Genomic DNA, 65,444 nt, shown 5'->3' on the forward strand with positions numbered 1-65,444 from the left:
ACAAAATCTGTGGCATCACCAGCCTCATTCTGAAAACTTGCCTATCAGCCTTCAGGAAGCCAGAACCTGTTTGCTGCTCTCCTCTGCAGATCCGTACGTGAAGGTGAACGTTTTCTACGGCCGCAAGCGCATCGCCAAGAAGAAGACCCACGTGAAGAAGTGCACGCTCAACCCGGTGTTCAACGAGTCCTTCATCTACGACGTCCCGCCCGAGCTGCTGCCCGAGATCGGCGTGGAGTTCCTGGTCGTCGACTTCGACCGGACCACCAAGAACGAGGTGCTGGGCCGCCTGCCGCTCGGCCTGCACAGCCCCTCCCCCTCCGGCTCCGCCCACTGGAGGGAGGTGTGCGAAAACCCCCGCCGGCAGATCTCCAAGTGGCACAACCTGAGCGAGTACTGAGAGTCCGCTTCCCCGCCGCCGAGCCAGAAAAACAACACCGCCGCTGGGACTCACACAGCGGACGCCACTGGGAAAACAATGACTCAGTATACAGCACATTTACGACACACACACACACACACACACACACACACACACATATACACACACATACTGATCATGGTATACTCTCTCTCTCTTTCTCTGTCTCTGTTCTCTCTCTACCACGGCTACATTCACAAAACTACTACGAACGCAACTAAATGGAACCAGATAAAAGAAAAAAAAGCTGTTTTTAAAACCAAAATGTAACCATGAATCCATCTAAGACTGTTAACTTGTCTCCTCTGGCTGTGTCGATGTGTGTAGACGGGGGGAAGGAATGCTCAAAAATGTACAAAAAAAAAAAAAAAAAAAAAAAAAAATGAAGAAAAAAACAAACAAACAATTCCCCTCTTGCTGTTGTTGTCATGCAGTTCATCGCATGTCTGTCTGAAGAAAAAACAAAACTCTTAAGAAATGAAGAGTTGAGAACTGCTGACATCACTCTGACATCACTCTGATTGACAGGAAGAAAATAGACCTGTTTCAGCTGTGAAAAAAAATACAATACCTGATATATGAAAATTGTAACAGTTAACACCGAATATAACAAAACGATCCAGTTTTAACTTAAAATAACGCTGAATATATCAAAAATAATAACAGTTTTACTATTCAATAGGACCAAATAGGACTGCTAGAAACTCCATATTAACATGATGAAACATTTTCAATGTTTTGGGGAAGTAGGTGTTAGCTGGCAGCATGCTCTCCGTCTGCAGCGATGCTTTAGAAAGAAGAAAACGTCAGTTCACCGCTAACAAGGTTCAGTTTCATGAGGAAAGCGTTGACAGGAAGTGAGACGACGCCCTGCTCCCGCTGCTCTACTGGACCGAGTGGATTTACTGCATTTACAAGACGACTGTGTGTGACTTATTTCATGGTGTTGATATCCGAGTGCTTTTGAAATTGTGTGTAAAGACGGTAAATAGCGTCAACATCACCCGGCCGAAGACTAGCTGCTAACGAAACCGCCTGCTAGTCGGCGCCGGACTGAGAGACGATGATGATGATGATGATGATGATGATGATGATGATGTAGTATACTTTGTTTTTAACATGACCGCGTTCCTCTAATATTTAATTTACGACGTCCCGAAGACTTTCCTTCTTTTCTTCTGTGTGTTGTTTTGTATATTCTCATTCTATCCATGACCAAATTTGTAATCTAATTTGCACTGATTTGTAATAGGATTTTCCCCTTTGTAGAATGTATTCCTGCAGAAGTCATCAGAGCGGAGTTCAGGAAAAGTGTTTTGGTTTTTTTTTGTTTTGGCACGGTGATTATTTCCCGGCAGGCTGCAGGTGAAGCTGGTCTGAAGAGAGGCTGCTGGCTGCTAGCTGGCACCGTTAGCATATTAGCTACACATGCTAGCATTTGTTCTGTTTATCACCGCAGCCTACGAGCGTAACTGTACCATGCTAATTTACTCAGACATTAAACGCTACAGAAGGCTGTTAAAGGAATAGTTCACCCAAAAAAGAAAACTTCTGTCCTCATCTCCTCCCCCTCATGCAGGTGAAACTCAGGTGAAGTTTGTCCATATAACACACAGGGAGGCTGCAGCACAACTCCATAGCAGCCTTCTCCAAAACAACTGAAGTCAGTGGGGACCAGTTCTTCAGAGTTCCACAAAGACCTACAGTATATTTACACCATCATTTAGTGCAAATCTGAACTACAGCTGATTGATTTGCGACAAATAATGGTGTATAGGTCTTTCTATGTTTTTGTTTTGGAGCTCTAAAGAACAGGTCCCCATTGACTTCAGTTGTTTTGGAGAAGGCTGCTACCAAGTTGTGCTGCAGCCTCCCTGTGTGTTATATGGACTAACACATTTCACCTGAGTTTCATTTGGCATGAGGAGGAGTAGATGATTGAACCTTTTTTCACCAACATGGCTGACGTTCTTCCTCTTCGTCTCAGCAGGTTATTGATCGCTTCTCTCCGTCGCCGGCAATTTTAAGAAGCCAACTTTCTGTCTGTGACACTGATTTAGTGTTTAACATGTAAAACACAGTCCAGCTGTTGTCACTGACACTGTCGGACGGCTGAGAGACGAGAAAACAGCGATTTGATGGAGTGTCACACAGCGCTAACAGACCAGAAATGACCGTCAGCCAGCCTGGTTAGCCAGTTAGCTTGTTGAGCCCGTCGATCAAAGTCGTCTCAGGCGAAGTGGAAGCACGTCGGCCATGTTTGTGAAAAGCGTCTCTGAGCTCGCTGTTGATTCGCTCCCTGCTGAAACCGCTTTCTACTCTCAAATGCAAAACTCCTACAGACTGATGGTGACAGGCTGCCTGCTCCAAACTTCTCTTTCTTATTCTTTCCAGTTAATACGTACCAGTTAACCGTAGAGTTTAATGTGTTTCCGGGTCCAGTTCCAGTTCATCACACAGCGTCACATCTGTTTATCAGCCTTCTTCCAGCATTGTCGACTAAATCTGCTGACAGTTTGACAGCTACTGGGATAAAAACTCAGAAGATTTACATTAAAACAGCAACAGACAGCTGTCCTGTGGCTGTGTGTGTGTGTGTGTGTGTGTGTGTGTGTGTGGAGACAAACAGCTGAAACTGCTGCATCACTGTTTTTTTTTTTTAAAGTGCCACCCTTGGATTTGGCTTGTCTCCACTCATCTGACATTTTTAAAAGCTTCATCAGTGCAAATGGACAGTGGATCTGAACGGAGACCGTGTTCAGGAGGTTCAGTCACATCAAGATGCAGAGCAAGATGTGAACCACTAGAGGGAGCAACCACCTGTGACTCTGCAGCCCAGTCTGCACATTAACGTGAGGGTTTCTGTACACTAGACAGACTTCAACTCCTGTCTGCTCCGCCTTTTAAAATGTGAAGTTTGATTCCCCAGACCAGCTGGGAAAACCCGGACAGGAGAGCGAGAGAGAAATCCTCCCTCCTCCTCCCTCCTCCTCCTCCCTCCTCCCTCCTCCTCCCTCCTCCTCCCTCGACCACCGCTGTCCCTGCACTGGGAATGTGTGAACCTGAACATACTGTATGTGACTCTCTCAGATGTCGGTCGCCTCGCCTCAGTAAAGGCCCGCTCACACCCAGAACGACAACTAGAGCAAAGTTATTAACTGTGAAGATGACTATAAAAAGATTTAAATCCTGTCTGTGTTCCCACTGCAGCTAAAAATAAAAACAAACTCTAACTAGAAATATATTTTTGGTTTGATCTCACAGCGATTTCTTTGTGGATGCACAGGCAACGATAAAACATTTTGGTAACACTTTACAATAAGGGTCACTAAGTTAAGGGTTAATAAGCATTAACTAACGCTTAATTAACAGTTAACTAATGTGTAATTTACTAATGGTGTTCATGTTAACTAATGTATTAAGTTATACATCATTTAATAGTTTAGAAAGATGACTTAATAATGTATAAATTAATACCTTAGTTAACATGAACACCATTAGTAAATGATTACCAGACACATTAGTTAACTGTTAATTAAGTGTTAATTAATGCTTATTAAGCATTAACTAACCCTGTGTTTTTCTTTTTCTCTGTGATGCTTTATTGTTATTGTATTGTATCAGGGCGTCATTGTAAAACAGGGCACCCGCTCTCAATTGACCACCCTGAATAAATAAAGGTAAATAAAAAATAATAAATAATGAACTAACCTTTAATTAATGTACCCTTATTGTAAAGTGTTACCAACATTTTAAACCAATTAAATGCTTTGTCCGCTGAGGAATAATAAAACAATATTGTTGTGAGTGTGAATGCTCCATCCTTACAGTTTATATTAATCTTTACAGCCGTCCCTCTAGATGTGACTGGGCCTTTAAATCGGTTAAAACAAAGCGTGTCCAGATCCAGATTTAACCGGAAACCAAAGCCACAGAAACACGCAGATGATGGTTTCTGTTTTCCATTTCCAGACTGCATTACTTGTTTAATCATTGGAGAACAAAAAAAAAAAAAAAAGCCCAGAGGCGTCAAAATACTCTCTATGAAGAAGAAAGCAGTTAGTGCAAACATGCTGATGAGTTTTAACACATTAGAAATTTCAGATTGTGGGAGTCATGCTGTGACCCGCCGGGTGAGAGCCGGTGGCACCACCATCACCAGGATGTCCCGCAGGTCCTGGAAAGGTCTAGAAAAAACCACCTTGAATTTCATAATTATTTAAATTCAAGGCCCCAAAAATACACCTCTGATGCTGTTAAATTTCAGACTTAAATTCAGTTTTAAAGGTCTGAAAACGTTGCAGTTTGTTCCCAAGAGCCGTCATGCTGTAGTCTGTCATGTGGGAGGAAAAAAGCTGTAAAATAGTCCTGACTGTAGATGTGTACAGATGAAGGTGTTGTCTGCTGTCCATGGAGCTTCTGTGTGTGTGTGTGTGTGTGTGTGTGTGTGTGTGTGTGTATGTGCGTGTGTGTGTGTGTGTGTGTGTGTGTGTGTGTGAGCGCCCCCTGCTGTAGACCTGGATGCTAACCTGTGTGTTGGGTTCCTTAACACTCACTGGACGTGCAAAATAAACGAGTTAGCCATGGCTGCTCCGTCTGATGCTTCGTTTATCTCTCTCTCTCTCTCTCTCTCTATCTCTCTCTCTCTGTGTTTCTATCAATCTCTTTTTCTGCCTCTGTCTCTTTCCCCCTCTCTCTCCCTTTCTCTTTCTTTCTCCCCTCTCTTCCTGTATTTCTCTCTATCCCTCTCTCTCCTCTTTCCCTCTCTACCTTTCTCTCTGCATTTCATTCTCTCTTTCTCTCTCTCTCTCTCTTTTTCTCTGTCTTGCTCTTTCTCTCTCTCTCTTCTCTGTCTTTCCATGTCTGTATTTCTATCAATCTCTTTATCGGCCTCTGTCTCTTTCCCTCTCTCTCTCTTCCTGTATTTATCTCTCTCCTTCTCTTTCCCTCTCTACCTTTCTCCCTGTATTTCATTCTCTCTCTTTTCTCTTTGGGTCCATGTCTCTTTTACTCTCACACACAATTTCTCTAGTATTATTATTATTCCCTGTTTAATTACACAGCTCCCTCTGGTGGCCATATGAGCTGTGGGCTCAAAGCAGCAAACACACACACACACACACACACACACACACACACACACACATACACACACACACACACACACACACACACACACAGACACACACACACAGAGAAAATAAAATGCCACTTGAATTGGACTTAGTGAGCTGTAGAGCTTTTGGCTCAGCAGTCCTAGTCCTTTCTCTTTTGTTCTTTCTGTCTCTGTAGCTCAGCACAAACTTACTGAACTCTTCGGTTTTCCATCCGCTACACCTGTGGTTCTCAACATGGGGTGCAGGGACCCCCCAGAGGTCCTTGAGCGGTTCCAGGGCTTATTCAAAGACATTTCAAAGGCTTCGGCTAGCTCTCTACTCTGAATCTGTTTTCATATCTGAGGCTTTTTCAGTCCTCTGTTGAATGGCAGATACACCTAAGCTGGAAAAATTGAAGTAGTCGCTTCTTAATATTATAAATATTGATATTAATTGGTAGGGTGAAAACTGCTTGCCATTAGCAAACTTTTGCTATCAGACTCCTTTCTGTATACAGAGTTATGTGGGGAACCAGAAACCTTCTCAATACACATATCAAGGAAATGTACCTTCTTCACATCTGGTTCCATTGTGAACTTTGTTGGGATCATTTTCACTAAGCAGCCTCCAACACTCATGCAGTTCATTAGCATGTGGATCCAAACGAAACGTGATTTAATTCAACAAAGAACAGTATCAGGAACAGTAGCTTAAGGACCCATGTCAAATGTGAGGCACAGAATCCTAACCCTAAACCCCCAGGCCTGAACACGACCACAGAGACCTGGGGCCAGTTGCATAAAGATAGACCTGGGGCCAGATTCACAAAACCCCCTTAAGAAAAAAAAATCTTCTCAAGTGCCATTTTAGTCTTAGTTTACTAATTTAGTCTTTAGTCTTAGTCTTAAGAAAAAATTGGAAAAAATGCTATTCTCAAAAACAGTTCTTATATATTTTCTTAACTTTCTTCTTATGTTTCTTCCTAAGAAAAAACTTAGGAATAAATGGTATTCTTGAAATGAAAGTTGTCAAATTTGTTGTTGATTTTTTTCTTAACTTTCAGACGGCCCTTCACCTGTCTTAAAACTCCTACAGTGAAAAGGTAAGCCTCTAATATCATATATTTAAACACATTTTAGACAAGTAGGTTATAGTTCAAAGTCTTCATAGGTTCCCCTACACCTAACATTAAGATGAACATTTATTGTAAAGCTTTATTTGGTGTAGGGCCAGGTAGGCCTCTGTCTCATGTCTGTTGGAAATAAGATGCAAATTTTACAGTTACCAACAGCAACCAATGTTTCAATCTTTGCTCTAGTTGCTCTAAATAGGTTTTTCCACAATTGTTTTGTAGATGGAAGCACTTTGGGTTGTCTCCTAGCCTTGTCTCCTAGCCTCCTAGCCTTGTCTCCTAGCCTCCTAGCCTTGTCTCCTAGCCTCAATGGCAGTAAGCCTAAAGTTTATTAACCAGAATTAATTCAGGCCCTATTTTGAGAAGTTCTTAAGTTGGAAAATTAAAGAAATTCGTAAGAAATGAGACTGTTACTAAGAAAATATTGAGGAATTGCACTTAAGAGCCTTCTTAAGAATTTCCTAAAAATTTCCTGTGATGTCATTTCTTAAGATCTATCTTAAGAACACATTGGTGAATCCGGCCTCTGGTCTTAGACTTAAATGTGACTTTAAGTCAAACTTGCTATAGACATTTATATTTACCTGTTCTTACTGCTTCCTGGTTGTTGTAGATCTCTAATGGTTTGTTTCTGTCTCTAAAGACTCTCTCTCTTCTTCAGACTCTTCCCAAAAACCAGAGATTTGGCATCTTGTCTGAAACAGCTTCAGTATTTAAACTTCCTGCTCTGACAGTTAGGCCGACTCGTTGCCATAACAACAAAATTCTTAACTCATGATTAGCCGGGGGGAAGGTGGCTAACATTCCTACCTAAAATAAGTCAGTTGTAATATTTAAGTAACAGACAGTCTTAATTAGACTAGTCCAGCCTGAGAATCTAAGACCAGTCTAAGGCTTAGACAGGTCTTAGACTAGCTTTATGCAGCTGGCCCCTGAACCTCTCTGCTCTGTCTATAGCTTCATGTCTGAGCGCTGATCGTTGTTGCAAAACCTCCGCATACAGTACATCATTCACTAATCGTGTAAAACCAGGGGAAATGAGCCACCCGGTCACATGAATCTTTCGGTGAAATACATAACACTCTTCCCTTCATGATGAGGGTTTTCACGGTTAGCTGGCCTTTTCCTCGTCTCGTGGCTCCAGGCTGCAGAGCAAAACTGCCTGCTGATGCTGCAACGCTTTCAGACGCTGGGAAAGAGAAGCGTTCGCACGGCAGCTGAGACTTGAGCAGGGTTTGGTAAGGTGTGGCTCTCACCATGTAGCCCGAGTCCACGTCTGACTTTGCAGTTTTTAATCATTATAACAGACAGCAACGATCAAGCGAAAATCACCAGAAATGTATTCAGGGGGGAAAAAACACACATCAGGGAGCATCAGGATAAAAGTTTCCTGTGAGCTGATAGTTTGGTGTAGGGCCGCAACTAACGATTATGTTCATTGTGGATTAATCTGTCGATTATTTTCTCAATTAATCGATTAGTTGTTTGATCTATAAAATGTCAGAAAATGGTGAAAAATGTGGATCAGTGTTTCCCAAAGCCCAAGATGACGTCCTCAAATGTCTTGTTTTGTCCACAACCCAAAGATATTCAGTTTACTGTCATAGAGGAGGAAAGAAACCTGAAAATATTCACATTTAAGAAGCTGGAATCAGAGAATTTTGACTTATTTTTCTTAAAAAATTACTCAAACCGATTAATCGATTATCAAAATAGTTGGTGATTAATTTAATAGTTGACAACTAATCGAGTAATCGTTGCAGCTCTAGTTTGGTGACTTGCTTCTGTTTTATTAGCAGTTTGCTCTCGACATCAAATTGAAATCGATGAAGCCTTTAAGCTTCTCAGCTCCAAAACAGGGATGTGCCAGACTGTAGACTGTAGACTGTACCAGTGTAATGCTGACTGGCTAATTGAATGGTGTGACAAAAATGCTCTTATGCTCTTATGCTCTTGGTCTTCCTCCTGATTGTCAGCTGCCTCCAGTGACAATTCACAATGTAGAAACTAAACAAGTCTCTTCATACAAATACCTGGGTGTTATGATAGATGCCATCCTATCATGGACTCCTCATATAGATAGAATTTATTTGTAAGAAGATACAGCAGCGCATTTACTTTCTTTGTAGACTCAGATCTTTTGGAGCCAGAAGACAGATTATTTTCCTGTTTTTTAAATAATTTATTCAGAGTCATGCTGTATTGTAATTGTTAAACTTCACCATTATTTAATTTACAAGAAGTTAACACAATTAGAGAATGTAGAAGAATGACTGTTTTGATCATAGTTTCTCTGTTATCTCTCTACCTACAATACAGACAGTCATGGAGTTCTGGACAAAATCATATCTAATAATAAAAGTATTTTCAGATTTGGGTCAAATGGGGGTCCTTGGCCCTAATGTGGACTACATTAGGGGTCCTTGATATGAAAAAGGTTGAGAATCACTGATTTAGAGTCCCTCAATTTAAACGCAACAGACTGAAGAATTCTTTTATACATCAGTCTATCCTGTTGCTAAACCAAAACCAGTGTGCTGCCAACTGATCTGAATCCAGAGGATATGATGTGATATGTATGATTATCATGATTGTTTCATGTGTTTTGTACGTCTATGAAAAGTGTCATATGTGTAACTGCATGTTTAATCTGTGTGTTAATCTCTTGAATGGGATTGCCTAAGGATGCAAAACGAATTTCAGCGTAAACTGACAATAAAGTTGTATCGTATCGTATCGTATCGTATGTACTGGTTATTTACCAGCAGGCTATGGTCAAAGTTTAATTCATCAAACCTGGCTGACAGCCTGTGGTGCATTATATGGGAGTGAAAAATATATGGTTTCATGTATGGTAGTCTGTCCTCTCACGTCAATCAGGGAGACTCTGGAAATGAGTGAATATGAAAAATTATTTATTTAAAAAAGATTTGGCAGGACCCCCTGATGCTGGACCGTGGCTGAAGTCAGAGGGACTTCTCGGGACAGATGGGGACGCCTGCCTGCCCCCCCCCGCCCCCCGGGGGGTCACACACTGCCGGTGGTGGGGAGGTGAAGGGGCGAAGGCCTTAACAACAAGATACTGTGGACAGCAAGAGGTTTGCTTTTAAGCTGAGTGGACTGATTGGATGCAGCTGGACAGAGATTGAAAAGCAGAGCACTGGGTGAGTCTGCCTGCTGGAACTTATGTCACCGCTCACACTTAATGGTGAACAGGGACTGAGGCTGCATTATGCTGTTAGAAGTTCAGAGGAAGATGCAAAAATAACAAGTGGGGAATTTTCTGTTGTCTTTGGGACTAGATTGAAGCATGATGACAGCACACAGCTGGTTTGAGGTCTGGCTAGGCAAGATTTGGTGTCCTAAGACTGACTGAATTTATCACACTGACCGAATAATAAGATCTCGTCAGTCATCAGTAACTGCTCCACTTATCCACAGAAATTTAGTGGATATAAGCAGAAATCATAGCAACCAACTTACATTGGCTTCCAGTCAATTTTAGGAAACTTAGAAACTTTCAAAGCTATAAATGGCTCCAGCATGCATCTCCTTATGTGCAGAAGCATCTGAGATCAGCAGACAAAACTCTGACTTTTCTAAATGTTGATTAAAGACTAAAGGTGATGAAGCCTTTGCAGTCAGGGAACCAAAACCTGAAGAAATACATTCATCGAATTTTGTATCTTCTTTCAAGATCCAAAAGAAACTCACTTTTATCATCTTGTTTTCAAGATTTCAACACCTGTGTTTCCCTTTCAAATTCATAGATATCGTTTGTCCATATTTGCTGCTTCTTCTAGTCTCCTTAACTGGAACCCAAAAACCCACCAATCTTAATTCCTTTCAATGCTAAATCCACTCAACCATAAATTCAAATTGAAGTCCCCTCAAACTAAAGCCCTCTCAACCAGGAGTTCATGCAATCCTAAATCTTTTAATTTAAACCCCTGGGGCCGTATCCACAAAGCTTCCTAGTACTAAGAGTTGTTCCTAGTGGTGAAATTCTAAGAAAACTCTTAGAGTGATGACGTTTACTAAGAATTTCCCCTTAAAAGTAAGACTAAATCCTAGTAAAGATAAAAGCTATTCACATTCACGCATTAATGCTATTATTATTATGAAAGTTATCACAATGTTAAGATATTTAGCAACAGGCAAACAGTGCAGCAGTGATGATTTAGGTTTATGCAACCACATAGTAGAATAATCACAGCTCCTTCAGACTCATATAGTGAAGCAGCCTGTTTAATTCACTGGCCGGTCGCTCTGTGCAGCAACAGAACAGCAGCTATGGATGTAGTGAGTTTTCTCTGTAGTGTCTGCTCACTGATGGGTCACATGTCCACATCATCTGCATTACACTCTTGTTAAAAAATCCTAAAATACTAATACTACTGAGTCTTGAGCCATTTACACCAAATCTTAACATCAAATTAGTAAAGTATACTAACATTACTGCATTCGCCCAAATAAAGGCAGAATGCGTCAACCTGTGAGGGCCGTACAAGTATTAAAAAGTATGGTTTGGTTTTCAAAGATTTTGTCCAATCAGCTCTATTTTTATTTTATTTTTGATAGTATAAGCAAACCACGCGTTAATAGCGAGTAAATTGTGTTTTATCTTGTGTGATTCCTTGTGTTCATTCTGGATGACAAAAAGAGGCGTGTTGATTTTTCTTGATCAACCAATGACAGCGTCCAAAGAGAGCATCACCCCTAGCAACGGGGTCGACCACACCTCCTCACTAAGATAAAAGTTCTTGTCCATTTCTTGCTCAGAGTCGCTCTGAGAACTTTCCTAAATCACTCCTAAGCTAGGACTCCTTGCTAAGGGATTTTAGGCTGAGATAAGACTCTCTGAGATGCAGAATGTTTGTGGATACGGCCCCTGGTCACCTCAACCCTAAGTCCCATCAACCTTAAATTATTTTCCAACCCTATGTCCTCTCAAACCTAGGTCCCCTTAACCCTAAATCCCTGCAACTCCAAATCCCCTCAACTCTAATTCCCTTCAACACTCAAACTAAAGTCCGCTTAACCCTAAATCCTCTCAACCATAAGTCCATGCAACCCTAAATCCTTTAAAGTCCCCTCAAACCTAAGTTCCCTCTACTCTAAGTGGAGGGAACTTAGGTTGAATGGAGGGTAATTACGCAGATGACACTCAGATCTACATAGCTTTATCAACAGATGACTATGGTCCAATGGATTCACTAAACAAGTGCACTGAACAAATCAGTGACTGGATGTGCCACAACTTTCTGCAACTAAATAAAGATAAAACTTAAATAATTGTTTTTGGTGTCAAAGAAGAGAGACTTAAAGTCAGTGCTCACCTTGAATCCTTCTCACTGAAGACTAAAAACCAAGTCAGAAATCTTGGTGTTGTCATGGCAACTTCAGCACCCACATCAAGACAATTACAAAATCTGCCTATAAAAATCAGGGCTTAAAACGTTTCTGTTCACCAGGGCTTTTAAAGAAATTTAGGACAATGCTTATCTGCACTGGAATATTTATAATTTATAATTTTTGGTTTACCCTTTATGTCTTTATCATTTTATATCTTTTTGCACTGTCTTTTTAAATATGATTTTGATGCACTCTGTATCTTTCTTTTATTTATGTAAAGCACTTTGAATTGCCGATGTGTATGAAATGTGCTATATAAATAAACTTGCCTTGCCTTGCCTAAGTCCTCTCAACCCTAAGTACCTGCAAGCCCAAGTCCCCTCAAACCAAAGTCCTCTCAACCCTTAGTTCCCTCAAACTAAAGTCCCCTTAACACCAAGTTCCTTCAAATCCAAGTTTTATCAACCCTAAGTCCCATCAGCCCTTGTTCCCCTCAACCCTAACTCTTCTCAACTCCAAGTCCTCTCGACCCTAAATCCAATCAACTGTAAAGCCTTTCAACCCTAAGTCCCCTTAAGTCCTCTCAACCCTGAATCTGATCGACCCAACGTGATAAAATTTGGTGAAATGAGCACAAAGTTTGATACGCCGATCACCAGAGATGTGGACTCGAGTCATTGTGACTTGGACTCGAGATGACTCGAGTCACTGTTTTGATGACTTGCAGCTTGACTTGACAGAAAATAAATGACTTGAGACTCGACTTGGACTTGGAAGTTAAAGACTCGTGACTTAACTTGACCTGAGACACGATGACTCGAATGACTTGTTTGTGTTCATTTTATGTTTTCAGTTTAAATATTAAATATAAAATATTAAAATATTCAACGTTGTCAATGTTCACATTACAAGTGTCTGTAGTGTGTAACGTTACCCGGTCTGCGAGCGCACACTGGGAATGGCTTTGTCCTGATTGGATGACGACCCTGTCAGTCAAGCTCCTCGCTACCTGACGTTTTTTTCAACGAGAAGCACTCGTTAGTCGTTACACCCTCCCGCTCTAGACTGTTTTGTATTTCTGGTGGCTACACACACACACACACACACAGTATGATCAGATCTTTATACGGTCTATGGATCAGATCAGATCAGATTCATCATGGTGGCTGCGACTGTGCCAAGAGTCAGCACTTTCGGGTTCAAAAATTTGACATGTGAAGGAAAAAGGCGAACTGCTGAATGCAAGACCTGCTCATCAAAGATTTCTGACAGCCAGACTACAACATGAAACTTTGTTCGACATTTGAAGACTCATTCGGATCGGTAAGCGTCTGTGAGGCTGATGTTAGCTAACGTTAGCCACATACAGTCTGTTCTCTCACAACTCCGTAGCTTGCTAACGTTAAAAAAAAAAGTGACTTGACTTGAGACTTGACTTGCCTTATCTAAGGACTCGACTTGACTTGACTTGACATAACCTGTGACTTGACTTGACTTGCCTAAGAAAAAATGACTTGGGACTTGCTTGAGACTTGGACACGTTGTGGACACAAATTATGTGACGATCCGTTCCTCCACCACAAATTGGATTCTGTGACAAAAACATGAATTGGACACGGCATTTTCACCTCAAGGTTGGCCAACGGTTACGTTTAGGCAACCAAAACAACTCTGGCTGAGGTCAGGGAAAGGCTTTGGTCATGGTTAAATCAGAAAAACTTAAGCTAGAAATAAAAACTTTGTACACAGAGAACATATTTAGATTTTAAGACTTTGTGCTTATTTCACGAAACTGCAGGAGATCAGGCTGGGTCAACCATAAATCCTTTCAACCCCAAGTACCCAGAAAACCAGAAAACTCAACTATATTTTAGCTGACTGTGTTTTGGTGAAACACAGATATAATCTTTCTTTTTTTTTTTTTTCAAAATCTTTTTATTGAGATTTTCAACAAAAGTTCCCAGGGTTGGGCAGGCATATTCCACATTGTTATAAAATATACACCAATGTAGTATCATATAAAAATAAAACCAGTGACAATAGTGACAGTAATAAAGTGAGACCCATCCCCCATCCCCTTGATTAACTAGAATAGGTACGAGTCACAGTATCTAGAAATAAAGAAATAAAACTAAAGATGTAGCTATTTCCATGAAGTCAGGTGTTATTTTCGTATCAAGGGCAGGGCTAGAATTCATGTCACACTATGTCGTTTGGGTGTTAGGAAAGTATGTCAAAAAGGGTCGAAACACAGATATAATCTAATAAAATCATGGTTCCCTCCTCTTTCCTTGAGGAAAGGAAAGGTAGGGACTTTGTGTCTTGCTCAAGGACTCTGGGTTCCTGATCCCTGGTCCTCCAGCTGATGGACTTTAACTCTGAAGACTACACCTCCCTGCTGCCCTACAGTAGCTTGTATTCATTTGATTTTAACGTGCACCAAGTTACAGATCTTCCATAAACAGCATCCTAAAAATGACCCATCTGCAAGTCCTTTTTTTTTTTTTATTTGGTAACACTTTATTTGTATTGTCCAGGGGTGGAAAGATTACAAAAAAATCTACTCAAGTCGAAGTACTGTTACTTTGATGAAATTTTACTTAAGTAGACTTAATTACTGGTGTAAAAATCTACTTGAGTAAAAATAAAAAGTAGCTCATTTAAAATGTACTCAGAGTGCTCATGTCAATTCAACACTGCATAACAAGGCTGTTGCCGTTCTTGCACTTGAAGTGGAAGAAGTCCCTTAAATATGTTCCAGGGATTCACCTCATTTTCTTCAAGTTCATCCTCAACTTCAACCAAATCCGATGGGGTTTCAGTTGGATTTAGGTCTGCAGAAGTGTTTTCTAACTCATCCGTCTCCAGCTCCTTTGTGATTAAGCTCCAACACAGTTCATAGAAAACTTGGGGAAACATTGGATTTCTTTTACTCTGTAATGGAAGCGATTTAAAATATAGCAAAGTACATTACTTCAAACAAAATATACTTAAGTAAAAAATTACTCAAAAAAGTACAAGTACACAAAAAAGCTACTCAATTACAGTAACGAGAGTAATTGTAATTTGTTACTTTCCACCTCTGGTATTGTCCAATATTGATACTCAACTATTACTGCAATAACATCCATAACCACAACCCCAGATTTACCGGTAACGGTCATATTGTGGTACCCAGCCTAAGGACTAACTCGTTGAAAAAAAACCTGTCATTTACAGAGCCATAACAAACTGGAATAATTTACCTTTTAATATCCGACTAATAAAAAATAAATGATCCTTCAAAAAGATTACGCAGAGGCATTTATTGGCATGGAGATGACAGACTGGACAGTAGGAGGTAAAACTCTGTACCAGTTTTCAATATTCGTGTTCCGCTTCATATGGGTTGTATAATTCTTTTTTTTTTTTTTATATTATCTATATACTGATTTTTAATTAGTATTCCACCTAAATGTACGTTCAGTGTTGACTGGCTTTGAATTGTATATGAATGTTTTTTTTTTTTTAGTTCATATCAATGTAAGCTTGCATTTTTTTTATATGAATGTATATTGATATAATTTAGTGTATATTAATGTCATTTAATGTTTATCATGTAATGTGATTAGTTGATTGCCATGGCATCAGCTAATGGAGATCCTTTAAATAAACAAATAAACAAATAAACTATCAGGTGACAAAAGGTAGATGTTCAACAAAGAGCCTCTTGCCCATGTGCTGCCTCTCTACAGATGATGTGACCTTAAACCTGAGTTTAGCCTAAGCCTAACCCGAAGACTAACCCTAGTCCAGACACTGAATATCTACAGACTGCTTTTCACACAATTATGAGAATCACTTGGAGCTCAGTAGACTTCTCAGTGACACATTGTAGTGAGATGACAGGGGGTTGAGTATCAACACTGGACAATCCAAATAGAGTGGGACCTTTTATTTTATATTGTTGTGCTTATAGGCAAGGCAAGTTTATTTATATAGCACATTTCAGCAACAAGGCAATTCAAAGTGCTTTACATAAAACATTAAAAGTATTGAGACAAAGTGAAAAAGATAAAATTCATATGAAAGAACAAGCAAAATGCATTGCATTAAAAGAATCAAATCAAGTAAAATAGAAAGATATTTTTACCCCTAAAGGAAACACAGAATCAAGCGGTGTTACTTCTTGGTATTGAGTCACTCTCACACTGTGACCCTGTCAGCCAGGATACCATGAAGTGTATCTCACCTCTCCAAAGATAATCACAACTTAAAAGACCTTTTGTCGGCCTCACCGGACAAAAATATGTTTAGCGCTATAACTTTTCGGAGAGTGAACTCCCTCAATTCTTCCTTTCAAAAGGAAATCAATTTAGATGAGATCATGAAGGATTCTTAGAAGGAGCCTAGACTCTTTCCGGTGGTCTGACCCCGCTGCAGAGGCCGGCCCCGCAGCCCCTATAGGACTTGTCAAATGTTCTTTTGACGTTGAATCTGTACGAGCTCCCTGACCTCTGATAATATTCATGAAAACCAAGCCGACCCTGCAGCACCTTCATCTGTTGAAGGAAGAATCCTCTGATCCTCTTCACTGTCAGAGTTTCCATCTGTGATTTGATTTGATTTTATTTGGATCTCTTTTAGCCCATTGGCTAATCTTCCAAGAGTCCACATTAAAAACATTTAAGCATACAATAAATCATAATAATACAACACATAATTGTTGACACACACATATCATATACATACTTGCATACATACACACATACATTGGCACATATCCTGTATGGACCTACATATATACACATATTCATCTACATGTCCATCTACATGTGTTCACATATAATACCAATACTCTACAAACCTGCTGACAGTGCAATACAACAGTGTGATAACTACATTTGAATCTTGAAATCTTGCAATCAACAATCCAGCTGTTCTTTAGTGAGTTATGGTAATGAATTCCATAATTTAACAGTTCTGAAAATAAAAGTCCTTCTTCCCATTTCAGTTTTTATTTTTGGTAGTACGTAATGATTTTTATCTCTTATTCTTATGTTAACTTGATGTTTATCACATACTAATAACAGTTTGTCCTTAATACTAACTGGCTTTTTAAACTTTTGAATTTTTGAAATTAGTGCAATAGAATGTTGTCTCACATGCTTTACTGCTGTGGGCCGTCCCATTATAATAAGCACCTTTAAGCACCTTGAGATTTCATTGTATTTTAAAGTGTGCTATATAAATAAAATTAATTATTATTATTATTATTATAATATGTAGTTCACTCATGTTCAACACATTCCAGCAGTTATCGATGAAGTGTTGTCATTTAGGTTTTTTGGTGAACCCACTTTCTCTCAACCTGCCACGTCTACTTCTACTGCATTTAGTGATTTCCTACGTTTCCCAGAATGCCTTTCGACAAACTCCAGAGGTTGATATCAAACTCCATTGTAGCTGCTGGAAATATCTGGAGGTGACGTCACCTCGTCTACGATTGGCCAGTTGTCAGGGCTGGGTAGTAACACGTTACCAGTAAAGCACATGAGTAAAAAAGTAGTTTTTTTTAAGGAACGAGTACTTTTAGTTCCTTTTTTTAAACTGTACTTCTACTCTTTACTCGAGTATATTTTTGAGCCAGTAATCTACTTTTTACTTCACTACATTTGCCATTTATACCTTTGTTACAGCTAGTCTGCTCCAGAGGCCGAGCTGCCAGCTGCCTGGAAGAAAACTCAGCTCCAGCTGTCTTCTGACCACGATGCGATGATGACGAGCAAAACCCAGAGCAAGAGGAAGCTTCCAACAGACGGGTTTCCCCAAATGAAAAATGTGAATGGAGAGAAGTTTTCATTCTCTAGTTGACTGGCTGAGGTCTTGGTACAGGGAGTAATACTACAGAACAGAAAATCTGAGTTTTAATTAATTGTATTGTATTCGGTATCTACTGCATTTTGGGGCTGTAACAGGTTTGGTTACTTTGATAATGTCTGTAAATACTAGAGTTAAACAGACTTATATTCTGTTTTATAAAGGGCTGAGAAAGTTTTATCAACAAGTGTTGTTTTTTCATTATTGTGCACTGGCCCGCACACCCTAAAAAATATTAAAATGGAAAGTAACTTGTAGTTAAGTAATTTATTAACCAGGTACTTTTTCACTTTTACTTGAGTCATTTTTTATGGGAGTAACTGTACTTTTACTTGAGTATAGATTTTCAGTACTCTACCCACCACTGCCAGTTATCCACCAAGAAGAAAAATGCAACAAACTACTGAATGGAGCCAGAGGTGCAAAGGGACATCGCCAACAGCTGTCTTCTAAACAGTGCTAAAGTATGTCGGGGTGAACCTTTCTTTGAGCTTTTCCTTTCACTAGTGAATGGCCTTCAGGTTGATCTGGGCAGGCTGAGCTGTCTTGTGCCTGTGTGTCTCTTCAGACTCGACCCCAGCTAGGAGTTTCCGAAGTCGGCTTCTAAATGGGCTCATTTATTCAGAGCTAATTGATCCGTCACCCGCACTGAAGGGAAATAGCAGGCTGCCGTTTACCAATTTCTGGTGCCGGAGCGAAGCCTCATATTCCGCCGCCGCTGTCAGCATCACATGAGCGACGTCACACCGAGCCGTCCAATGGCGTCGCCGATTTCTGCCTCAAATTTTCCTCGTTCCTCCGCAGCGGGTCACAGAGGAAGTGACTGTGCTCTCTGCAGGTCGCCACAGCAACATATTGGAAGCCCAGGTACAAATTTTCGCAGTCGATTTCTAGAGATTCAGTCAAGCAACTTTTTTTCTGATGGGGTAAGAAGGACTTGAATATATTCTGTTGCAATTCTGTGCAGTTTCTGTTCTCTCTCTAATTATTTGATAGTTGGTGAAATTTTCTGCTCCTCAAAAGTGTCAGCAGTTTTTACGTTTTCTTAATGTTTTTTTTGTTTTGTTTTTTCAAATGAAGCTTTCTATTTATAAATGCTATATATAAATTTAAGATGGAAAAAAAAAAATCATGACCTGAACTTCATCATTCAGTATCTCAAAAGGACTCATTTAGTCAACCAAGGACTTCAGTACTCTACTATTATCAAAAAAGTATCATCATTTGCTTTAATTTTACCTATCTGTTATTTTAGGAGTAACTAACCCTAAAATAATCTCATTTTGAAACAAAACTTCAAATATTTCCATGCGTGTTTTCCTCTTCGACAGTGTTAAGATCAGCTTCTCCCTGTAGGAGATGGGTGGTGTTTCCCATGAGCCTTTTGGGCGCAGCTTCAGTGAATCTTGGATCATTCTTGCGTTGGTAACACTTTACAATAAGGGTCACTAAGTTAAGGGTTAGTTAATGCTTAATATGCATTAACTAACCCTTAATTAACAGTTAACTAATGTGTCTGGTAATCATTTACAAATGGTGTTCATGTTAACTAAGGTATTAATTTATACATTATTTAATAGTTTATAAAGATGATTATTAAATAATGTATAAATTAATACCTTAGTTAACATGAACACCATTTGTAAATGATTACCAGACACATTAGTTAACTGTTAATTAAGGGTTAGTAAATGCTTATTAAGCATTAACTAACCCTTAACTTAGTGACCCTTATTGTAAAGTGTTACCCTGCCAGTCTGAAGGCTTCTCTGTTTAACACTTTGGTGACATTTTTTTTCAGTGTGTTTTCTCATTTGTGTAAATTAACTAAAGCTAAAAGCTTGTTTACGTTTCCCTCCGGTGTCATTATGTCTTGAAACACAGAAACTAAATGTAACAGAATTTATCATTGCTGTTTCTGTTGCTTCAAAAACAAACTGTTGACTTTAACTGAACAATGTAAACTCAAATCTACATTGTTGGGTTTGGATGTGTAACAGATGACCTCCATAATGCAGCAGCACAAAAAGTCAATCCTCATCCCAAATTAGTAGTTTCTGCATAATAGCTTGACATTTTTTGTAAAAAAATGTTTATTACCATCTAATAACTGCTAATGAGACCATAACCTGAAAGAGTTGCGTGTCAGTTTCATCACATCGTCACTGTCAGGTGTAAACCACAACGCCAAATTTTCAGGAACTAAGAAAACCAGCTTTGTTTTAAGCTTGATGACGATGCATTTCCCCATTATCCCAGTGGGTTTGATGGTTTCTTCAGCCCAAGAAGTCTGACAGTAATCTCTAGGCAGCAGGTAATCCAGGTAATCACCGAAAACTGGAGTTATGAGGTTTTCACACGACAGCGATCTCCTTGTGTCTGGGCTGTAAAAATTCACATGCGAGTGACTTTTCAGCACCAGGTAAGATCATAACAAACACGTCCTGACACGTGTTCGTTAAACATGTGTCGTCCTAAAACCAGAAACACACGGATGTGCTGAAAACAACATTTTACTTTCCATGAAACAGTTTGTTCACACAGCTGTTTCACGATGCTCTTATCTCCCAGTGTCAGAGGTTCATCTTACTTGAATGTATATTTACTGAAAGGAGATTCTTGCATGAGGAAGAGATGAGCACACTTCTTCAAAGAGAAAGAGATTGAACCAGTCCTTCATGTACACTTCCAAAGACGTACAGAATGTGCTGACATTTTTCCTCCACACCCAGATTCACCAAAATGAAACCGATGAGAATGAAATGAAAGAGTCGTCTGTGAGTCGGCGCTTTACGAGCGGCGCTCCGATAAGAAACGGCGTCATCGCTGTTTTCTGCCTCTGCGCTCTCTGGCCGCTCAGTGAACCAGGCAGGGAGAAGCTGATTTCCATGCTGGCTGAGCTGAACAGAACGGGCTTTGTGGCCCGCTGGCAGCTGACTGCCTCATGCCGAGCTGAGGTTTGAATTAAAAAATAAAAAAAGAAAAGCAGTTATGAATCAGAGGTGGCAGAGGAGGTTCGCTCTGACCTTTTGCGGCAGCGTTTCTGTTTCAGAATGACGCACTCCCTCTCTCCCTTTTCTCTCCTCAGATTCGGTGAGAGAGAAATGTCGTACTCAGATCGTCAACATCTTGAGGTGAGTCGGAGGAAAGGAAGGACAGAAACAGGAAAACAAACAGGAACAAACATCTGTGGAATTTCTCTAGAAGAGCAAAACTTCTCTCCCACACAGCGACATCTGGGCCCAAAAACTTTCTGATCGGATTTCAGTAATCGGATCAGATTAAATCTGAAAGATGGGGTTTTCCAAAACTGATAAATAAGATTCTGATCATTCAGATGGGATTTGGATTAGCTCATCCCATCCAATTTAACCAAGTTTAAAAACACAAAAGCCCAGACCAGACCAGATCAGATCAGACCAGACCAGATCAGATCAGATTCATGAAGAGCTTCACACAGAACCAACAAACTGATGGAGCTGCTGAGGATGGCATGATAAACCTAAACATCATGAATATTCATTAAAAATAGTGTTTGTATTTTAGTAAATGAAAAAACCTTTAAAATAAAGACCAGAGAAGCTGCTCAGGTCAGCTTTGGTTTTAAAAGGATCCTTGACTTCATGAATGAAACAAATGAAGTTTTGTTTTGAATTATTTTTGAATTTTGTCTTTCAGTTCTCATGCTCTGTATAGTTGAGCAGATACATGAAATGAACATGTTGAACACTCTCTGTCCAACAGGCAGACAGAGAGACAGGCAGAGAGACAGAGAGAGAGAGAGACAGACAGAGAGACAGAGAGACAGACAGACAGACAGACAGACAGAGAGACAGACAGACTTCTAATTAAAGACTGACAATCTGGATTCTGTAATCTTGATCTTGGTTAGGGAAAACTCTCCGGTAATAAACAATGACAACCGCTCAACCGCTTTGAAAAAAACTCTTTGTTAGTCTGTTATTTCTTACAAAAATGATAATGAGCGAACCTTTGTGACGCCACAAAGTTACGGAAGTCCAAACGGCTCGTTTAGAGGCTCGCTGCACTAATATGGATTGTGTGGATTTAGTTTTGATACTTTCACCATGTTTAGATAGACCATCCAACTCCTTTATCACCACAGAGGAGAGGGGAGTCCTGCTTTACACCAGATGGGACGTTTAACACAACAGTCTGGATGAGAAGTTTCCATGTAAACAGCATGTTCTGATCCCCTGAACCTGAATAAGATCATAGTCAGTAAGCAGAATCTCATTAAGACGTGTGCAGTATTCTGGTTTCAGTCTCATTATTGAAGCGGTTCAGACTGTAAACACCTGAATCCAACCAGGACTCTCTATCGGAGGATCGGATGCTCCTCTGCCTGAATGGAAAAGTTCTATAAGCCAGTGATTCTCAACCTTTTTCATGTCAAGGACCCTAATCTAGTCCACATTAGAGCCACGGACCCCCAATTGATGAGTCTCTCGGACCCAAATATGAGAATATCAGATATGATTTTGTCCAGAACTCCATGACTCTCTGTATTGTAGGTAGAGAGATAACAGAGAAACTATGATCAAAACAGTCATTCTTCTACATTCTCTAATTGCGTTAACTTCTTATAAATGAAATAATGCTGAAGTTTAACAATTCATCAGTTTGCTGGGGACCCCCTGGACCCCCCTCAAGGACCCCCTGGTGGTCCCCGGACCCCATGTTGAGAACCACTGCTATAAGCAACACATGGAAACAGATTCATTTGGATTTATTTAGAATATGGCCAATAGTCGGATTATTGCTGTCTTTGTAAAGTACAGTCAAGATTAAAGGTTTTAAAAACTGATACAGAGCACTTTACATTTTCAGTGTGTGTGTGTGTGTGTGTGTGTGTGTGTGTGTGTCTCTGCTGACCCTGCCCCCCCCCCCCCCCCCCCCGCAGACCAGTGCGGTGCAGCGTGTCTCCCGGCTGCCGCTCGTCCGCTCCGCTCTGCAGTCGGTGACCTCGGCGTACACGGAGGTCAAAGGTCGCTACCCCCTGCTGGGCCTGGTGGGCGGGGCCGCGGAGCTGAGCGTGCGCAGCGTCTCCCTGGCCGCCATGCAGCGCGCCTCGCCCCTGCTGCTCAGCCTGGAGCCGCAGAGTGGGTGGAGCCTAATGAATTCTCAGCTTTTAGATCGCTTCTTAAAACTTACTAACTTTTACAGACTTGCATTTATGTGATTGTTTTTCATCTGGTGATTTTTTTCTTTGATCTGATTTCATTTTACACATCTATTTATTCATCTTAATAATTAATGTCTTTTCTCTTGCTTTTGTCTCTTATTTGTATCAGCATCTTTTACTATTCTTACTGTAAAGCATTTTGTAAGCTCTACTTTCAGATAAGTGCTATATGAATAGTGCTGTATGAAGTGTATTATATTATCAGTAGTAGCAGTAGTAGTAGTAGTAGTAGTGGTAGTAGTAATAGTAGTAGTAGTGGTAGTAGTAGTAGTAGTAGCAGTAGTAGTAATAGTGGTAGTAGTAATAGTAGCAGTAGTGGTAGTAGTAGTAGTAGCAGTAGTAGTAATAGTAGTAGTAGTGGTAGTAGTAGTAGTAGTAGTAGCAGTAGTAGAAATAGTAGTAGTAGTGGTAGTAGTAGTAGTAGTAGTAGTAGTAGCAGTAGTAGTAATAGTAGTAGTAGTAGTAGCGGTAGCAGTAGTAGTAGTAGTAGTAGTAGCAGTAGTAGTAATAGTAGTAGTAGTGGTAGTGGTAGCATTAGTAGTAGCAGTAGTAATAGTAGTAGTAGTAGTAGTAGTAGTGCTAGTAGTAGTAGTAGTAGTAGTAGTAGTAGTAGTAGTGCTAGTAGTAGTAGTAGTAGTAGTAGTAGTAGTAGTAGTGGTAGTAGTAGTAGTAGTAGTAGTAGTATTCATTTAGCACTTTTCAAAACACAGCTGCAAAGTCTTTTACAAAGTGGAAAAACAAAAAACAGACAAAATGTTGATGAAGACCAAAAGTTTCTTCTTCAACCTGATGATATTTATGTTTGCTGTATTTTGAAGATTGCATCCAGACTGAATTATGAGTCCTGGTGTTTTTTTTTCCAGTACATTATGGTCTGTGTGTTCCCTCTGCAGTGGAGGTTGCTAACGGTTACGCCTGCGTGGGTCTGGACCGTCTGGAGAGAAGCTTCCCGGTCCTGCAGCAATCCACAGACGAGGTCGGTCCGCTCACACACACACACACACACACACACACACACACACACACACACACACACACACACACACACACACTTCACCTCACACAACCAAGACATCTGATTGGCCAAAGCCACGTTGCAACTGTGCTGATATGTCCCATAATGCACAGCTAGTTGCTTGTAATTTGTTGCCATGGTAACTCTTGTGGTAACCAGGAGCTAGTTGGTGATCTGTTTTGTTTTGTTCTGTTTTTTAATTCTTACACACAGTATGTTCACTTGTCTACTTTGGAGAAAACGTATAAAAGCCATAATCCAGCAGGTGGCGCTCTGAGGTTACGGGCCGCCACACCGCCGCTGCGTCTAAAACTTCAAAATACACCGACACACCCAGACCAACTCAACACGGTTCAGGTTTCACTTTACAATAAGGGTACAGTAAGGTAAGGGTTAGTTAATGCTTAATATGATGCTTAAAGGGTTAGTTAATGCTTAATTAACAGTTAACTAATGTGTAATTTACTAATGGTGTTCATGTTAACTAAGGTATTAATTTATACATTATTTAATAGTTTATAAAGATGACTATTTAAATGTGTAAATTAATACCTTAATTAACTTGAACACCATTAGTAAATTATTACCAGACACATTAGTTAACTGTTAATTAAGGGTTAGTTAATGCTTGTTAATCATTAACTAACCCTTAATTAATGTACCCTTATTGTACCCTTATCGTTTGCCCTAGGCACTTGAAACTTGGTACATAGCTGTCATTTTGTCTGCTGAACAAGTTTCAAATTGGGATCCATAAGGTCTGTCTGGGTAGATTTTCCGCCATCTTGGAAATTTTGAAAAACCTTTGACAATCTTCTCCTCCTGAACCGTAAGTCCAAATGACACCAAATTGGTATGCATGGTCCATGGACATGCCCGAACAAAAATAAAACTTTTCAGAACGATCGGGTAAAAAATGGCGGAGTTATTAGCCAATCAGATTCTGACAAAATTCAATCTATCAGAAGTCCACTTCACAGTGACCTATGACCTTGAAACACGGTGGGCACATCGCTGACTGCACCCTTAGGGACTGTACCAAGTTTGGTGTTGATAGCCCAAAGAAAGACGACACGGTACCGATTTCAATTTGTGCTAAGCTAACCGCTAACGGCAGAAATCACACATTAACAGCATCTACTCGTAAACGGCGACTCGCATTCGCTCCCGATCGCTTGTGGACGTTTCTCGCACCGTCCTGAGTGATTTTCAGAGGCGGTCGCTGTGAATACCTGTCGAGGCTGCTTGCAGCTTTAGTTAATGAATATTTTCAGTGACATGGCCGTCAGCCGTCACGCCCATAATCCTGGTGACTAACTCCTTGCTTCAGGATGGAGGCTCCACTGGGAGGTGGGGAACGCTTTATTTTCTGGGTCCTGATTTCTTAATCATTTCCTGGAAAGGAACTGTTAATTTCTTAGGAAGTTTCCTAGAAAGAAGCATGAAGTGAAGCAGCAGCTCTGTAGAAACGGTCATCAGTCTGGAGAGCCGATCAGATACTCGATCAGATCTACTAACCCAAGTCATTATTCATATAATTATAAAATATAGTTCTTTGTTGAATTGTCTATATAACTGCTACATCGTTTCATGGTTCTGTCTTGGAAACAGAAGAATTTGGAGGAACTTACCAGCTACCATTCAACTTTCTCTATTTTCCCTGTAAGTAGAACATAATTTCATGGTTATTTCCAGGAAACTTCCTCAGAAATTGACAGTTCCTTTCTAGGAAATTATTAGGAAATTGCGGACCTGGAAAATAAAGCGTTACTGTGAGCTGTGACCCAGATAACAAACAGCAGAATGTGACTGGGCCAGTGTCACCATCCCTACATCATCAAAAACATACATCTCATATATACTTCAGAATGTGTCATGAGATATTTAAAAAAATAGATAAAATATTTCTAAAACAAAAAAAAGTAGGCTATCTTTACATATAAATTACATTCAAAATATATTTCTCGTAGATACTGTATGTTGTCAGCAGTGGAGAGGAAGAAATAAATTTATGTATTTCCAGCATCCAAAATATATTTCAAATGAATGCCATACATTTTGGCTAGCTTTTCTATATTTTGTAACACATTCTGAAGTATGTGAAATGTATTTTTTTGTCCAGTATGGGACTGGGAAAGCGATGTGTCATTTTCAACACATATGCATGACTGTTTAGGGACAATACACACTTGTGTTACCTTTTGACACAAGAATAATAATAATATCAGATGTTTGAGTATGTGTTAGTTGTGTTAAAGGTCACATGGTGTGCAGCAGGACTCCCCTCTCCTCTGTGGTGATAAAGGAGTTGGATGGTCTATCTAAACATGGTGAAAGTATCAAAACTAAATCCACACAATCCATATTAGTGCAGCGAGCCTCTAAACGAGCCGTTTGGACTTCCGTAACTTTGTGATGTCACAAAGGTTCGCTCATTATCATTTTTGTAAGAAATAATAGACTAACAAAGTGTTTTTTTCAAAGCGGTTGAGCGGTTGTCGTTGTTTATTACCGGAGAGTTTTCCCTACCTGTAGCCGCCGGGCCGCGGCGTCTCACGTTTCACTCTGGAAACGGTTAGCCAATAGGAACGGAGGGGTCGTTAATATTAATGAGCCTTAAAGACACGGAGACAGAAACGGCCTGTTCTTGGTAAGGCTCAGAGAGAGGCTGGAAAATGAACGTGGAGAAATGGATTGAGAGTGTTTTTGGTTCATGACACCACACACACAGCTTTGAATGGACAGAAAGACACTAAATAAAAGGCAAAGCAAGGCAAACTTTATTTATATAGCACATTTCATACACAAGGCAAATACAATGTGCTTCTCATAAAACAGAAAAAATACATAAAATGACATTAAAAACGAAAAGAAAGAAAGATGTTGAGCAGTCACTCTCACACTGGTGACACCTCTGGTCAGCCAGTAGAACTTCTCTGAGAGTGACTCCCTCAATTTTTCCTCTCACAAGGAAATCAATTTAGATGAGACATTGAAGGATTCTTCGAAGGAGCCTAGAGTCTTTCCAGTGGTCTTACCCTACAGGCAGGCCCCACAGCCCCTATAGGACTTGTAAATGTTCCTGTAGAACAATACGCAGATCAGCTAAACAATTACAGTTATACTCTAAAACTAAACTAAACTGAAACTCTGGACAGTGGAGAATATGGAGCTTTAATGTTGAAAGTGACAGGTCCGTCTTCAGAGTCTCCCTCAGTCTGTCAGGTTTTCATGGTTCCAGCTGAGCGGGGAGTTGAGCTGCTGCAGAGCGTGTGACAGCCGGCAGCCTCCGCCGCACAAAAGACCATTCACACATCCGGAGAAACGCCGTCAGATTTCCAGAAACCAATTTCTCTCTCAGTTCGTCTCCTCCTTCCGAGTATTCATCCTCCTCCTCCTCCTCCTCCTCCTCCTCCTCCTCCTCCTCCCGCCGTGTCGAACCAAACCTTCCTGGAATCAAAGGCTGTTATTCCAAAATGTTTTATATCTAAGTCAGGATAACAATGCATGGGAAGACTTCGAATATATACTTTAAGATCCAATCAAAAAGTTGTCCGAGGCTCTGATTCCAGAAGTGAATCCCTGCTGAACTCCAGGGAATTACTATGTTTGAGTACAACAAATCACAATGAATTTTTTTTTTTTTTTTTCACCATATCAGCTAATTTTACATGTCATAATATACCCATATTTAACAATAAATAAATAATAAATTCTAGTATGTTTATATCAAAATCCCATTCCTCCTCCTTGCTGGAAACCAGAGTGTCTTTAATGATGAGCTCATGCTGCACCAGGAGGCGGAGATAAAAAACTGACATCATCACGTGGCACCAAAGATCAGCCAATAGCAGATGGCGATTTCAGTAGCGTGCTGTTTACCTTTTAGATGTCAGGCTTCACACAGATTTGGGTTTGGGGTTTAGGAAGTAAGATGCTCTAAAAGTGTGTGATTTTAAAGTGGATTTAGAAAGACTTCACATGTATCGTCTTATTCTGACTCGGCTGTTAAGAGAGCAGAGGTCTGTTCTGTATGCTTTAGATCTCCACTCACCGGCCACTTTATTAGGTACACCTGCTCCAATCATGTGGCAGCAACTCAGTGTATAAAGCAGCAGACATGGTGAAGCAGTTTCGTTTTTTGAATTTGAGTGTCTGACTGTCAGAGGAGGTAGAAGTACACAGATTCCCTACTTAAGTAAAAGTGCAAATACTCATTTAAAAATACACTCTGGTAGAAGTTGAAGTACCGTTTCAAATCCTTTACTCAAGTCAAAGTATAAAAGTACGTGGACTTAAATTTTCTTAAAGTATAAAAGTAAAAGTCGTTCTCTAAAAAAGTCATTTCTAATGTTCTAAACTGGTTTTCTGTTGAGCAGACTCTTTCTCATCTGGGATTCAGAGGAACGCTCAACAGAAAACCAGAACCCTAGCAGCTGAATTCACTAATGTTAACTCTCTCTCTTGTTGCTTCTCTCTTCTTCCTGTTGCTTCTCTCTCTTGCTGCTTCTTTCTTCTTCCTGTTGCTTCTCTCTCTTGTTGCTTCTCTCTCTTGCTGCTTCTCTCTTCTTCCTGTTGCTTCTCTCTCTCTCCCTTTCCCTAATTTTTCGTGTCACTTTGCTGAACAAGCAGCCGATCACATCTGGCTCTTGATCAGCTGCTTCCGGGATGGAAGCCGTCTGATGCTGAAAGTATTTTTTTTTTTAGAAAATCAGTTGATGATTTCCACAGAGTAACGAGTCTTTTTTGTAATGTAGTGAGTAAAAGTAAAAAGTCTTCAGTGAAAGAAAAACTTGAGTAAAGTACAGATACTTGAAAATCTTACTTAAGTACAGTAATGAAGTATTTTTACTTTGTTACATCCCACCTCTGCCGACTGTGGGTTCAGCATCAGAAACTGAAAGCTGCTGTTTCACACTACAGTCTGCAGAGGTTACAGAGAAAACAGCTTGTTAGTGAGAGAGGTCAGAGGTCAGAGGTCAGAGGTCAGAGGAGAACGGACAGACTGGTTCAGGCTGACAGAACAGAACAGTCTGTACAACAGTGGAGTGCAGAAGAGCATCTGAACACACAAGTTGTTGGTCCTTATGATAAACAGGCGACAGCAACAGATGACCAGCTGCTACGAGAATAGAATAGAATAGAATAGAATAGAATAGAATAGAATAGAATAGAATAGAATAGAATAGAATAGCATGATCTTTATTGTCATTATACTCAGGTGCAATGAAATTTCGCCTGGCTTCTCTCAGTCTAGTTAAAAATAAAACAAATAAATAAAAGCAGTAGTAGACAGCTGTCCCTGATGTGGTGCTGTAGCTGAAGTGTGTTTCCCCTGCAGGTGATGGGTCACCTGAAGGACGCCTTCTTCCTGACCCTGGACGATGTGCAGGTGCGGGTGGTGGACGGGCTGGACGGCGCCCTGGAGCGTCTGGAGCGCCTGTCGGAGGCGGGCTGGGCGGCGGTGCGGGCGCTCCAGGACTCCCAGGTGGGCCGGGTGGCGACGTCCGGCCTGGACGAGGTGCTGAGCCGCCTGGAGGACGCCACCGCCTACTACCTGCCGCTGCCGCCCACGCTGCGTGAGTTACAGACATATATATATATATATGTATATATATTTTTTTAAATGAATGGATGGCAGTGTCATTTTTCCAAGCATTTTCAAGTTTAGATTAAAATAGCCTTTAGATTTCATCAGATTTTAGTCGTTTCATGTTGATTAAATTTTGTCAATTATTTACTGACAAAAATAATTACATTATAGTCGATGGAAATGCATCACCTTCAACATTAGAATAAAAAAAAAAAAAACAGCACCGCTCTTTCAGTTTGGATTACATTTGCAACATTTAGGCCTAAACATTTTGTTGTTTTCCTCTATTTGATTTTCCAAAACATTTCCAGTATAGAGGAGCCAGAGGTCTAACACCCTGCTGCCTGTTTCCTCTGAAGCATGAAATCAGTGTTGTGTTCATTTTTAGATTATTTTGCTCTGAAAGGCCTGATTTACAGCCCGAAGACTGGAGGAAATCCTGCAGGTGATGTAGTGATCAATTTGGCCAGAAGGAGGCGCAGAGGATCTTTATCTGAACAGACAGATCAGAGAAACAGTCAGTCAGGTTTAACTGCTCTAACTCATCCTGACTTTTTCCTTTCATGTATGCACTCACTGCCTTGGCAGAGCCGGTGCTTTTAAAATTAAACTGTCAAATAAAATCAATCAATCAATCAATCAGCCTGGTTTAACGAGACAAGACAGTTACAAACACAGCTGCAGAATACAGACATATTTAGTATAGAATATATGAATAAAAACATTGATGTAGGTCAAGGATATTATTATTATTGTTATAAACTAAAACTAAGATGAAAACTAGGTGTTAAAAAGCATTGCTGTAAACTTGAAATAAAAATAAAGTCTTTGTCAAAAAATTAAACTGAACTAAAACTATCTTGTCTACTTGTAAAACAAACCAAAATATATATTTTTTTAAAAGTATGCGTTAAATGTTTTTAGCTTTTGTCTTTTTGTCTGTGTGCAGAGAAAAAAAAAAGACAATCAATTTTGGGTGGAGGATTTTGCAGCCGTCCCACCTTTAACTTACAGTTAGGATGGATTGAATACATTTTAATACTTGTTTTAATCTTCTGTCATGAACCTTTTAAAAAAATACCAGTGCTTCCTAAAATACTACAACTACATAAAAACTAAACTAAAACTATTCATTTGTAAAAGAAAAATATAAGTATAAACTAAACTAAAACTACCAAACCTGCACTGAAAACAAACTAAAAGGAAACTAAAATTGAAATAAAAATGTGGATTTTATGAGTTTTTATGTATTTTCATATTGTCTTCAGTTCCTGGTGAAACCTTGTGATCGCTCTTCTTAGAACCAATGAAACGGAAATTCTCTGAAACAGCATTGAGACTTGTTTGTGCTTTTGACTCAGTCATAATCAATATTAAAGATTTCATTTAAAAAAAAAACAAAAAAAAAACCCTCCAGCCTCATGTGATGATGGTGGCTGAAGGCCAGATGACTCGTTGCCATGGCGACCTGCAGGCCCGCTGTCACATGATGACGTCTCGGTAGTAAATTACAGACTGTTAATGAGCTGAGGAGAACGTGTGAAGCTGCGTCACTGATGAGGAGTGTGTGAACACGTGTGTGTGTGTGTGTGTGTGTGTGTGTGTGTGTGTGTGTGTGTGTGTGGTGGGAGTTGTTAGTTTCAGAGTTGAAATAGGCAATAATTCATATTTTTCCTGCTCCATAGTACAAACAGACAATAATATACAGTATTTCTGACTTTTAAAACTCACTTTCCAGCTTGGATTTTATTTTGGATCTAAAACGCCTCAATTTCACTCATATACTGTCTCTTTTTTGGTATAATTAATTACTTCATGTTAACTAATCTTTTCCTTTTTTTTGTTTTGTTGTTTTCTCTCTTTATTCCTTTACTCTGCTTTTCCTTTTCTTTTCGGTTTCTTTTAATATTCTTATTTTCTACTTTTCCCCCTATTTATTTAACAGTATTACTATGTGTTTATATTGTTTTGTTCTTTCTAAACTTTTCTGGGGGTTTCATTACACTATATTGTAATTATGTATGATTGTTATGAAGGGAGACGCTCCATAAGCCCCTCTGGGTTTCTTTGGTCTTCCTTGCACATGCTCTTTATGATGTTGGTATACATTATGGATATTTTGTTTGAATTATTCTTTTGTGCTAAATTAAAAAAAAAAAAAAAAGTGGTGGTGGGAGGGGCTGGTTTGGGATCTGGCCCCCACTGTCAGACTGAGTCCAGAATTCTGAGCGGTTTCAGTCTGTCAAATTCAGATTCAAAACAACTTTATTAATCCCACTAGGGGCAATTAGTTATGAGCAGCTTGTTGTACAGAGAAAAACAGTAACATCCAACAACATACAAACAAACAATACACCAAGGAGCTTAAATGTGGAATAAAATCTGTAAATAATACTGATAAATAAACTTGGTAAACACAATAAAAGATCAGATGAAAAAAGAAAAAAAAACAAAACAAATGGCAACAGAGAAATTCAGAGGAAGCCAGAAATACTTTCCGGAGGATTTGTTGGTTGCAGAAAGTCTGTCGGAGGTGAAGCTGAAACAGAAAACATGTCCTCGTCTCTCCTCCCTCAGGTCGGGAGTGGGAGATGAGGGTCCAGGAGTACGAGGAGGAAGACGAGGACGAGGAGCCGGGCCTGTGGACGCGGCTGCGCAGTCTGCTGCTGAGCCTCAGCCTGCAGCTGTACCACCGCCTGCTGAAGCTGCGGGAGCGTCTGGAGCGAGCCGCCCGGCCGCTGGGCGCCGCCGCCGACACGGTGAGGTCACTTCCTGTCTCTGTCTCCGCTTCGGGTTCGGCCGCAAGATCCGATTGACGCGAAACATGTGACACGTGAACCCCTGACATACAGTATAGATATCATGTGTCCATGAGTTAAAATATCCAAACCCTTGAATGAATAAATCATCTTGTGTATCAATTTACACACATTTCCCCGTGGTTTAGCCTGACATATTTGGTATCTTTGGAAACCTTGAGATCTCATCAACTTAACAATTTAAGACAAATAATATAAGTTGTATGTGTGTGAGGTGGGGAGTCTGTCTGCTACAGTTTAGCAGGTTTACCTGGGATGAATGAGACCTTCAGTCTTTCTGTTCATCAGAGGTGGGACTCGAGTCACATGACTTGGACTCGAGTCAGACTCAAGTCACAGTTTTTATTGCTTGAAACTTGCATGAAGAGAAGACTTGGGACTTGACTGTGACTTGTACTCTGATGACTTGAAAAGGTTTCTAAAGTCTTGACTTGAGATCTTGTGTTTGTGTAAATGACTTAGATTGAAAGTGATGAGATTTGTTCCAGCGGACGACTGAATTTAAATTCTGTTTTCTGAATTTGTATGGAATGATTGAATTTATTGAAGTTGAAACTGATTCATTGACTCCACTACTGCTGCTTCCTCCTTCACTCACACATCCATCTCACTCTCTCACTCTCTCTCTCACTCTCTCTCTCTCTCCTCATGTCATCACGCCTCTCTCGCCCCTCTCCCTCTCCTCCACACCCATCTGTTCCCTCAGACTCAGATCTGTCCGACTCCTCACTGCTTCACTTCTACCATCAAAAAACATGTTTTGTTAAAGTCAAATTATCTTCTATCTCATTATCCATTATCTATCTCACATATCTAATAACATAAAGGGACAGGTCAGACTTCTGATTCATCATGAAACTGTAAGTCTTTACAGAAAGTGTTTTGGTTATTGAAACATTGGAGGCAGAAGTGGTTTGAGTTTTATAGCGATACGAATTTCCCCAAGGGGATTAATAAAGTGATATCTTATCTTATCTTATCTTATACTGATGAGTCAAATCACATGAAGTTTTCCACCTGTTTCACAGCACAGTTACGATATGGAAAGACTTAAGAATAATTTTCCAAAATGCATACACTTCCAGCCTCATCAGGTTCTCCTCAGTCACTGTGGAGAAGCAAAACTCCTCGGACAAAACTTCCAAAACAACAACAAAAACAGAACAAAATTAAAAAGTTTCCTCCGTGTTGCTAAATGAGTCGAGACATTTTGAACCCAGCTGCTCCCAGAGGACCACAGCATCCTGTAGTGTGTGTGTGTGTGTGTGTGTGTGTGTGTGTGTGTGTGTGTGTGTGTGTGTGTGTCTGGCTGCTACGTGACCAGACACACGCCTGGCCCTTCACCCTGCACATCCTGAACACTGTAGGAACCAGACTGATGTTCTGTTTATTTAACCGGGATCTGATCTGATCATCTGATGCTGTTTGATTGACAGATTGATTGTAGAATTGATCAATACCGCACTGGTTGTCTATGGGAAGAGCTGAACCTGAACTGATTCTAATGAGACATTTTGTTCAGGTTCTGATTATCATTATTATCATCCTTCTGGTTTCAGTGGAGAGTTTTAGTCCCATGATGCTCTAAATGTTTCAGAGGTTTTTCCTCCTGATAATAAGAATAAAACTCTGGAGGAAATGTTTTGCACTAAAAATATTGAAAATCCGCTATCAGCAGCTTCAATACAAAACTTCTATACTTCACTCAGACAAATACACATCTGGAAAATGTTTTTTTTTTTCAGGAATCTGAGTCTTATCCTAATTTGTTTCTTGGAAAAAGAAAAAACCTCCTGACCACCCTGCAGTTAGTCCGGTCAGGGTGGAAGAGGAAGGTCCAGCCTCGGGAAAATTGGACCCATTAAGGATAAATGGAGTTTAGGCCGGACTTCCTCTGCAGAGGGAGAGACGAGGCGTACGTGACGCTGAGAGATGGACAGATAACGGAGAGGGAGAGGGAGAGAGAGAGACACAGAGAGAGAGAGACACAGAGAGAGACACAGAGAGAGAGAGAGACACTGCAGGTCAGACTCTGAGCAGGTTTCTACTCTATATTTCTCCACGTCAAAAAACAGAGCGGAGACAAAGTTCTTCCAAATTGGCACAAGATCTAATCAGAATAAAGGGATTGGAAGCCGCTGAGTTCTGCAACGTCAAAATATTTATTAAAGCTTCAAAAGCGCATAAATGAACCGGTAACACTTTACAATAAGGGTCACTAAGTTAAGGGTTAGTTAATGCTAATAAGCATTAACTAACCCTTAATTAACAGTTAACTAATGTGTACTTTAATAATGGTGTTCATGTTAACTAAGGTATTGATTTATACATTATTTCATAGTTTATAAAGATGACTATTAAATAATGTATAAATTAATACCTTAGTTAACATGAACACCATTAGTAAATCATTATCAGACACATTAGTTAACTGTTAATTAATGTACTCTTATTGTAAAGTGTTACCAATGAACCACAGCGATAATGAGCAGGTCAACATACATGTTCTCGCTCAGAGAAACAATCGAGCCAATCAGAGCCTTTTGTGGGCGGGACTAAAGTTTGAACCGTTCGTGTGACGGTTTTTCATTGGCATTTCAGCAGAATAGATTTGTTGAAATCTCCTCCTTAACCAAGATGATATTTTATTTTAAGATTTATTTTTGGCATTTTATGCTTTATTTGAGAGATATAGTGAGAGAGAGAGTGAGGGGAGGACATGCAGCAAAGGACCACGGGTCGGATTCGAACCCGGGTCGCTGCAGGAAGGCCTGAGCCAAATGGTGTGCGCCCTACTCAGTGAGCCACCAGGGCGCCCCAACCAAGATGATATTTTTGCCCAAATGGACGACATTCTTGGTCAGTTGGTAAATGTCTGCTAACCATGACGCTGACTGGCTGCAGTGTCATGTGACTGAAGTGATGTCAGAGCAGCTTGGTTCACTAGTGATTGGTTCAGATACGTCGGTCACTAGTGATTGGTTCACTAGTGATTGGTTCAGATACGTCAGTCACTAGAGATTAGTCACTAATCTCAGCTGAATGAAGGAGTGGAACCAGATTGATGTCTCATGTCTGACTTCTTGTAGAAAGTGGAAAACCAGATGGGCAGAATCTGCTGCCCTGCCTCTGTACTGTGGACCGCTGTCCCACTGTGCTGCAGCTGTAGCTGACTGTCAGACTGCTGCTGGCTTCTGGGTGCTGGGGTCTGGGTGCTCTGGGTGTTGGGTGCTCTGGCTGCTGGGTTATGGGTGCTGGGGTCTGGGTGTTCTGGGTGTTCTGGGTGTTCTGGGTGCTGGGTGCTCTGGGTGCTGGGTGTTCTGGGTGCTCTGGGTGCTGGGTGTTCTGGGTGCTGGGTGCTCTGGGTGCTGGGTGCTCTGGGTGCTGGGTGCTCTGGGTGCTGGGTGTTCTGGGTGCTGGGTGCTCTGGGTGCTGGGTGTTCTGGGTGCTCTGGGTGCTGGGTGTTCTGGGTGCTGGGTGTTCTGGGTGCTGGGTGCTCTGGGTGCTGGGTGCTCTGGGTGCTGGGTGTTTTGGGTGCTGCAGAGAGGCGGCCTGCACCCCGGGGTGCTGCTGACCCAGCACTTCACTCAGGATAATTAGGACTAAACATGCAGGTGAGCTGGTTAACCTGGTGCCAGGACCAATAAACAGCCTCATTAGGACGCAGGGAGTGGTGTGTGTGTGTGTGTGTGTGTGTGTGTGTGTGTGTGTGTGTGTGTGTGTGTGTGTGTGTGTGTGTGTGTCCCTGGCAGCGGTCCTGGACAGCAGCGTCGGCACGTTTTGTTCTGGCTCGGCTCGGCTGTGTTCTCAGCGGTGGGAGGTGGGGGGGGTCGGGGGTCAGAGGTCGGGGGTCGGGGTGTCTTGTCTCCTGTCTGACCCAAATACCTCTCAGCCCCCGGAGTGTTTTCCCACCACAGCCCCGGGCCGTCTGCCAGGATCACAGATAATTTATTCACAAAGTGAAACAACTGAGCAGAGTTTGACGCAGTGGTTCAGGAACAGACAGCAATTCATCACCAAATTTATTATAAATTTCATATTTTCCATTAATTTCCTTTGTCTCTTTATGTTTTCACTGCTGTCTTTCTCCACACACTGCATATACTACTACTAATAAAACAATAATGAACCTAATTTGTGACACTTTTATAAAAGCAGAATTCACAAAGTGCTGTGCAGGTAGGCATAAAAACAAGAATAGCAAAATACATAATGGAGACAAAAATATGAAGAATAATTAAGAGAAAATAGGCTAAATTCAGATCTAAATTGTCAGTTGTGTTATGTATAATGCTGCCCATTGGCTCTATTTTTATTTATTCTCTATTTACTTTGCCACCATCGCCATCCTGTCAGTAATCTGATGTAAATTACTCTAATATAATATAATCTAACCCTAACCTAACCTCCTCTACCACAGCAGCCACTGCAGACGACTCTTTGTCTTTGTCTTTGTATAGAGCTGAAAATTATATTCAACACAAAACGCTTATCTGTCAAAATATGACCTGCCAGACCGTTATTTGCACATTTAATCTCAAACAAAATTTACATGTTCTGAACAATTCCTTGCAGAGCTGCAGCAGCAGTGCAGCGAGACTGCAGCAAGCATGCAGTACAGCAGTACAGTACAGTACAGTACAGTGCAGTTCAGTGCAGTACAGTGCAGAACAGAGCAGTACAGTACAGTGCAGTACAGTACAGTACAGTACAGTACAGTACAGTACAGTACAGAACAGAACAGGTCATCCTGACACACATGGAGCAGGACAGCAGGATCACTGCTGGTGTGTAACTAACATGTCGGTGCTTTTCTTCCTCTTACTTCCAAAGTAAGAGGAAAGTTTCCAAAGTTTGTGTTGACAGAGTTTCACAACCTGTGAAACCTGTTGAGTGTTGACAGAGTTTCACAACCTGTGAAACCTGTTGAAACACTGAAGTCGGTGAGGAAAAATAAACATTCTTGTCTTTGTGTCTCAGTGTGTGTCTCGGTGTCTCGGTGTGTCGGTGTGTGTCTCGGTGTGTGGAGTGTGTCTTGGTGTGTGTCTCAGTGTGTCTCGGTGTGTGTCTCGGTGTGTGTCTCAGTGTGTCTCGGTGTGTCTCGGTGTGTGTCTCAGTGTGTCTTGGTGTGTGTCTCAGTGTGTGTCGGTGTGTGTCTCGGTGTGTGTCTCAGTGTGTGTCGGTGTGTGTCTCAGTGTGTGTCGGTGTGTGTCTCGGTGTGTGTCTCGGTGTGTGTCTCAGTGTGTCTCGGTGTGTGTCTCGGTGTGTGTCTCAGTGTGTCTCGGTGTGTGTCTCAGTGTGTCTTGGTGTGTGTCTCGGTGTGTGTCTCAGTGTGTGTCGGTGTGTGTCTCGGTGTGTGTCTCAGTGTGTCTCGGTGTGTGTCTCAGTGTGTGTCGGTGTGTGTCTCAGTGTGTGTCTCAGTGTGTCTCGGTGTGTGTCGGTGTGTGTCTCGGTGTGTGTCTCAGTGTGTGTCGGTGTGTGTCTCAGTGTGTGTCTCAGTGTGTCTCGGTGTGTGTCTCAGTGTGTCTCGGTGTGTGTCTCGGTGTGTCGGTGTGTGTCTCAGTGTGTCTTGGTGTGTGTCTCGGTGTGTGTCTCAGTGTGTGTCTCAGTGTGTCTCGGTGTGTGTCTCAGTGTGTCTTGGTGTGTGTCTCGGTGTGTGTCTCAGTGTGTGTCTCAGTGTGTCTCGGTGTGTGTCTCGGTGTGTGTCTCAGTGTGTCTCGGTGTGTGTCTCAGTGTGTCTCGGTGTGTGTCTCAGTGTGTGTCGGTGTGTGTCTCAGTGTGTGTCTCAGTGTGTCTCGGTGTGTGTCTCGGTGTGTGTCTCGGTGTGTGTCTCAGTGTGTCTTGTGTGTGTCTCGGTGTGTGTCTCAGTGTGTCTCGGTGTGTGTCTCAGTGTGTGTCGGTGTGTGTCTCGGTGTGTGTCTCAGTGTGTGTCGGTGTGTGTCTCAGTGTGTGTCGGTGTGTGTCTCGGTGTGTGTCTCAGTGTGTCTCGGTGTGTGTCTCAGTGTGTGTCGGTGTGTGTCTCAGTGTGTGTCTCAGTGTGTGTCGGTGTGTGTCGGTGTGTGTCTCGGTGTGTGTCTCAGTGTGTGTCGGTGTGTGTCTCAGTGTGTGTCTCAGTGTGTCTCGGTGTGTGTCTCAGTGTGTCTCGGTGTGTGTCTCGGTGTGTCGGTGTGTGTCTCAGTGTGTCTTGGTGTGTGTCTCGGTGTGTGTCTCAGTGTGTGTCTCAGTGTGTCTCGGTGTGTGTCTCAGTGTGTCTTGGTGTGTGTCTCGGTGTGTGTCTCAGTGTGTGTCTCAGTGTGTGTCGGTGTGTGTGTCTCAGTGTGTCTTGGTGTGTGTCTCAGTGTGTCTCGGTGTGTGTCTCAGTGTGTCTCAGTGTGTGTCCCGGTGTGTCGGTGTGTCGGTGTGTGTCTCAGTGTGTCTTGGTGTGTGTCTCGGTGTGTGTCTCAGTGTGTGTCGGTGTGTGTCTCAGTGTGTGTCTCAGTGTGTCTCAGTGTGTCTCAGTGTGTGTCTCAGTGTGTCTCGGTGTGTGTCTCAGTGTGTGTCGGTGTGTGTCTCAGTGTGTCTTGGTGTTGTGTCTCGGTGTGTGTCTCAGTGTGTGTCGGTGTGTGTCTCAGTGTGTGTCGGTGTGTGTCTCAGTGTGTCTCGGTGTGTGTCTCGGTGTGTGTCTCAGTGTGTCTCAGTGTGTGTCTCAGTGTGTCTCGGTGTGTGTCTCGGTGTGTGTCTCAGTGTGTCTCGGTGTGTGTCTCAGTGTGTCTTGGTGTGTGTCTCGGTGTGTGTCTCAGTGTGTCTCGGTGTGTGTCTCAGTGTGTGTCGGTGTGTGTCTCGGTGTGTGTCTCAGTGTGTGTCGGTGTGTGTCTCAGTGTGTGTCGGTGTGTGTCTCGGTGTGTGTCTCAGTGTGTCTCGGTGTGTGTCTCAGTGTGTGTCGGTGTGTGTCTCAGTGTGTGTCTCAGTGTGTGTCGGTGTGTGTCGGTGTGTGTCTCGGTGTGTGTCTCAGTGTGTGTCGGTGTGTGTCTCAGTGTGTGTCTCAGTGTGTCTCGGTGTGTGTCTCAGTGTGTCTCGGTGTGTGTCTCGGTGTGTCGGTGTGTGTCTCAGTGTGTCTTGGTGTGTGTCTCGGTGTGTGTCTCAGTGTGTGTCTCAGTGTGTCTCGGTGTGTGTCTCAGTGTGTCTTGGTGTGTGTCTCGGTGTGTGTCTCAGTGTGTGTCTCAGTGTGTGTCGGTGTGTGTCTCAGTGTGTCTTGGTGTGTGTCTCAGTGTGTCTCGGTGTGTGTCTCAGTGTGTCTCAGTGTGTGTCCCGGTGTGTCGGTGTGTCGGTGTGTGTCTCAGTGTGTCTTGGTGTGTGTCTCGGTGTGTGTCTCAGTGTGTGTCGGTGTGTGTCTCAGTGTGTGTCTCAGTGTGTCTCAGTGTGTCTCAGTGTGTGTCTCAGTGTGTCTCGGTGTGTGTCTCAGTGTGTGTCGGTGTGTGTCTCAGTGTGTCTTGGTGTGTGTCTCGGTGTGTGTCTCAGTGTGTGTCGGTGTGTGTCTCAGTGTGTGTCGGTGTGTGTCTCAGTGTGTCTTGGTGTGTGTCTCAGTGTGTCTTGGTGTGTGTCTCAGTGTGTCTCAGTGTGTCTCAGTGTGTGTCCCGGTGTGTCGGTGTCTGTCTCGGTGTGTCGGTGTGTCGGTGTGTGTCTCAGTGTGTCTTGGTGTGTGTCTCGGTGTGTGTCTCAGTGTGTGTCGGTGTGTGTCTCAGTGTGTCTTGGTGTGTGTCTCAGTGTGTCTTGGTGTGTGTCTCGGTGTGTCTCGGTGTGTGTCTCGGTGTGTCTCGGTGTGTGTCTCAGTGTGTCTCGGTGTGTGTCTCAGTGTGTCTCGGTGTGTGTCTCAGTGTGTGTCTCAGTGTGTCTTGGTGTGTGTCTCAGTGTGTCTTGGTGTGTGTCTCAGTGTGTCTCGGTGTGTGTCTCAGTGTGTCTCGGTGTGTGTCTCAGTGTGTGTCTCAGTGTGTCTCAGTGTGTCTCGGTGTGTGTCTCAGTGTGTCTCGGTGTGTGTCTCAGTGTGTCTCGGTGTGTGTCTCGGTGTGTGTCTCAGTGTGTCTCGGTGTGTGTCTCGGTGTGTGTCTCAGTGTGTCTCGGTGTGTGTCTCGGTGTGTCGGTGTCTGTCTCAGTGTGTGTCTCAGTGTGTCTCAGTGTGTCTCAGTGTGTGTCGGTGTGTGTCCCGGTGTGTCGGTGTGTGTCTCAGTGTGTCTTGGTGTGTGTCTCAGTGTGTCTCAGTGTGTCTCAGTGTGTCTCAGTGTGTCTCAGTGTGTGTCTCGGTGTGTGTCTCGGTGTGTCGGTGTGTGTCCCGGCGGCCTCACGTGGCTCGGCTCTGCCAACAGGTTTGGTTTGGGTCCAGAGCTTCTGTCTGGCTGCTGGGAAACAGCGGCGGCTGCCAGCTCGTCTCTGAAGCTGAACCGAGCCAAGTGACCTTTTCAAATATCATTTAGATCAGATGACCAGCAGAACACCGCTGAATATTTGCCGGTGTGGAGAAATATCTTGTTACAGTGCTGGACAGAGTGAGCAGGGAGGCTGGTTCAAGCATCCACCCACAGAACCTGAATGGACAGAACGGTTCTTCCACTGTCAAACTTATACACACTTGTATGGCACATAATGGGTCCTATGTTCCCCAGTTCTACATATGTGCTCTCCCAGGGTCCTATGTTCCCAAAGTCCTATGTTCCCAAAGTCCTATGTTCCCAGGGTCCTATGTTACCAGGGTCCTATGTTCCCAAGGTCCTATGTTACCAGGGTCCTATGTTCCCAAGGTCCTATGTTCCCAGGGTCCTATGTTCCCCAGCTCTATATAGCACATAATGGGAACCTGAAAAAGATGTTCCCCAGCTCTGTATTCACTTAATACGGTTAGTTAGGGTTAGAGTTAGGGTTAGGGTTAAACATAGGACCCTGGGAGCATAGATACGCTCCCGTTTGTCATGGTAATTTGTCTAGTGCAGCATAAAATGGTGATTATGGGATTTTAAGTGTGAGTTGCTATGGTGACAACACAGTCTGGACTTTAAGCTGTAAAGTCTGTCACACTGTGAGAACTGAGCAGATGAGTCTGTTAGCAAACTGTCAGAACTCAACAGGAAGCTAACGTTAGCGACGAGGCTAACGTAGCTTCATCACAGACTGGACTTCTCTCTCTGTAGCTCTTCTAGTCAACATTAGCATGTTAGCGATCCATGGCAGCAAGGAGACAGAGAAGCTGCTTTGGTTCTTGCTGTAAAACCTCTCAGCTCAGTGACTTGCTGTGAGTCGCTTTATAGGCTACAGAAGCTAGTCCAACGGGTCACAGCAAGATGGCCGCCGCTCCGAATGAATGAATGGGAATGACCGCTCTATCCATTCAAGTTCTGTGAGCCGCCCAGCTGAAGTGTCATTGAAAAAGGCGCTGAATCCTTAACAGCTCCAGACCCTGACCTCTGACCTCTGACCTCCCAGTGGAGGGGGAAACAGAAAAACTGTTTGCCTATAGAGAGCAATGGAGTGTCACATTCTTCTTCCTTCGTAATTCAGTAGTTTTGTAAAAGTGGGAAACTAGATGGTTGGCCTTCAGCAGAGGAGAGTCTATACAGAGTCTGATCCACTTTCAAAGTCAACCAACCTCCTGACTAAACCGAAACCAAACTAAACCGAAGTTCTCATTTCTCAGGTAAACCTGCTGAACTGGAATAGACAGACTCTGAAACGCTTTGGGATTCAACACATTAACATTGTTCTCCATGGTCAGAAAAAGTCACTTGTTGTTTTTAGAAATAAAGTTGCCAGACTCTAGCAAAAAAAAAAAAAAATCTAGCAACTTGGTAGCAGTGGGCAGAGCTGCTCTGGAGAGAGAAATCTGATTGGTTGAGTTAAACCTCAGTGGGCGGAGCCAGAGAACCTCAGTTTTTCTGGCTCAGTAACATTAGACTGAAGCTCAGTGAAAAAGATAAGAGGTAAGAGAGGAGGAAGCTAATATTATGAAGCCTAGCGCTCTGCTGCTAACTGAAACAATACAATCTACCATACTAAGTTATCTAAGTTAGCTAGTTAGCTAACCAGGTAAGGTAGTTAGTTAGCTGCTGACCTTCAACATCATGATGATATGGTCAGGAAGGAATGAAAAAGAAGGTATTACCATTTATCTTTTTATTTATATTCTGACCAGAGTTTCTTCTTTGCCATTCAGGTTTGCCAGTTAGCTAACTTGCACTCCAAAAAACTGGTTTCTGGTTCTTTGGCTCCGCCCCTGAAGGCAAGGCAAGGCAGCTTTATTTGTATAGCACATTTCATACACTGAGGCAATTCAAAGTGCTTTACAGAGTAATAAAAAACAACTAGTAACAACTAGTGCAGTTCAAATCAAGTGAAATCGAAAGATAAAAGAAAAGACAGTGCAAGAGGATTAGAAAAGTGAAAAGTGCATTAAAATCACATTTAAAAGAAAAATTAAAAATATATAAATAAATATAACAGTGCAGATGAGTGTTGCCATAGATTTCTTAAAAAGCCTTGGCGACCAGAAACATTTTAAGCTCTGATTTAAAAGATTGTAAAGTGGAGGCAGAGCTCAGATGTTCTGAAGCTTAACTCAACCAATCAGATTATTTCTGCCCCCGCAAAATGTTTGTAGTCTGACCACTTCAATCTGCTGCTTTCTCTATTGGTTTAGATTGCACTTGAATGAAACTTTATTGATTCCCTTGGGGAAATTGTGTTGCCGCAGCATCAGTGAATAGAATATAGATCAGAATAGAATAAATAGAGAGTGCTGAAGATAATCCAACAATTACAACAAATGAGCGTTGTTGGGTCTCTTTCTCTATCAGATTTACAGAGCGGATCGGCAGCTGATCACATCATCAGATTTACAGATGGAGCTAACATGTACAGAAATGTTTTATCTCTTGTGCTCGCTTCTATTCTGTTTGGACGATAAAGTCTTGAACTTGTTCGTCCCTCCCAGGTGGGTCTGGGCCGGGTTCTGGAGGCGGTGGGCTTCCTGCTGCAGCACCAGCAGCGCTTCATGGTGGCGCTGGTGTACCGTGTGGAGGGCCTGAGGGAGCTGGCCCTGGTCCAGGTCAAAGGTCAAGCCGCCCTGCTGGCCGAGCTGGGCCCGGTCCGGCAGATGCGGGAGCTTCCCTCCCAGGTCCAGGTGGTCCTCAGAGATCTGCAGGACCTGGCCAAGATCTTGCTGCAGCTGGTGGTCAACTCCACCCCGCTCTACAGCATGGTGAGTCCAGGACTGGAAACCACACACTGTCACCTTTACCAGACAGCTACATGTTTAGAAAGGAGTAGGGTTGCAAAATTCCGGGAATTTTCAAAGTTGGAAACTTTCCATGGGAATTAACAGGAATTTATGGGAATTAACGGGAATTTATGGGAATAAACGGGAATAAACCAGGAATTTACTAAATTGAAGGTATGCTCTTAATAGGGAACTTAAATATAGTTGGGGAAAATATATTTTAGCATAATCCTGACTAAAACAACCAGATATCATGCAAGTACAGTTGAATATCTATGCTATTCCTCAATCACATGCACACATAGCACACTGCTTACTGCAGGGCTGTTGAGACCACGCCCCCTACATGCACTGTGCATTCCTGTGCATTTTTATTAATTTTTGAATGGGTTGGGTCGGGGGGATGAGTAATATTTAACTCAACATTCATGTTTTTGTTCTTCAATGAAAGAATTGATTGCTCAATAAAATATTTAACACTTGATAAAGTTCTACTTACAAAAAAATCTGTTTTAATTGTATTATTTTGGATGGATGTCTGCTTATAACAAAACAAATATTTATGCTTGGATATGATACCTTTCCATTAAATTACCCTCAATTCCCAGTTAATTCCCATAAATTCCCATTAATTCCCATTAATTCCCATAAATTCCCATAATTCCCATGGAAAGTTTCCAATTTGGAATATTTCCAAAATTCCCCAGCTTAACTTCCCATGGAAATTTACCGGAAACTTTCCGGAAATTTACCGGAAATTTTCCACCCCTTTGCAACCCTAGAAAGGAGTAAGACTCCAAATTGTGGTCGGTTACCTACCAAAATGGCTGCTAGAGTCAACTAGTTTACCTGTCGCAGTAAAAAATCAAACATTTGTCAGATTTCAGACTCAGGCTGGTTTGTAAAGGTCTTGAGAACTTTAGAACCTCCAGGAGAATGAAGCGTAACCAGTGTGTGTGTGTTGTGTGTGTCAGCTGCAGCAGCCCAGTGAGCAGGACGTGGAGGACTTCCTGAGCCAGGAGGACTTCGTGTGCGACAGCGCGTCTCGCCGCAGCTCCGCCAACAGCCTCTTCCTGAAGGCCATGGACGGCCGCCCGCGCCGCCGCAAGAGTCTGTACTCTCGCGCTCGCCGCGGCTCCGGTAGCGGCGGCTCCGCCAACAGCCCCCAAGGCGCCGGCTCGGCCCCGCCGGGCCCCGCCAACGGCCGCCGGCCCAGCCTGAAGCAGGAGGCGCCGGCTCTGGAGATCGAAGGCCTGCCCCTCCCTTCCGAGAGCGCCGTCCACCGCCGCGCCTCCGCCACCGACCTCCTCCTCGGGCCGCTCATGCAGTTCGTGTCCCAGAGCCAGAAGGCCTTCGAGTACCTGAGCCCCGGACCCAACGCCGACGAGGCCAACTCCACGGCGGGAACGGCCGACTACTGAGCGGCCCGCCGCGGCCCGCCCCCCCTCCGCCCCCCGACCGATCGCAGCGGGCCCCGGCCCCCGGCTGCCACGCCCCCCTGCCCCGACTGGTTTTAGTGTGTGCGTACACTTTTTCCAACAGGGCGATTGGAAAATTGGTATAGGGGCCCAGTTGGTGAAGAGAGTTTATTCTGAAATCTGTAGTTAGGATAGACACCACTCCTCAAGCACCAACCAGAAATACATCTGATGTCCCAGTGATTTGTTGCATCGTTATGTATGAAATAACAAATAAGAGTAAAAATACACAACACACACCATGACTTAGAATTTAAAAGATTCATCAATACATTTTCCATCAGGGTTTTTGAGACTTTGCCAACTTAAATTGTTTTTTTTGTTTTTTGCCATATGCTATATTCTCTAAACACATATACCTTGAAGGCATAAATGCTCGCATATAATTCCATATTAATTTATGTATTCCAAATAATTTACATTAAACAAATGTAACTGTTTAAAACTTTGTGTACATAGCAGCATTTCCATAATTTCAGTTTCACACATCCTGATCCCATCTGTCTTTGAAGTGAAGAGTATCTGTTTTACCTTTGATGTTCAGGAAAGTGATGGAGGCTGATAGAAACTAGAAGGTGTGTGTGTGTGTGTGTGTGTGTGTTGGTTGGAGGAATGTGCTGTAAGGCCGGATCACACTGACTGACTGAATGTGTTTCTCTCTGGCGGATGTTCATTCCTTTAAAGTGAGAGAATCGTTTCCTCTGCATCGCGGCGGCGAAGCTGCTGTCAGACGTCACATCGCTGCATTCTGAGTTATTGTAGTTATGCATCGATAACGCATGTGTGAACTAAAACAAGCTGTTTTGCTCTGTCTGTGATCTGTTTCTGATGAAAACATTTATTCAGTGAAGTTGTAATTCTATAATCTGTTCTGTAATTCTATAACCTTGACTAATCAGTTTAATTCGAATGCGTTTCAGCCATGGGTGTAGGAAGCATTGAAAATGTGGGTGGGGCGATCTAACGGGGGTCTGGGGGTCCTCCCCCAGAAAAATTTTGTAGATGTTATTTCCTGTATTTTGGTGCCTTTTAACAGGTGGTTTGATACTTTTATCTGGCTATACTAGCATGAGAACAATTATGGGTACATTCATCCAGAGGATGTGGTTGGCCCCAGATCACATATTTGAAGATATTAAAAAGCTAAAAGTACAGAAATTGATTCGATGACTAATTCAGAGCCATCTTTAATAATAACCACTCATTGTTTATTTAAACTTGAGGATCTCTTTGTGCTTGCATGCAATTGCAATTTCTGTTAAATGAATTTCTTTAATGTTATCAAATCAATGAGTAAAGTGGAGAGGACAACTGCAGTCAAAGTGCCCCTATGCATTCTCCAATAAACTACATCCATCTTCCAATCATTTCTACTCCTATGAAGACTCAGCAGGACCTGAGGCCATGGGCCAGCCGGGCTTTTATTTGTCAAAGCGGGGAGGGGAGCGCCTGCCATTACAAGGGACTCGGCTGTTAGTTATCTGAAGTTAACTGATTACTACCAGTGTTGACTTACTTTCCTCTTCTTTGAAAAAGACCTCCTTATGTCCATGTTGTCTGGGGGAGCAAACACATCAAACCAAGAGAGAGACAAAAAAATAGACCAGTCTACTCTACAGTAACAATCAAATGAAAACTAGCCTCCCTCCTCATCTTTTCACTATTTTGCTAACGTTAATCTTAACGTTAGCTAGCGTTAGCGCTTCTTAACAGTTAGCTAACTGAACAGTGAGGCTGCTGTCAGTCAGTATAGAGACTTTGTAACAAAAACAAGAAGGCTATAAGCTACAGGCCAACAAAATACAAACTTTTAGTTAAATGCCAAGCTTTGATTTTCGCTAAGTTAACAATTTCCTGAACATTTTGTGGTGACAGTGTGTGACCCACCTTAACTCAGCTACCTGCCATCCGGGCATCAATGACTAGCTAACGTTAGCGGCGCGCTCGTGTGTATGTGTGTGTGTGCTGTGTGAGGATCTGCCTGGGTGCGAGGTAGCAGTGAAAACATGGTGTGGAGTTTCATTGATTTGGGCGTTCTCTCGATAAGCAAGCGGAATGGATTTGATAATGAAGCACGGATAGACCGATGCACTGATTTTCGACATGGTAAAAACATGGTAAAAACATGGTAAAAGCGGGGGCGTCTAAACTAATAATTTTAAATAGCTGCGACGCCCATGGTTTGAGCCACAGGATCCTGGTCTACAGCTCCACATACTGCAGGCTGTAGCAACACATCTGTATTCCAGATGAAGTCGAGCTGTTGTAGTGTGATGAGTCTGGAAGAATGTCCTGTAGCGAGAGGAAGGTTCAGTCAAACGGCTGCTGGTTCTCCTGTGTCCCTGACAGATCTGATTAGTGGAAACGGAGCCAGTCTAACTCCTGGAACACAAAATACATCAAATGCATTGCTCTCCCGTGGAAGTTCGTTAATTTGGAATGAGAGAATTTGTTGCATTTGCATTTATTGTCGTTGTGAAGTGCACCGGATGTTGAAGCGAGCCACACTGACTCCAGGTCTGTGTTGGCAGAGTCTCCCGGGTGTTCGGAGGTTTCACCGAATCTGTTTGTCTTTCAGGTCTCTGAAGCTCCTCAGTGAAACGTTTTGTCCGCTCATCTTTCTACTCGTCTAGTCTGGCGCTCTTCTTGCAGTGTCTTTACAGATCGTGTCCAAAGTGTATCAGATTGACCCGCTTTTTTATGAACCCAATTTAGGATGCTGTCACTTGACTCACCCATAATGCATTTCTTTTCTGCACATTATGGCTGTGTCTCAAACGGAAGGCAGTGTCCTTTTTTGTATGAAGGCTCCTGTCCGGGTGTCTGGATGAAGACGGACTTCCAGCAGCGATGCGTCGCGACGTCATGACATCACCAAATACTACAGCTGCCGTCTGTCAGTTACACTGCCACCTGCAGGTCATTTGGAATAACTGCTTATATATTTTTTAGTGATAGTATTCAGTATAAATTTGAATTTTATATAGATTTAATAAAATAGCTAATGTTAATACTATAACAACCACAATAGTGTAAAGTATTACAGAACATTTACTAACTTAAGTAATACCCAAGAACTACAATTGAATATTTAACTTGCAATTCAAATGACAAATCTTCAGAAACTACTAGGTTTACTTTTCAGAACCATTTCATTGCTTAGGCTGCAACATTTTTTTTCCTGCTTACAGTTTTAAATGTAGGACTTTCACTTGAGTTATACTGGTAATTATACTGTAATTAATAGGCTATTTCTACTTTTACTAAAAACATTTCAAGTACTGTTTCTGCTATGAAATAATCAACCATTTTTATAATGATTTTTGCACTTTATTTTAACATAAATATATAACCAAGAAAAAATAACTACATATCTACATAACAAAACTCAATTAGACTAATGCAACTATGTATACTAGCTATATATACAATAGTTATACAATAATAGTAATATATACAATATACAATATCTAAACTATACAAAAGTCGATGGGTGCCATTGATGGATGTCACATCTGCATCAAACCCGCTGGAGAGCAAAGGCTATACTGCTGTAACAGCTAAACCGGCTGGCTGTAGTTCAGTGGTCTGCTTAGTAAGCTAACGTAACGGATAGGCTAACCTCAAAAAGTCTGTTTTCAGTGAATCCGAAAGTCGGAACAAATTTCTTAAATAAGCATTATACATCACAAGAGAATGGATATTCAGTGACTAAACTGTCTATTTCTCGGTAGAAAAAAAATCTGAGGTTAAAAAAATAACAATAACTTAACATACATTTGTACATGAACTCCGGGCTACGGAGCCCGGGAGCGGCCATCGGGAGAAAAATAATTTCTGTCGTGGCCACGATTTACTGTAACGTGCACGATATGCAATTCGAGCTCTCGTTTTATTTTTTGGGGCACAAATTGCCAAAATGTGCCTCTAAATAGTGACATGGTGCTCTGGATATATAATCCATGCGCTCTTCAGCAGCTTATAAAGAGTCAGTCACATATTGGTGATCATGTTTAAATGTGGCCTGTCCTGGGTGTGTTGCAGCACCTGATTGTGTTTACATGGCCTGAAGGTTAAGTGGATAAATATGATGCAATATTTGGGGGATTTGCCTATTCAGCGTAAACAGACAATGGATATTAACATACCAAATCCTTACTAGGCCTATCTGCAATATCTAAAAGATTACTTTTAAGTTGCATTTTTTCCTAAAATACACAGTTTAACGAAATCGAGGGAATGAATTGTATCTCGTGAGCACTTATGAACTAAAACGTGACGCACGGTGCAGTAAATCGTGGACTCCATATAACTTTTTTCTCTCCCGGGCTCCTGGGCTGTTGCTCGTCATTTGTTTTTTTTCTGTGGGCGCAGTGGAGCGGACGCACGGGATTGTGGGATATCTTGATCAACGAAGGATACGTCTATGCTGCCTTCAAACCCTGCCCAGCTGGAGGCTCAGCAGGCAGCGTTTTTTGTAAATATTCGATTGAGACATGACTTGATGCCTCCCTGCCTCCGGAGGGAGTGTTAGCATCTTAGCCGTTTGAGACAGAGCCATGATGTTTGTGCAAAGTTTTACACAACGATCCCAAAGCTCCAAGGTTTTGAGATGAAAGTGATCAGGCTGATTATTGATTGTAGTCACAAAGCAGAGAGCTGTAAGTAACCAGAACAGCCTTTGGTTTAGTTAACACTGTTCTGTCAGTGCATAAGTAGAATAAATGGCATGTGACAGGATGCAGTGACGATTCTCTCACTGGAAATGAATGAACTTCCATCAGAGAAAAATAATAAATTTCCCACTGAGTGTGATCGCAGTGTCAAACTGTCTTTCGGTCAGTGACTGGACTTTAAAGCCGCAGTCTGTAACTGTTCCCAGTTTGAACACTGCTGCCCCGATAATGGCTTTGTTTTTATTTTGATTAATTGGACTGAAGACATTTTTTCACTGTTAAATTGATTGAATGAACTTTTAATGCAAGTACCGACTGTATGTGATAACTAAACATGAGATTTTAATGTATTTAGCTGCTGTGGTTTAACTCTGTTACCACTGAGGTGAAACAGACCTTTACATTGAAAGTTGAAACAGTTTTCTATTTGTAAGTCTTGTTCAACACTGTCAGAAGTAAAGGACAGAGTTGTACTGCACAGCTCCTGTGATGAAAGGTCCAACTCCACAGCTTTTTATCTGACAGTGAAGAAAACTATTGTAGAATCAATGTGAACAAAGATAAAATTAATTCTGTTTTGTTGGGACAATTACAAGTTAGTGATTATCTTCCATCATGCTAAAGGTTAGATTTGAAAATGACAAAAGTGTGTATGTGTAACTCTCATGATGTGGCAGAAAAACTGTATCCAAAAATATTAATGTGAAAATCTCAAAATACTGCGTAACTTTCCCCATGTAATATGAATGTGTATTTCCAAAGAACCCAGATTAAGTCCTGAAATAAAGCTTATGAGACTCTGCACATTCATGTCAGTGTATTTATCAAAACTGACCCAGGAAACCTTTTTTTCACCAAGTTTTATTACAAACAACAAAATCTTTTCTCTTATATACATCTGAAGAAAAGGATATCATCAGCTGACATTTTTCGAACAGTGACAGCATTCTTAATATGTTTCCAACCTTGAGGAAGTCTACTGGAGAGAAAAGAGAAACATCTTTCATACAGACTGTAACTGCTGCACATAACTTTTTACAATAACTTAGCTTAATAATACAGTTACATCACTTTAACAGAGCTATAGAATAGTTTGTAAATCTTCAGATTCATGAAACGGTAACACTTCACAACAAGGGTACATTAATTAAGGGTTAGTTAATGCTTAATAAGCATTAACTAACCCTTAATTAACAGTTAACTAATGTGTCTGGTAATCATTTACTAATGGTGTTCATGTTAACTAAGGTATTCATTTATACATGATTTAATAGTCATCTTTATAAACTATGAAATAATGTATAAATTAATACCTTAGTTAACATGAACACCATTAGTAAATGATTACCAGACACATTAGTTAACTGTTAATTAAGGGTTAGTTAATGCTTATTAAGCATTAACTTAATTAATGTACCCTTATTGTAAAGTGTTACCAATTAAATGAACAGCACCACGCTGTTTTTGACAATATTCCCTCAGTCAGTAGCTGGTGTTAGGGTTAGTGTGGATGTAATACAATACGCACATGTGTATATGATGCATTTACAAATACATATGCATTTGTTTCTACAAGCCTCTTAGTAGACAGTCTGTGACCGACAACACAGCAGCTAAACTCAATAGTAGCTTTGTCACGATAACAGAAATTTCAAGACTTCTTCTGTACCGTTGAGAAAGATTGAATCCAATATTTAATTTTACAAACGTTCAATACTTTCACCAAATGTGTTCTGCAAGCTGAACTTCCGTTTGAGCCTCCAGAGGGCGAAACGGAGCGGACTGGAGCAGAAGAAGAAAGAGGATTGGACCAGTCAGTCCGGCTTCACAGCGGACCGCAGCTGTCAAACAGTCCTCCACATCTCAAACTGGATCCCAGTCCGTCTAAACTGGTCGACAAACTGGTTCAGCGTGTCCTCACATAAAGTTCAAACATCTTTCGAAAAGATGCGCACCCTTGATCCGTACTGTACCGATGTACGGACTGATCTGTACGACACCTTCACTGCGCTAAAACAGCTTCAGTTAAGGGCAGGCAGCTACAACAGTTAGCTTCAGGTTAGCTTCAGGTTTTGCTCATAGTTAAATAAATGAAATCTTGTTGTCATGAGTCGCCCATCCAAACTTCTGGTATCGTGACTCAGCAGACATTACGTGAGGAAAGTCAAATCCTCCGATCCGGCAAAAAGTCACTTTGTGTTTCCGCTTTGTGCTTTAGCATTGAGGCGATTTTCAATGGAAACATGAATGAGCATCCAGTCGTAGTACAGGGTTCCTACGCAGGTCTGGAAAGTCTGGAAAAGTATTAAAAATGAATTTGATCATTTCCAGGTCTTGAATAGTTTGGGAATTTGAAAAAATGTGTGGAAAAGTATGGAAAATGTTGCGGTTCAGGTCCGATACACACATGATTCTAGCTTTTATGTTGTTGTAGAGCCACTTTGAGTCCACAGTTTTTGTTGATGTGAAGAATAATGTTCAGATAGAGGGACGCTCTTATTACCCAGCCGCTGTCAGCATGCATTATATCAAATACCCACCAAAATCAAATCCGGTCAAGAACATAGGACATAGTCTGGGAAAAATATGGAATTTTAAAATGGAAACCGTGTAGGAACCCTGCCAATCATCTCACATATTCTGATATTTGTGGCTGTGAAGAACAATCTTCATCTATACAGTGATATGACCTAGTTAGCAGGGGCAAGATGTCTATCTGCGTAAATCATATTGAACACCCAGACAAAATCTTCAAAACAAATCAAGGTCTGGAAAAAGTATGGAATTTTTTAATTGAAAATGTGGAGGAACCCTGGTAGTAAGACAGGCGAAGCATTTAACTCAATCCCAGTTCCATGCCAGGAACGCACAGGTAGAACTCCATATTTACACACTGGTCAGTTAAAAATAACACCAAGTTGTTTTTTTCACAGACAGGCAACAACCTGAAGTTTAGCTTTAGCTAACTGACCTACTTGTTGCTGTTTCTGCTGTCGACAGTCTGTCTGAGCTCGTGATGCGTTGCCATGATAACTTTCTCAGCGGACACTTTCAGGTCAGGTCAACATTTGGGCCTAAATCTATCAAGCCATGTCTTTCATCTAAAGCCCTATACTGAAAAACATCTCAGATCGGCCCCAGCAGCCTCAGCTCCTCTTCTCCACCACAAAACACTTCACAGATGCCAACTTTTCTCACCGTGAGTTTGCCATCAACATTCGCTAACGGACAATCCTGCTCTCAACCTGCCTCGGTCCATCGAGTCCCTGACCTTTGGCCTTTCTCCAGACGGGGGCAGATGGAGCGTCTCCACGCCGCATCAGGCTCAGCGCACAAAAAACGTACTTTACTAGATAATCTCTTCAGTATTTCAAAGACGCAAAGACTACTCGGCGCGTTTCTTGCCGAACACGGCCGACATGCTCCTGACGATGCCTTTGACGCCGGCGGACGCTTTCCGCAGAGCTCTGGACTCTTTGATGAGGTCGACGAGTCCGTGAAAGACCAGCAGGACGCCGTGGTACGTCTCCGCCGCCGAGATCTCGAAAAACCGGCAGTGTTCGGAGAGAGCGAGGAGCCGTCCCTCTTCGCTGGAGACCGTCCGGTGGCGCTGCAGGTCCCGCTTGTTCCCGACGATGATGACGGGGACGGCGGCGGACGTCTTTCCGGATCGACGGATCCGCCGGACCTGCTGGCGGACCACGTCGAAGCTGCCGCGGTCGCAGATGCTGTAGACCAGGATCATGCCGTCGGCCCACTGGAGCTGCTTGTCGCTGACGGAGCCGGACTGCTCACGGTCCTGCGAGGACAACAACAGATTACCAAAGGGGGAAACTATGATGCATCTCGACAAGACGTTTAATCTGGTATCGAATCATACTGAGATAAATTATTATATTTGTTAAAGCAGGTGAAAAGAATTGCCAATGCAGTGAGATAATTTCACTTGTTTCCAATGCAAATCAACTTCTTTTAATAATTTTCTTGATCTTTTCAGACGTTCGCTTTGTCAAAAACACCAAACTGCCTCAGCGCGTCGAAACTCCAAACTTTTTTTTTTCCACAATATTTTTATATAAATTTTCAACACCATGAAATACAGCCTTTTACATTCATATAATATAAAATACAAAATAAAATTGCTGCAGTAACAAAACATAAAACTAAACAAAACAAAAAATCAACAAGGATGCTCCTCCTATTTTAACAAATGGTAATCTAAACAAAATGGAGTATATTAATTGCAATAGATACAAAATATACAATACAAGTATTTAGAAGAAAAATAATAAAAACAAAAAAAATTCTACAAGCTCAGAAACTGCATTGTCCACAAAAATTAGTCATTCAGTCGATCATCTGTTAAAATCTAAGTCCTTAACATAATTAATGTCCTTAACATAAACTGCATTCGAAGTAGGGCTGTGCAAAAAAATCGATACAGCTGAGTATTGCAATATTTTTTTCCATGATACTGTATTGATTTTCCAGCCCCTCGTATCGATACATTAAAACAAATAATTCATGTTTTAAACGGATTTAAAATGTCCTTAAATTTCCCTCAAATCCCTTTGAATTAAATAGTTTTGACTCAATTTGTCCGCTGAGTTATCAATATAATGTGATGTACAAATTAGACTACCAGGTGGTACACAGCAAGTTGTATTTTCAGCTCTATTTTTACATTTTCAGTAAATTATCTAGAGTATTGCAATGTATTGCAATATGTATCGTATCGCAATGTATCGTGAGGTCCTTGCCAATACCCAGCCTTAATTAGAAACAAGTGAAATCATTACTTATGTACATGTTCCTTTGGTATACTATGAGGAAGACTCCCTAAATTGCTACTTTTAAACTTTTTATTCATTACTTTTCTAATTATTGTGTTATGTTTAATGTGACCTACTGTATGTGAGAAACCTACCAAGTCAAAGTCCTTGTAAGTACAAACTTACTCAGCCAATGAAACTGATTCTGATTCTTAACTCTTTCACCTAATTGGCAGAATTGTTCACTTGTTTTAAGAAAAATAAGATTTTAAGACTGAATATAAGACTGATTGAGGACATTTGTAGCAGTGCAGATCATAAAACCACATCATGAGAGGAAGTCCTCAGATGGGCAAGAGCTGCATTTTCAAACCCAGTTCGTCTTGAGGAAGGAGAGAAACACATGAGGAAGGGGAAGAGCGGTTTACTGAAGTATGATCTGTGTCAGTGGTTCCCAAACTGGGCTCTGGGGCCTTCTGGGGGTCCTTCAGGGGATTTGAGGGGTTTCCAGGAAAATGAGGTCAGGACCATGAGAGAATGTGTCAGACCGGCTGTTCTGATCCACACTGTCACTGTTATCTCCAATTACCTACAGCCTCTGCTCTGTCTGCGAGGCTGATCGCTAACTCTGGACAAAGTCATATCTAACAACAAAATGCCTTGTGTGCTTCTCTATAATAAAACCTGCACAGCTCAGAATATCGACGCCTACCTGGGAGTAGAGAGAGTCCCAGATGTTGAAGGAAATCTCTCGTCCGTCGATCTTGTCGACGTGACTGTAGATTGATTCTGGAAAAGGAAAGGCAGATACGTTCAGTTAGCAGAAGTATTCCAGTTCAGTCCGGTTCAGTCCAGTTCAGCGTCCTGAAGAGAGAGGCTCTGCACATCATGGATGGAGTGTGTCTGCTTAGATTAATTTTAGTCATCAAAATCCACTGGACTTAAAATGAAGAGTTCAAGAGAATTCAGAACTCAGCAGAACTGAAGAAGCCTGTTGGATGAGCAGAGAAACATCTTCAGCTCTTTATTTTAGGTCCAATGGATTTTGTTTTTATATACATTATGTTTTGGACATCATGGATGGAGACACATACAGCTGCATTACTGACACCAGAGCTGCTGCCTCCTTCAGTTTTATCAGCTGATGTTTGTCTGTATGGTATACAGAGGTGGGACTCGAGTCACATGACTTGGACTCGAGTCACAGTTTGAATTGCTTGAGACTTGACTTGCTGCATGAAGAGAAGACTTGAGACTGGACTTGACTTGGGTTCTGGTGACTTGGGACTTGACTCTGACTTGTACTCTGATGACTTGAAAAGGTTTCTAAAGTCTTGACTTGAGATCTTGTGTTTGTGTAAATGACTTAGATTGAAAGTGATGAGATTTGTTCCAGCAGACGACTGAATTTAAATTCTGTTTTCTGAATTTGTATGGAATGATTGAATTTATTGAAGTTGAAACTGATTATAGAAATCAAACTCATGATGCTCTTACCAAGTTTTTATCCTATTAAAACCATATTGCATTGAAAAGTCCTAGATATTTAGTTTTCTTTAAGATATTAAATTGATACTGGACTCTTGACTTGACTTGACGTTCTGACTTGACTTGCTGTTCTACATTTAGACTTGAGACTTGACTTTAATGACTTGGACTTGACTTGGACTTGACTTGGGAATCTATATTTAGACTTGAGACTTGTGCCTCAAGACTTCAGACTGACTTGGGACTCGAGTGAAGTTGTCTTGGTCACACCTCTGTTGATTATAAATCTTGTCTGCAAACCAAATCACTTTCCTGTTCCAGAACATTTGTCAGCAGGACGTCCCGCTCTGTTCAGGACAAGTCTGCTTCCGTGTGACTCTGCTGTGATGACAGTTTGACACTTTGACACTTTGACAGTTTCATCCTGATATTCGGAGGACGACACTCTCTGAGTACATTCATCTGGGCAAATCAGAGTCTTGGATCAAGCCTTAAAATCTGGTCTTCCTCTTCCTCCTTCCTCTTGTCTCCAGTGCAGTTTCACCGAAACAAGAGTTGAAATGTTGAAGCAGGGAAGAGAGGCGGATCAGTCTCTCTGCTATCATGAAAATGACACTTTTCTTGCTAAATTGTTGAGACTTGAGCAAAATCACTCACTTTCACTTGTTTTAAGAAAAATTATAATTTTAATTATTATTAAAAAATAATAATTTTCAATTATTATGTTAGTTATTTAGGATATTTTTAGCAGTGTGTGTGTATGGGGTAAAGTCAGAAACTATTTCTGACACATCACACATCACATCATGTTCAGACCTAACAGAGTTTAGCTGTTTCCATTTATCAGCAGTACAAAACATCTTAAAACAGAACAGTGTTGTATGTTTTCTGTTCTTCACTGTGTGCAGTTTGTACCTGCTAGTCTACAGCAATGAAAACATAAAAAAATTAGATTAGAAAATCAAAATCAAATCAAAAACAGTGTTGAAGTGAAACAGCTGGTCTGGGATTTCTGTTCACATCAGATGACACTTCAATAATCTGCTGTTACTTTTCCCTGTGAGTCCTGTCGGGTTTTTCATATGAAGATGAAGGAAATCTTACCGATGTCTCCGTATTCTCCGATGAATCTCCTGGTCAGGAACCGGACAGTGAGAGCTGCAACAGAGAGGCTTTGTTAACGAGAGGCAGCAACTCTGCAGGGCAACATGTTGCTTCGTTAAGAAGAGGCAGCAACTCTGCAGGGCAACATGTTGCTGAAAGTGTTCAGTCTGTACAGACAGAATGTTTTGTGTCCAGCAAGAAGATGAAAACTAAGATGAAAAGTGAAAAAAACTAAAACTGAACAAAAACTACATCTACTTTTAAAAATAATTAAAATAAAAATAAATAATATGTAAAAAAAAAAAAAAAAAAGTGAAACGTTTCTAGTTTTCGTCTTTTCGTTGATGTGCACAATACCTGTTCTGATCTTCTAGGATTAGAACTTAACAATATGCCAAAAATGCCAAAAATACTAAAAGTACACACACACACACACACACACACACACACACACACACACACACACACACACACACACACCTGACTTGCCGACGCTCTCGGCTCCCAGCAGCAGGACGTTGGCCTCGACTCGCTGCTGGCTCCCCTCCATCGCTCGACCTTTGACCTGGACCAGCATCGGGCTGCAGGCTGGCTCCGGCTCTCTGAGGTCTGCTGCGGCTCCGACGGCTCATATACTCTGTGTGGGCGGAGCCTGGGGGGCCGGGGGAGGGGCCTGGGGCGGGGGCGGAGCCCGTGGGCCGGGGGCGCTGATAGTTTACACATTTTCAGCCTGATTGGACGATGTTGACTCGTGTGTTAATGAGACAAGTTGTACTACTCACATGAGTCATGCGGTGTACATACTGTGTCTGTGTGTGTGTGTGTGTGTGTGTGTGTGTGTGTGTGTGAGTGTGTGTGTGTGTGTGTGTGTGTGTGAGTGTGTGAGTGTGTGAGTGTGTTCTCTTGATTATTCAACATTTCATAATGCACAACAACCTGCACAACTCCACCTGGTAGATGTTTTATATTTCTACACAACAAGAATTCATAGAGTAGAATGACAAGTATTACTGTAGTAGAAAGGTAATACTGAAGTAATACTGTAGTAATACTGTCCACTCTATTGCAGTAATACTGCATTGGAGTGGCAGTAGTAGTAGTAGAAACACTATTAAAGTGGTGGTAATACTAATAATACTGCAGTAGAATGGTGGTGATAGTAATGCTGCTGTGGCTCCATCTAGTGTCAGAACAGACAACTTCACCTCTGTTTTCTCCATATTTCCACGTTTGATTTGTTCTAAATTGCATTTTTATGCCTTTAAAGTAATTTCTCATAACACATTTTATAGATTTGCTTTTATATAATTGCTTCTGATTTTGGTGCTATTAGGATTCATTATGTTACATCTGTTTTATGAGTGCTGGTACAATGCGTCAGTCTTGTGTTCTGATCAAAAGGCATTATGAATGCATTATGAGCGTCCTTATAATGTACTACAGATATACTGCAGTAGTTATAGTATTACTGGAATAACCGTGACAACCATCATTTTAAAAATAAAACAAAAGATGAGATTTTTATTGTACTATTTCATTTGAATAGAACAACATAGTTTTCAAAAACATAAAAAAAACAATAATAAACAAACATGAACAGTGAATTATTTTAATTACCTTTACACTCATTTCTTAACCAAGTCACAGGACGTTTTATCTGAGCAGAGATGAACTCTTTGTTTTAGCTGCCAGTTGACTGGTTTTCTTCCACAAAACAATGCAAATCAGACACTGTTTAACTCAGTTATACTTTACATACAGCTCTGGAAAATATTAAGAGATCACTGAAAAATTATCAGTTTCTCTGGTTTTACTATTTATAAGTATGTATTTGAGTAAAATTAGTAAAATGAACATTTTTGTTTTATTCTATAAACTACTGACAACATTTCTCCCAAATTCCAAATAAAAATATTGTCATTTAGAGCATTTGTTTGCAGAAAATAACTGGTCAAAATAACAAAAAAAGATGCAGTGTTTTCAGACCTCGAATAATGCAAAGAAACAAACATTATTATTGTGTTGTTTAAAAATGAATATGAACTTGTTTTCTTTGCATTATTCGAGGTCTGAAAACACTGCATCTTTTTTGTTATTTTGACCAGTTATTTTCTGCAAATAAATGCTCTAAATGACAATATTTTTATTTGGAATTTGGGAGAAATGTTGTCAGTAGTTTATAGAATAAAACAAAAATGTTCATTTTACTCATTTTACTCAAACACATACCTATAAATAGTAAAACCAGAGAAACTGATAATTTTGCAGTGGTCTCTTAATTTTTTCCAGAGCTGTATATCTGGTGAAAAACATCCATAGTCAAATGATGGATAGATTAACATTCATACATGATTCATTACAGCTGCACTAGTTCACAGTGGCGGGTCCAAATGGCGGTAAAAGGGAACTGTTTATTACCCACAATTCCTGTGTGGTGAGGTCAGTAAAGTCTGTGCTGCTTTACACCAAAGGAACGAGAGAGGAGAAGATCTAACGCTGGAGTCCAGCTCCTCTCCCCCCCCCGCCCCCCTGGAGCCGGCAGGGACCTGGTCTTGCTCAGAGGCACTTCAGCAGGTCTGAACCGGCTCCTCCCGCCTCACTCCACCAGCTGCTCTGTCTTTGGTTTCTTAGCAGACCTGCAGTTCGCGTGCAGAAACTCCTTCAGCCTTTTCCGAGTCTCTTTCAGCTTGGCCGCCTCAGCCGGCGCCCCCCCCCCCTCCAGGGTCAGGCCGCAGTCGGGGTCTGACGTGACCTTTGACCCCTCTGAGGCCTCGGCGACCTCTTCTCCCTCCTCAGCCTCAGGCCACGCCCCTCCGGTCAGACGGTTCAGGTGCGTCGGAGCCTTTGACCCTTCAGGCTCCTCCTCCGCCTCGCCCGCCTCCATCTGACCGCTCTTCACGTCCATCGTGACCTTTGACCCTTCAGGCTCCTCCTCCGCCTCGCCCGCCTCCATCTGACCGCTCTTCACGTCCATCGCGACCTTTGACCCTTCAGGCTCCTCCTCCGCCTCGCCCGCCTCCATCTGACCGCTCTTCACGTCCATCGCGACCTTTGACCCTTCAGGCTCCTCCTCCGCCTCGCCCGCCTCCATCTGACCGCTCTTCACATCCATCGTGACCTTTGACCCTTCAGGCTCCTCCTCCGCCTCGCCCGCCTCCATCTGACCGCTCTTCACGTCCATCGCGACCTTTGACCCTTCAGGCTCCTCCGCACCGTCCCCCAGCTCCGCCCGGTTGTTGCTGTTGCTCGGTGGAATATTAATATTTCCACATCCGGCTGCAGCTGCTCTTCCTCCCGCCTCGCCGTTTCCGGTGCCGCATCGCTTCAGGAGGGAAGGATGAAGCTCCGCCCCGAAAACCTCTGCCAACTTGGTCTGGAAACTTTCCTGGAGCTGAGTCAGCACTTCACTCTGCTCCTGAGAAAAGACAGAAGAGACATTAAGATTAAGATTAAGATTAAGATGCACTTTATTGATCCCCTCGGGGAAACTCAGGTGTCACAGCAGCAGAGCACAGTGTTCAGCCCGCTGCTGGACTGGAGCGAGGGTTTGTCGGCCCATCAGCTAGGATGCAGCGGGGCTTGGAAACAGCAGGACCAGACCGGGGGTCAGCAAGACGAGATGAAAAAAATACGTGTGGAAAGAAAAGAGAAGGGAAAGGAGACAACTGCTCTTTTTCCACCAAATCAGCTCTGGTTCTGGAACCGGTTCCGTTCAGGATTCTTGGAACCTTGGTGCTATCTCGCGTTTCCACCGGCTTTGAGCGGAACCGTTGTGACTGTAATCGGGTGTTTCCCAGGGAAGATGTTCTGCTCTGATGAGAAGAATCAGTCGATGACCACAGAGTAGCTTTCTTCATGCAGGTTTAATACGGCCGGGTCAAGTCATTGGTACAGACAAGCAAATATCAATGAAAAGACAGTGGAATGAGTATGGAGAGGCCAGGTATATAGATCAGAGTAAGCAGTTCTCCATCCATCACTTGGTTCCAAAGTACATACTTAACCTTACATGGTATGGAACACATGTGGCTAATATAAGCAATGATCCTTAGGGAGACGGTCTAACATATACATGTTTCAGACATGCTGGCTCCATGTCCACACACCAGAAAACTCACCGTCCATACATGGATCTGCATACAGGAATGTAAAAATATAATATCAGTAATGAAGGAGGCATCATCAGCGGAGGGCGCTGCGCGATGCACACCGGGAGTAAACAGCAAGGTTATTATCGTTAACGAAAACTAACGAAATAACGAAAACTAGGCGTGAAAAAACATTTTCGTTAACTGAAATAAAAATAAAAACGAGGCTTTGCGAAAAAACGATAACTAACTGAAACTGTGTTGTGTGTTTACAAAACGAACTAAAACTAAAATTATAGAGAAAATGTCTTTAGTTTTCGTCTTTGTGAATTTATTTCATACATAAGCCTAGTGTTTTGGGTGGCTGTGAAATCTATCTTCCAATTTTTTTTTACCTTTTTGAATCTCGCCCCTGACAAATACCCCATATTACAAAAAAATACTAAAACTAACACTGAAACTAATAAAAACTAAACTAAAACTAAGCATTTTCAAAAAATAAAAACTAAACTAGCAAACCTGCTTTAAAAACGAATTAAAACTAAACTGTAATTGAAAACAAAAAGTCAAAACGAAATAAAACTAAAAACTAATGAAAAATGCGAAACTATAATAACCTTGGTAAACAGTAGTAGCAAGATGGCGGATCGCATTGATTACCTGCGAGCTTTTGTTCTGTTATTACAGATATTTGTTTTTATCCAAAAAACAAGCGTGGACCAACTATTAATGATAAGAAGACGCAGACGACTGTTACCTGCAATTACTTTCCAACCTGCAGAATATGACACCTGCTATTTTTTGGTTCCAGCTGGGAACCAACTTTTCGGATTCCGAACCAATTTATTTTCGGTCAAAATGCGCCGAACGGTTCAAATTAGGTGCGTGAACCGGAACGGAACCCGTTCCATGTTGGTGGGAAAGGGGACAGAGAGAAGAGAGAGAGAGAGAGAGAGAGAGGCAGCTGGGCGGGTTCAGGAAGTCACATGCAAGAAGAAGTGTTCATGACCTGGTGTAACCTAGGAACCTCATGATATAAGCCACCATAGAGGTTTTGTGAACTTGGTACACTGAAGGGCCTGTGAATTATATACAACTGGGGACATGTATGTAACCATTAAAGTGTCTGTGAGTCGTATGTTACTGTGCTCTGTACACAAGTGATATATGTGTAACAATATTAAGCTTTGTATTATGCCTTTTGCTTCGCTTGCAGAAGCTGAAATGTATGGAGAAATGATTAAGATATGTACCGCCTGGGATTAAAAACCATATGGCAGAGAATAACAAAGCTTACTATAACTCAAGAACAAGTGACAAAATAATGAAGAACCGCCTATGACTGTAGTCATGTGGCTGATGTATGATAATAAATTGTGTTTAGAGGAGAGGGGAGACACCCCACAGACACATGCTGTATATATCCAGCCTGTTGCAGAATTTTTTAGAGTCTTCTTCTTCTCTTGCAGATAGACAGAGACTACTTCCTTTTTTGTTAGACAGCTGAACCCTCTGAAAGGGATTGTTGTGTAGTGAACTTAGCTTTAATAAAAACTCAGAAAGACAAAGCCAAGACTGCACCGTTCTTTTTTATTTTCCATGTTTTCCTTTTCTCTGAGCCTGGGGCCACAAGAGGTAAGCCTACTGACACTCTTCCAGGGGTGATAGTTTGCTCTCTCCAGGGCGGCCTGTACTTTAAACTTGGTTGGCTAAGTCTAGATACAAGGATAGGTCATAAATCTAGCAAAGTAAAACTACTAGCCCTCTCTCTTGGGGGAACTCAGGGAATGTCTCTTTTCCAGCTTCTAGGCCTATGGGAGCTAAGGTTGGGTTAGTGACCTGAAGGGGAAGGGACTCCCACCCACCCCGAACCAAGGGCCTGAGGGATGAGTGAGGCTGATACGGGGTTTGTAAGTGGGGCCTAGGCACAGCAAGCCTCCACCAGTGAATTAGTCTTCCAGGACACCCCAGGGGGAAGAAAGAAACTGCAACAGGGGCAACGGTCCATGTTTCAAGTTATAGTGCAGGTTCCTGCTGTGGGGCCGTGTGGCCGGGGCTGCTGGGAGAGGGTGATGTCATGTCCCGTGTGTCACGACTAAGGCTGGGCAATATATCGATATTATATCGATATCGTGATATGACACTAGATATCATCTTAGATTTTGGATATCGTAATATCGTGATATAGCATAAGTGTCTTTTCCTGGTTTTAAAGGCTGCATTACAGTAAAGTGATGTCATTTTCTGAACCTCCCAGACTGTTCTAGCTGTTCTATTATTTGCCTTTAGCCACTTAGTCATTATATCCACATTACTGATGATTAATTATCAAAAATCTCATTGTGTAAATATTCTGCTCTCCTTCACTGTCATTGGCTGTGGAGGCAGTGACAGGAGGAGTCAGTGCTCATGTGGTTTACCTGGCCAGGTGGCTGCTGTCTGTCTGTCTGTCTGTCTGTCTGTCTGTCTGTCTGTCTGTCTGTCTCTAACGTTCTCTCTCTCCCTCTCAGCAGGCATCCGCTCTTGGTTGCCGTTTGGTTTTGGTTCCTCGGTTTTGCACCAGACAACATGCACCACACTTCAGCCACGCACCAGACGCCACTGATTACACTGGACTACTCATTTGACATAATTTGTTTCCTTATTTATGAATAAATAATCTTTTGGCATTTAAAGTTCTGCGTGGTCTCCCAGCTTTTGTCACATACATGAGCCGGTCTGTGACACATGACATGACACGGGACATGACACGGGACATGAGGCTGGATGCAGAACAGGAAACCTAACCACAGCCAAATCCCAAAAACTCACCAGCCTCTGTCACTGTTTTACAGCCGACTAGATGTTTAGAGCAGGTCAGCCTCTCTAAAGAGAAACCTCACTTCAGTTTTAGTGATCTAGGAAATGAAGCTTCTACCGTTGACCTCACTGAAGTCTCAATAACAAATATAGCCGCAGGCAGCAATGACGGGGTCCGAGCACCTGGTGACCTCTGGGTTAAATGTGAGATATAGACACCAAACATTGCACATTTCCTCAGAGTAGATATGTGCACAAGTGTACCAGATTCAGTGAAGATAGCACAAAGCATTCATGGGTTATGGCTCATTTTGTCAAATATGTACCATGGCATAAAACTGATTGGCCTATAGCAACCAAACTATATGGAGTACAAGAAATCTTTTGATAATTTTTAATCATGGGAGTCCAGAGATCATGCATACCAAATTTGGAGATGATTGCCTTAACGGTCTAGGAGGAGTTCGCAAAATAGGTTTGATCGATTGGTGTGGTTTTCTTTGCCTGAGTAGTGGTTCAGATTTCCAACCAACCTGGAGAGTTTGGCTGCTGTGGGGCTCATGGTTTCTGAGATCCAGGTACTTTTAGGGAAGAAGAAGAAGAAGAAGAAGAAGAAGAAGAAGAAGAAGAAGAAGAAGAAGAAGAATCCTAACAAACACAATAGGGTTCCCAGCACTACGTGCTTGGACCCCTAATAAAAGCAATAAAATAGAATACAAACAACTGTGCAGTAATGTAAACACGCTTAAACACGCCGTCTTGATTACTTACTTTAATATGGATTACTCAATGTGAAATATGCGCTCTATATTTAAGTAAACACATTCCATCTGTGTACCTGTGTGTCGGGGACGACCTCGAATGAAAGCCAGACATCGGAGACGACCTCGGCGGGCGTGCGGTACGGGGGCGAGCGGCGGTGAGAGAGTCGCTCTGCGGCGAGGCTCAGAGACGAGCCGCGGGACAGCTGAGAGGAGAGCGAGGTCATCGTGTCACTGTCTGGGTTCAACTATATCCTCGTTATAATACACATTTCAGATGGATAGATACATAAATCTTTATTGTCCACTACAGTACATGCAAAGGAAAATTACCAGCAACAAAAATCCAACACATCAGACTTTATATACATACATGTAAGAGATAAAGGTAAAACTTTACAATAAGGGTACAGAGTTAAGTTAAGGGTTAGTTAATGCTTAATAAGCATTAACTAACCCTTAATTAACAGTTAACTAATGTGTAATTTACTAATGGTGTTCATGTTAACTAAGGTATTAATGTATACATTATTTAATAGTTTA

At 41.8% G+C, this 65,444-nt stretch overlaps 3 protein-coding genes across 3 annotated transcripts in view; 2 read left to right on the plus strand and 1 right to left on the minus strand.

Annotated features, from left to right (window-relative positions):
* LOC139639023 (synaptotagmin-11-like) overlaps positions 1–400 on the plus strand; it is a gene marked incomplete at its 5' end in the record, with an annotated part of 5,672 nt that extends 5,272 nt beyond the window's left edge. The window contains 1 exon segment of the mRNA XM_071513059.1: positions 90–400. Within this exon segment, the coding sequence (XP_071369160.1) occupies positions 90–400 (311 nt within the window).
* A 20,225-nt stretch (positions 401–20,625) lies between these two features.
* Positions 20,626–45,156, plus strand: plin6 (perilipin 6). The gene is made up of 7 exons (XM_071513057.1): positions 20,626–20,820; positions 22,788–22,986; positions 23,963–24,045; positions 29,426–29,663; positions 32,255–32,441; positions 43,426–43,717; positions 44,710–45,156. Exons 1-7 carry the CDS (start codon positions 20,626–20,628, stop codon positions 45,154–45,156), a joined length of 1,641 nt encoding a protein of 546 aa, XP_071369158.1.
* A 5,933-nt stretch (positions 45,157–51,089) lies between these two features.
* LOC139639022 (ras-related and estrogen-regulated growth inhibitor-like protein) lies at positions 51,090–57,843 on the minus strand. The gene is made up of 4 exons (XM_071513058.1): positions 57,734–57,843; positions 57,254–57,307; positions 55,374–55,450; positions 51,090–53,688 (listed from the first exon to the last, which is right to left on the minus strand). The coding sequence occupies exons 1-4, from the start codon at positions 57,828–57,830 to the stop codon at positions 53,275–53,277; spliced, it is 642 nt and encodes a 213-aa protein (XP_071369159.1). The 5' UTR covers positions 57,831–57,843; the 3' UTR covers positions 51,090–53,274.
* Between the last annotated feature and the right edge of the window lie 7,601 nt (positions 57,844–65,444).

This window comes from Centroberyx affinis, unplaced genomic scaffold (assembly GCF_046629955.1).
Source record: "Centroberyx affinis isolate AG114_WGS23_722 - 3 ecotype Tasmania unplaced genomic scaffold, CSIRO-AGI_Caff_v1 ptg006736l_1, whole genome shotgun sequence".
NCBI classification, from domain to species: Eukaryota; Metazoa; Chordata; class Actinopteri; order Beryciformes; family Berycidae; genus Centroberyx; species Centroberyx affinis.

Bases quoted from the DNA above. Each gene is read 5' to 3' on its own strand.
- LOC139639022 (XM_071513058.1), bottom strand. From the start codon at position 57,830: ATGCTGGTCCAGGTCAAAGGTCGAGCGATGGAGGGGAGCCAGCAGCGA. The intron at 57,308-57,733 runs GTGTGTGTGTGT...TCTCTGTTGCAG, and splicing joins CGAGAGCGTCGGCAAGTCAG to CTCTCACTGTCCGGTTCCTG. The intron at 55,451-57,253 runs GTAAGATTTCCT...TTCCTTTTCCAG, and splicing joins CGGAGAATACGGAGACATCG to AATCAATCTACAGTCACGTC.
- plin6 (XM_071513057.1), top strand. From the start codon at position 20,626: ATGAAAGAGTCGTCTGTGAGTCGGCGCTTTACGAGCGGCGCTCCGATA. The intron at 22,987-23,962 runs GTGGGTGGAGCC...TTCCCTCTGCAG, and splicing joins GCTCAGCCTGGAGCCGCAGA to TGGAGGTTGCTAACGGTTAC. The intron at 32,442-43,425 runs GTCACTTCCTGT...TGGACGATAAAG, and splicing joins GCCGCCGCCGACACGGTGAG to TCTTGAACTTGTTCGTCCCT.